The 60948-nt window shown below is 42.2% G+C and overlaps 1 protein-coding gene across 3 annotated transcripts; it reads right to left on the bottom strand.

The window, feature by feature from the left end:
- Positions 1 to 1957: 1957 nt before the first annotated feature.
- LOC120047364 (E3 ubiquitin-protein ligase NEDD4-like) lies at positions 1958 to 59289 on the bottom strand. 3 transcript variants are annotated; one of them, XM_038992890.1, is made up of 29 exons: positions 59050 to 59289; positions 56827 to 56900; positions 55132 to 55210; positions 55005 to 55043; positions 46343 to 46396; positions 20697 to 20747; positions 20147 to 20208; positions 19653 to 19749; positions 18899 to 19062; positions 18614 to 18737; positions 17889 to 18047; positions 17314 to 17403; positions 16908 to 17027; positions 11548 to 11751; positions 6280 to 6357; positions 6071 to 6125; positions 5923 to 5981; positions 5657 to 5722; positions 5193 to 5422; positions 4870 to 4991; positions 4617 to 4687; positions 4389 to 4484; positions 4177 to 4250; positions 3879 to 3939; positions 3725 to 3784; positions 3519 to 3626; positions 2963 to 3059; positions 2698 to 2770; positions 1958 to 2602 (listed from the first exon to the last, which is right to left on the bottom strand). In XM_038992890.1, exons 1-29 carry the CDS (start codon positions 59095 to 59097, stop codon positions 2500 to 2502), a joined length of 2718 nt encoding a protein of 905 aa, XP_038848818.1. In that variant the 5' UTR covers positions 59098 to 59289; the 3' UTR covers positions 1958 to 2499. The 3 variants fall into 3 exon arrangements, with proteins under 3 accessions (XP_038848818.1, XP_038848829.1, XP_038848824.1); XM_038992901.1 differs by lacking the exons at positions 55005 to 55043; positions 55132 to 55210; positions 56827 to 56900; positions 59050 to 59289 and adding an exon at positions 41989 to 42033 and having other exon boundaries at positions 46343 to 46390; XM_038992896.1 differs by lacking the exons at positions 46343 to 46396; positions 55005 to 55043; positions 55132 to 55210; positions 56827 to 56900; positions 59050 to 59289 and adding an exon at positions 23833 to 24005.
- Between the last annotated feature and the right edge of the window lie 1659 nt (positions 59290 to 60948).

Raw genomic sequence — 60948 nt, 5'->3', positions numbered from 1 at the left:
GTTGAACCTACTGCCAAATTCTCTAAAATGGCGTTGGAGGCAGTAGAGAAATGAACATTACATTCTCTGGTAACAACTCTGGTGGACATTCCTACAGTCAGCATGCCAATTGCATGGTCCCTCAAAACTTGAGACATCGGTGGCAATGTGTTGTGATAAAACTGCACATTTTAGAGTGGCCTTTTATTTTCCCCAGCACAAGGTACACCTATGTAATGATCAAGCTGTTTAATCGTCTTCTTGATATGCCACACCTGTCAGGTGGATGGATTATCTTGGCAAAGGAGAAATGCTCATTAACAGGGATGTAAACATATTTGTGCCCAAGATTTGAGAGAAATAAGCTTTTTGTGCATCTGGCTCATTTCTGGGATCTTTTATTTCAGCTTATGGATCATGGGACCAACATTTCACGTTGTGTTTATATTTTTGTTCAGAATAATATGAAAGGAGAAGATTAGGTGGCATTTTCCATTTATTCGTTTTTCTAAATATGTTGCCATTTACTTTGGCATGCAATCAAAACATGTTGTTTTCAACAAGACACAGAAGTTTTATTTCATTAAAGCATTGATAGAAAATCCACTTAGTTGTCAGAATTACGTTTCTGACACAATATATAAATTAAGTATCTCTTAAAATAATGAATGATAGAGTATCGGATGTTAACAATATATCCATTCAACTAAAGGATAAGAGCATGTCAAAGATTGGGATGATCAAATTCTATGATAAAGTACAATGCCTTCATTTGTAATGTAAGTCTTAATTAACAGTGAAATGAAATGTGCTTTTTTCTTCCATGGCAAGTAAAATGTACTCAAGTCAAATGTGCACTTAAAAGCAGAGGATTTTAGTATGAAATCATACTCAACGTATGCATTCTGAAATTGATAGTTTGGCAAAGATCAAGACACTAAGACTTTTATAACTATTTTAACAAAGTGCTTTACCTTATAAAAGCACAAGTATAACATTTTGATTTAAGAGAAATGAAAAATACCATATTTTCCTTCAACAATCTGTAAACATACCAGATAGTGTAAACATGTTTTGTACCATTCATACAATACATTCTTTGATAGAGCACACCACTGCATATGTACAGTCAATTCCCTCAAGATAATCAAAGGCAAAAAAAGACATTCGCAGAAATCTTTGAGAATTGATAGTATCAATTTCTTGATATTAATTCAATAGAGTTATTACATAGAGCAATTTGAAAAAAATAAATATACTCCTAAAAATAGAGTATTATACTGCTCTATAACACCCATGAATAGAGCAGGGCTCTCCAACCCTGTTTCTGGAGACCTACTGTCCTGTAGGTTCAGTCCAACCTTAATCTAGTGCTCCTGATTATATTAATTAGTTACAACTGGGGTTGGAGGTGAAAACCTACAGAAGGGTAGTGCTCCAGGAACAGGGTTGAGAGCCCTGGAATAGCGGAATAAAAAATGATACATCCATCACTGAATTAAAAAAAACAGCAGAGGAAACACATATTTTGCAAGTGTGTGTGCAAGAAAGAGAGCGCAATGGCAACATGGTTTTTCAATGGAGTATAATGTGGAGTCGTCAGTTCTATGATATCCCCAGTATGCTATACAAAGGTGCATTCACTGTCCATTGCTCAGACACATACTCTGTGATTGTAAAAAAAAAAAAAACACTAGGAACACCTGCTCTTTCCATTACATAGACTGACCAGGTGAATCCAGCTGAAAGCTATGATCCCTTATTGATGTCACTTGTTAAATCCACTTCAAATCAGTGTAGATGAAGAGGAGGAGACAGGTTAAAGAAGGATTTTGAAGCCTTGATACATGGATTGTGTCTGTGTGCCATTCAGAGGGTTAATGGGCAAAACAAAATATTTATGTGCCTTTGAACGTGGTATTGTTGTAGGTGCCAGGCGCACCGGTTTGTGTCAAGAACTGCAACACTGCTTGGTTTTTCACGCTCAAGTTTCCTGTGGTCCACCACTCAAAAGACATCCAGCCAACTTGACACAACTGTGGGAAGCATTGGAGTCATGGGCCAGCATCCCTGTGAAATGCTTTCGACACCAGTGTATATACGGTAATGTATATCGAAGTCCAATGTCAATCTCCTCATGATAGAATGTTTATCATAGATGAACAATAATATCTGTATGATATAATGCATTTGATAAATTGTATATAGATCTGGTATAAGTATACATACATATTTACGAGACACAAAAAAACTATTTGTAAACTTCACAGACCAAGAGTGATTTAAGAAGTGATTTTCACTCATCCATCCCTTCCACTGTGCAGGAGAGAGGAGCACCTAAGACTTTGCTGTCTGTGACTGTTCTCCATCTTCTCAGGCGGTTGGCAGGTCAGGTCTGGACCTGAATATTATGTGTTTTATCAGCATTAAACAGAACTACAGCACAAAACTTGGTGCTAGCCCTCAGTTCACTGGCAGTAACTGCCATTTTAACATCTGTGCCATAGGCCACACACTCCCCTAATCCACTCCATCAAAGCCTTGTGCATTCTCTATGGCGATGTGTAGCTTCTCCCTCAGCTCCTCAAACGACTCATAGGGAGGCAGGTCCAGCCGGTTGAAGCTGAAGACGGTAAAACAAAACCAAATTCAAATGCACATTTGTTGCAGTAATCAGGTAGGACTATTAGCCAAACTGCTGTATTGTTAGGTACTCACCATGTGTGGGCTCTAGGTAGTTTGTCTCGTGTTCCCCACTGCTCAATGGTAAACAGCTGTGGTCCGTTAGACCCTGTGATTTCATAACATAAAACAAGATTAGGAGGAGAGAATCATATACAAACACCTCTGGTTACAACTCAGAATCCATGTTTCAAAGTTCATATCAATCTATGTAATGACAAAATGGTTAAAAACATACCTAGAATATACCCTGTATTATACAAATGAGTCTTAATACAGAGAAGTAGAGAAGAGGACTCACCGTAGAGCTCTGCAAAGCCATTCATTGGGACCCGGGAGGTGCCAGTCACAAACTGCAACAGGCGGATACGCTTCTCTGCATCCATCAGCAGAACAGTCTGAGAATGACAAAATATCATTCAAATAGTTGTAATGAATATTGATAATTCACCCAAAAACTAAGGATGCATCGATGTGGAAATTCTGGCCCGATATCAGATATTTACCGATATCCAATGTGTTCTTGGGAGTTTTCGCTTTCAGGAATGGGCTAATAATAGCTAATAGCTCAAACCATTTGGACGCTAAAGCCAAATTCATAGGAAGAGTTTTTCTTCAAGTTGCGCCACCCACTTAAAAGAAAATGCCACAGACCGCTCAGTTTGTCTCCGCAACTAATAGCGGATACATTTCAGTCCCCATCATTGTCCTTTGTCTCCACATCAGACAGATGTCGACATAATATTTTTAACCAATTATCGTCCGTTACCGATATGGTCACCAATAAACCGTACATCCCTAACAAAAACACTCTAGAATCCAGAGGCTTCTGCTCCAGTGGTGGAGTATCCTCTTACCTTCCAGAACCACAGGATGACAGGCTGGTTGGGACAGTAGCCATTCTTGTACTTGGTGTTCTCCCTCCAGTCGTTCACATCCACGTCTCCCAGGCCACACATCAGGAGCTAGAGAGAAAAAAAACCAGACAGAACATCACTCAACGATCTGGAAAGACAGGCTCTCAGTCATGCATACATCTCAGAGTGATAGGAATGACACCCACCTCCAGCTCATTCTCGTCAAAGATCTTGATGAGATCCTGGGGTATCAACTCATAGAATCCCTAAGACAAGAGAGAGGAACACGCAATAAGTCAACCGTTTCTTTCAATCTTATCACAACTCAATCAAAACATCTCAATAAAACCTAGTGTTTACCTCCTTGAATGCGGTCATCTGCTTCAGTATCCTGTTCACGAACCTCCACTGCATGACAAGACTGAAAGAAAATGTTTATTTTGAAATGGAAGCATTCAAAAGCCCTAATAATTTATAATTTATCTAATGATGCAGACATTATGTGGTGGGTAGTGGTTTCATTGTCCATTTGCAAACCCTTCTAAGGCCAAATATGTGACTTGTGGGTCACCTACAGGTAACCAGCTGAACAGCACTACATGGCAATGTGTATGAGGCCTGTTTCCTCTTTCTACCAGCAGAGGGCTCTGGTGCTTACTGGATGTATTCCTTCTTGTTGTCATCGGTGACTACTATTTCAGATCCTCCTGGCTTCAGCTCATGCTGGTGGGTCTAAATAGGAGGAAATGTGATGTCAGCATGACTGATACCAGAGTTCCACTTAGCATCGATTTTAACCACTTCACTCAATAGGCACAAGATAGAACAGAAAATACTTGTGCCAAACAACAAATAGGAAGCAGGTCCCACCTGTCCAAAGAGCTCTTCGTCTATGGTGAATCTCAGATCCAGGTCTATCGGGTCATTCTCCAATATCCACTTCAGGGAGTTGAAGTACTCACTGTCCTGAAATAACACACAAACACCATTACCCCTTATGGTGAAACACTGCTGTTTTAGATGTCTGATTTATCTTGTCTCTATCTGATTAGGTGATGGGAAGATGTGAGAGTAATCTAGATAGTATTAGGTACCTACCACAGACTCCATGTCCTGTAGAGTAATGTGCTTCTGCAACATCATCTTGTAGAAAGGCCTGATGAAGAAGGCTAGAAAAAAATAACATGTCAGGATCTGTTCAACACACCTAATCCTTGTGGCCCTAGCATAGAGCTGTCCTCAGCTCTTAGTTTCTCTACACACACACTCGTGTCACACTACTATTAGACGAATTAATGAACTTTTAACAGACACAAAGTTCATGAGTGAAATCACCAGCAGTGAGACTCACCGTCCAGCAGCTTTCCATGGTAGACAGCCATGCCTGCCACACGGCCAATGAACTTAAAGTAGGACAGGTGGTCCTCATTGCAGAGGCCTGAGTTGGGGTTGATCTGCAGAGTGTAGTTGTCCCTGCCCCAGAACATGCAGAGGAGAAACTTAACACAGCTCTAAAGTCATCCAAATCCTTCTCTGATCCATTCCAGAACATATCCTCATTAAAATGATTCATAATGCTGTCAGAGATGTTATTCACTAACAGCCCCATTAAGGGCCTGTTCCATTTTTCCTTGCCTTAAAATGGAATTCTAACACATTCAAAAAGAGACTCACGTGGCAGAATACTCAAACAGCCCATAATAGGGGTTGAACATCTCCTTGGAGATTAGGAAGAACCACTCCCTGGCCACGCCCCCATAATCCAAGCCCTTCTCTCCCTCAAACTCCACCCACAGCCGCGCCTTCAGGAAGTCGGCCCTCTTGATTGACAGGATTCGTCTGTAGGAGTCCTCTAGCACGGTGTTCCGCCTGAGCTTCATCTCAAAGCGGTTGGGGATGTCAGCCTGGAATTGGAGATAGAGCATGCTGAGTGAGTGGACATCAGGTCAGGGGATGTAGCTGGACTAAATGTCATAGAAGATATTGTGAGGATGATTGAGAGAAAGACAAGATAGGCTTTTACAGTGTGAATATGCTGTATATCTGACCTATTTGTGAGGTTTAGCTGTAATAACATTAAGAGCATAGGGCCTTCAGTAATTACAATGATTACCTGTCTTGGGAAAAACAATGCTTACCGGTTTCTTCAGCTTCTTCCGGAAGTATTCATACTTCTGTTTATAGTCTCTGGAGTAAGGCACAGCCTAGAATAGACAAGGATGGGAGATCCAATGACCGGAAATCAATTATGAACACATGATGAATTATTCGGTTTTATGGCCAACCTGGAGAACCTGACTCCAAAAAGAGAATGGGCCATATTGCATTCCTAAAATTACTCTACCGGAATCTAATAAATAAAAATCTCTAGCTATAGCTTTTTAAATATATCATCTGTACTTACTGGTCCAGTTATGGCTGAATTCTGCAATCTGGGGTCATCCCATTGTGTGTTCTTCGTGTCTGAAAATACATCAGATTTATTCAGCATTGGTAGTAGGCGTATGCATTTTTCACTCATTTTGACAAATTGTAGTACATGTCATACATACTGTGATCTATGTAGAATATCCTCCCATCACTGTGGACCCTCTCCTCCCAGCCAGGCTAAGATAAGGGTAGCACAAACATTACTCACATAATTTTTTCCCTTAAAATCAACCATTCACTCAGCAACTTTCGACTTTAAGAGGCTCATGACACTGGGCTGCTAATTGCCTTCTTAGAGTGCTATTGGATATGATATCATTGTAAAGCTTACCGGCATTGGCCCGAGGTCAGTTGGGTCTAGCGAAGGTCTCCTCCTCATGTGCACAGGAATCTTCAACCTGGGGTCTTCCTGTTCACAGCCAGATAAACAGGAAATAAGTCACACAAACAGGAAGGAGCAGTGAGAATGTCAGTATTGTCCAGTGGATAACTGGTCATTCTGGCCACGATGATGCGTGACTAGACCCTGTAGGTAGGGCCTGGGGGTATTTCTTGATCAAGTGACCTGATCAAGAAAAACAACATATATAGTACCAGTCAAAAGTTTAGACACACCTACTCATTCAAAGGGTTTTTCTTTATTTGTACTATTTTCTACATTGTAGAATAATAGTGAATACATCACAACTATGAAATAACACATATGGAATCATGTAGTAACAAAAAAAGTTTAAAACAAATCATTTAAAAAATAAATATATTTGAGATTCTTCAAAGTAGCCACCCTTTGCCTTGATGACAGATTTGCACACTGTTGGCATTCTCTCAACCAGCTCCATGATGTAGTCACCTGGAATGCATTTCAATTAACAGGTGTGCCTTGGTAAAAGTTAATTTATGGAACTTTTTAACCAGGTAGGTAAGTTGAAAACAAGTTCTAATTTACAATTGCGACCTGGCCAAGATAAAGCAAAGCAGTTCGACACATACAACAAAACAGAGTTACACATGGAGTAAAACATACAGTCAATAATACAGTAGAAAAATAAGTCTATATACAATGTGAGCAAATGAGGTGAGATAAGGGAGGTAAAGGCAAAAAAAGGCCATGGTGGCGAAGTAAATACAATATAGCAAGTAAAACACTGGAATGGTAGATTTGCAGTGGAAAAATGTGCAAAGTACAAATAGAAATAATGGGGTGCAAAGGAGAAAAATAAATAAATACAGTAGGGGAAGAGGTAGTTGTTTGGGGTAAATTATAGATGGGCTATGTACAGGTGCAGTAATCTGTGAGCTGCTCTGACAGCTGGTGCTTAAAGCTAGTGAGGGAGATAAGTGTTTCCAGCTTCAGAGATTTTTGTAGGTCGTTCCAGTCACTGGCAGCAGAGAACTGGAAGGAGAGGCGGCCAAAGGAGGAATTGGCTTTGGGGGTGACCAGAGAGATATACCTGCTGGAGCGCGTGCTATGGTGACCAGCGAGCTGAGATAAGGGGGGACTTTACCTAGCAGGGTCTTGTAGATGACCTGGAGCCAGTGGGTTTGGCGACGAGTATGAAGCGAGAGCCAGCAGATCGCAGTGGTGGGTAGTATATGGGGCTTTGGTGACAAAACGGATGGCACTGTGATAGACTGCATCCAATTTATTGAGTAGGGTATTGGAGGCTATTTTGTAAATGACATCGCTGAAGTCGAGGATCGGTAGGATGGTCAGTTTTACGAGGGTATGTTTGGCAGCATGAGTGAAGGATGCTTTGTTGCGAAATAGGAAGCCAATTCTAGATTTAACTTTGGATTGGAGATGTTTGATGTGAGTCTGGAAGGAGAGTTTACAGTCTAACCAGACACCTAGGTATTTGTAGTTGTCCACATTAGAGGTCGACCGATTATGATTTTTCAACGCCAATACCGATTATTGGAGGACCAAAAAAAGCAGATACCGATTAATCGGCCGATTTTTAAAATGTATTTGTAATAATGACAATTACAACAATACTGAATGAACACTGATTTTAACTTAATATAATACATCAATAAAATCAATTTAGCCCCAAATAAATAATGAAACATGTTCAATTTGGTTTAAATAATGCAAAAACAAAGTGTTGGAGAAGAAAGTAAAAGTGCAATATGTGCCATGTAAGAAAGCTAACGTTTAAGTTCCTTGCTCAGAACATGAGAACATATGAAAGCGGGTGGTTCCTTTCAACATGAGTCTTCAATATTCCCAGGTAAGAAGTTTTAGGTTGTAGTTATTATAGGAATTATAGGACTATTTCTCTGTATACGATTTGTATTTCATATACCTTTGACTATTAGATGTTCTTATAGGCACTTTAGTATTGCCAGTGTAACAGTATAAGCTTCCATCCCTCTCCTCGCCGCTACCTGGGCTCGAACCAGGAACACATCGACAACAGCCACCCACGAAGCAGCGTTACCCATGCAGAGCAAGGGGAACAACTACTCCAAGTCTCAGAGCGAGTGACGTTTGAAACGTTATTAGCGCGCACCCCGCTAACTAGCTAGCCATTTCACATCGGTTACACCAGCCTAATCAGCAGCGCAATGCAGCAGCGCAATGCTTGAAGCACAGCGACGAGCTGCTGGCAAAACGTACAAAAGTGCTGTTTGAATGAATGCTTACGAGCCTGCTGGTGCCTACCATCGCTCAGTCAGACTGCTCTATCAAATCATAGACTTAATTATAACATAATAACACACAGAAATATGAGCCTTAGGTCATTAATATGGTCGAATCCGGAAACTATCATCTCGAAAACAAAACGTTTATTCTTTCAGTGAAATACGGAACCGTTCCGTATTTTATCTAACGGGTGGCATCCATAAGTCTAAATATTCCTGTTACATTGCACAACCTTCAATGTTATGTCATAATTACATAAAATTCTGGCAAATTAGTTTGCAATGAGCCAGGCAGCCCAAACTGTTGCATAAACTCTGACTCGGCGTGCAATGAACGCAAGAGAAGTGACCCAATTTCACCTGGTTAATATTGCCTGCTAACTTGGATTTCTTTTAGCTAAATATGCAGGTTTAAAAATATATACTTCTGTGTATTGATTTTAAGAAAGGCATTGATGTTTATGGTTAGGTACACGTTGGAGCAACGACAGTCCTTTTTCGCGAATGCGCACCGCATCGATTATATGCAACGCAGGACATGCTAGATAAACTAGTAATATCATCAACCATGTGTAGTTATAACTAGTGATTATGATTGATTGATTGATTGTTTGTTATAAGATAAGTTTAATGCTAGATAGCAACTTACCTTGGCTTCTTACTGCATTCACGTAACAGGCGGGCTCCTCGTGAGGCAGGTGGTTAGAGCGTTGGACTAGTTAACCGTAAGGTTGCAAGATTGAATCACTGAGCTGACAAGGTAAAAATCTGTCGTTCTGCCCCTGAACAAGGCAGTTAACCCACGTCAGTGAAAATAAGAATGTGTTCTTAACTGACTTGCCTAGTTAAATAAAGGTATAAAAAATAAATTAAAAATATATATAAAAATATTATAATAAAAAATATCGGCAATATTGGCATCCAAAATTACCGATTTCTGATTGTTATGAAAACTTGAAATCGGCCCTAATTAATCGGCCATTCCGATAGAATATGTGGACTAGAGGGCTAGAGGTCGACCGATTTAAGTCAGAACCGTCCAGAGTAGTGATGCTGGACGGGCGGGCAGGTGCAGGCAGCGATCGGTTGAAGAGCATGCATTTAGTTTTACTTGTATTTAAGAGCAGTTGGAGGCCACGGAAGGAGAGTTGTATGGCATTGAAGCTCGTCTGGAGGGTTGTTAACACAGTGTCAAAAGAAGGGCCAGAAGTATACAGAATGGTGTCGTCTGCGTAGAAGTGGATCAGAGACTCACCAGCAGCAAGAGCGACATCATTGATGTATACAGAGAAGAGAGTCGGCCCAAGAATTAAACCCTGTGGCACCCCCATAGAGACTGCCAGAGGCCCGGACAACAGGCCCTCCGATTTGACACACTGAACTCTATCTGAGAAGTAGTTGGTGAACCAGGCGAGGCAGTCATTTGAGAAGCCAAGGCTATCGAGTCTGCCAATGAGGATGTGGTGATTGACAGAGTCGAAAGCCTTGGCCAGGTCGATGAATACGGCTGCACAGTATTGTTTCTTATTGATGGCGGTTAAGATATCGTTTAGGACCTTGAGCATGGCTGAGGTGCAACAATGATCAGCTCTGAAACCAGATTGCATAGCGGAGAAGGTGCGGTGGGATTCGAAATGGTCGGTAATCTGTTTGTTGACTTGGCTTTTGAAGACCTTAGAAAGGCAGGGTAGGATAGATATAGGTCTGTAGCAGTTTGGGTCAGGTAGGGGTGGTTACAGAAGATAGCCCTATTTGGTAAAATTCCAAGCCCATATTATGGCAAGAACAGCTCAAATAAACAAAGAGAAACGAGTCATCATTACTTTAAGACATGAAGGTCAGTCAATCCAGAAAATGTCAATAACTTTGAAAGCTAATTCAAGTGCAATCGCAAAAACAATCAAGCGCTATGATAAAACTGGCTCTCATGAGGACCGCCACAGGAAAGGAAGAACCAGAGGTACCTCTGCTGCAGAAAAGGTCATTAGAGAAAACACACTCAAATTTCAGCCAAAATAAATGCTTCAGAGTCCAAGTAACAGACACATCCTCAACATCAACTGTTCAGAGGAGACTGCATGAATCAGACCTTCATGGTGAGATTGCTGCAAAGAAACCAATACACAAGGACACCAATAAGAAGAAGAGACTTGCTTGGGCCAAGAAAAACGAGCAATGGGCATTAGACCGGTGGAAATCTGTCCTTTAGTCTGATGAGTCCAAATTTGAAATGTTTGGTTCCAACCTCCGTGTCTTTGTGAGACGAATGAATCTCCGCATGTGTGGTTCCCACCGTGAAGCATGGAGGAGGTGTGATGGTGTGGGGGTGCTTTGCTGGTGACACTGTCAGTGATTTATTTAGAATTCAAGGCTACCACAGCATTCTGCAGCAATTCGCCATCCCATCTGGTTTGCGCTTAGTGGGATTATCATTTGTTTTTCAACAGGACAATGACCCAAAACACACCTTCAGACTGTGTAAGGGGTATTTAACCAAGAAGGAGAGTGATGAAGTGCTGCATCAGATGACCTGGCATCCACAATCACCCAACCTCAACCCAATTGAGATGGTTTGGGATGAGTTGGACCGCAGAGTCAAGGAAAAGTAGTCAACAAGTGCTCAGCATATGCACTAACTCCTTCAAGACTGTTGGAAAAGCATTCCTCATGAAGCTGGTTGAGAGAATGCTAAGAGTGTGCCTCATCAAGGCAAAGGGTGGCTACTTTGAAGAATCTCTAATATAAAATATATACTGATTGGTTTAACACTTTTTTGGTTACTACATGATTCCATATGTGATATTTCATAGTTTTGACATCTTCATTATTATTCTACAATGTAGAAAATAGTACAAATAAAGAAAAACCCTTTAATGAGTAGGTGTGTCCAAACTTTTGACTGATACTGCATGTCCTTTTAAGAGTGGTGGTATGCAGGTGCTTGCTCTCTCACCCAGGAAGTGGTCTTAGTGTTGTGGTCGATGAAGAAGGGTTTTCCGTTGGGGGCATTGCGGACCTCCCAGCCCGCCGGCATGAAGCCACACTCCCTCTGTGAGCTGGGGGAATGCTGGGGGGAGCCCTCAGGAGAGAGCATGGGGGGCTGGTACACAGTGGCGTTCTGGGACAGAACAGCCTGGGCTGCTGCGTCTGAGGTTATCTGGACCATGGAAGGAGAGACGAAGATTAACACTATTGATATACTCAATAGGAGGGTGAACTGGATTCTACATCAACATTATCTACAGTGCTTTCGGAGAGTTTTCAGACCCCTTGACTTTTTTCACATTTTGTTACGTTACAGCCGTATTCTAAAATGGATTAAATACAAAATTATCCTCACAATACCCCATAATGACGAAGTGAAAACAGAAATACCTTTTTTACATAAGTATTTAGACCCTTTGCTATGAGACTCGAAATTGAGCTCAGGTGCATCCCGTTTCCATTGATCATCCTTGACTCCAAGTTTCTACAACTTGGAGTCCACCTGTGGTAAATTCAATTGATTGGACATGATTTGGAAAGGCACACACCTGTCTATATAAAAGGCTCCACAGTTGACAGTGCATGTCAAAGCAAAAACCAAGCCACGAGGTCGAAGGAATTGTCCGTAGAGCACAGACAGAGGATTGTACTGAGGCACAGATTTGGGGAAGGATACCAAAACAGTCAGAGGAGAAGGGCCTTGATGGTCACTGACAGAGCTCTAGAGTTCCTCTGTGGAGATGGGAGAAACTTCCAGACAGAAAACCATCTCTCCACCAATCAGGCCTTTCTTGTAGAGTGGCCAGACAGAAGCCACTCCTCAGTAAAAGGCACATGACAGCCCGCTTGGAGTTTGCCAAAAGGCACCAAAAGACTCTCAGACTCTCAGACCATGAGAAACAAGATTCTCTGGTCTGATGAAACCAAGATTGAATTATTTGGCCTGAATGCCAAGTGTCTGGAGGAAACCTGGCACCATCCTTACGGTGAAGCATGGTGGTGGCAGCATCATGCTGTGGGGATATGTTTCAGCGGCAAGAACTGGGAGACCAGTCAGGATCGAGGCAAAGATGAACGGCGCAAAGCTCAGAGAGATCCTTGATGAAAACCTGCTCCAGAGCGCTCAGGACCTCAGACTGGAACAACGACCCTAAGAACACAGGCAAGACAACACAGGGCTTCAGGACAAGTCTCTGAATGTCCTTGAGTGGAACAGCCAGAGCCTGGACTTGAACCCGATCGAACATATCTGGAGAATACAAAATGGCGCCGGAGGAGATGGCCGCCGTTTTACGGTCTCCTAACCAATTGTGCTATTATGTGTTTTTTCCCCGCGATATTTGTTAATTATTTCGTACATAATGTTTCTGCAACCGTATCTTACGGAAGAAAAGAGCTTCTGGATATCAGGACAACGATCACTCACCTCGGATTAGACAAAGATTTCTTCAACAACAACAAGCAGGACTCACAGGATATTCTCCAAACACCCAACAGGGCAGACATCCCAATTATTCTCCAAACACCCCGCAGGGCAGACATCCCAATTATTCTCCAAACACCCCGCAGGGCAGACATCCCAATTATTCTCCAAACACCCCACAGGGCAGACATCCCAATTATTCGCAAAAGGAAGCGACGCAGAGGACGAAGAGCCGGATGCCTCGCCCGGACCCGCAGAAGGCAACTAGGAAAGCTGCCGTTACCGTCAATATTACTCGCCAACGTGCAATCATTGGACAATAAACTAGACGAGGTATGATTACGAATATCCAACGGGACACCAAAAACTGTAACATCCTATGCTTCATGGAATCGTGACTGAATGACGACATGGATATTCAGCTAGCGGGATACACGCTGCACTGGCAGGATAGAACAGCACACTCCGGTAAGACGAGGGGGGGGGCGGTCTGTGCATATTTGTAAACAACAGCTGGTGCACGAAATCTAAGGAAGTCTCTAGATTCTGCTCGCCTGAAGTAGAGTATATTGTGATAAATTGCAGGCCACACTACTTGCCTAGAGAGTTCCCAGCTATACTTTTCATGGCTGTTTATTTACCACCACAGACAAATGCTGACACTAAGACCGCACTCAGTCAGCTGTATATGGAAATAAGCAAACAGGAAACCACTCACCCAGAGGCGGCGCTCCTAGTGGCCGGAGACTTTAATGCAGGGAAACTTAAATCAGTTCTACCAAATCTCTATCAACATGTTAAATGTGCAACCAGAGGGGAAAAAATTATTGATCACCTGTACTCCACACACAGAGACACGTACAAAGCTCTCCCTCGCCCTCCATTTAGTAAATCTGACCACAACTCTATCCTCCTGATTCCTGCTTACAAGCAAAAATGAAAGCAGGAAGCACCAGTGACTCAGTCTATAAAAAAATGGTCAGATGAAGCAGATGCTAAACTACAGGACTGCTTTGCTATCACAGACTGGAACATGTTCCGGGATTCTTCCGATGACATTGAGGAATACACCACATCAGTCACTGACTTTATCAATAAGTGCATTGAGGACGTCGTCCCCACAGTGACTGTACGTACATACCCCAATCAGAAGCCATGGATTACAGGGAACATTCGCACTGAGCTAAAGGGTAGAGCTGCCGCTTTCAAGGTGCGGGACTCTAACCCGGAAGCTTACAAGAAATCCCACTATGCCCTGCGACGAACCATCAATCAGGCAAAGCATCAATCAGGCAAAGCATCAATACAGGGCTAAGATTGAATCATACTACACCGGCTCCGATGCTCGTCGGATGTGGCAGGGCTTGCAAACTATTACAGACTACAAAGGGAAGCACAGCCGCAAGCTGCCCAGTGACACGAGCCTACCAGACAAGCTAAATCACTTCTATGCTCGCTTCGAGGCAAGCAACACTGAGGCATGCTTGAGAGCATCAGCTGTTCTGGACAACTGTGATCACGCTCTCCGTAGCCAACGTGAGTAAGACCTTTAAACAGGTCAACATACACAAGGCTGCGGGGCCAGATGGATTACCAGGACGTGTGCTCAGGGCATGTGCTGACCAAGTGGCAGGTGTCTTCACTGACATTTTCAACATGTCCCTGATTGAGTCTATAATACCAACATGCTTCAAACAGACCACCATAGTCCCTGTACCCAAGAACACAAAGGCAACCTGCCTAAATGACTACAGACCCGTAGCACTCACGTCCGTAGCCATGAAGTGCTTTGAAAGGCTGGTAATGGCTCACATCAACACCATTATCCCAGAAACCCTAGACCCACTCCAATTTGCATACCGCCCAAACAGATCCACAGATGATGCAATCTCTATTGCACTCTACACTGCCCTTTCCCACCTGGACAAAAGGAACACCTATGTGAGAATGCTGTTCATTGACTACAGCTCAGCGTTCAACACCATAGTACCCACAAAGCTCATCACCAAGCTAAGGAACCTGGGACTAAACACCTCCCTCTGCAACTGGATCCTGGACTTCCTGACAGGCCGCCCCGAGGTGGTGAGGGTAGGTTGCAACACATCTGCCACGCTGATCCTCAACACTGGAGCTCCCCAGGGGTGCGTGCTCAGTCCCCTCCTGTACTCCCTGTTCACCCACGACTGCATGGCCAGGCACGACTCCAACACCATCATTAAGTTTGCTGACGACACAACAGTGGTAGGCCTGATCACCGACAACGACGAGACAGCCTATAGGGAGGATGTCAGAGACCTGGCTGGGTGGTGCCAGAATAACAACCTATCCCTCAACGTAACCAAGACTAAGGAGATGATTGTGGACTACAGGAAAAGGAGCACCGAGCACGTCCCCATTCTCATCGACGGGGCTGTAGTAGAGCCAGTTGAGATCTTCAAATTCCTCGGTGTCCACATCAACAACAAACTAGATTGGTCCAAACACACCAAGACAGTCGTGAAGAGGCACGACAAAGCCTATTCCCCCTCTGGAAACTAAAAAGATTTGGCATGGGTCCTGAGATCCTCAAAAGGTTCTACAGCTGCAACATCGAGAGCATCCTGACCGGTTGCATCACTGCCTGGTACGGCAATTGCTCGGGCTCTGACCGCAAGGCACTTCAGAGGGTAGTGCATACGGCCCAGTACATCTCTGGTGCAAAGCTGCCTGCCATCCAGGACCTCTACACCAGGCGATGTCAGAGGAAGGCCCTAACAATTGTCAAAGACCTCAGCCACCCCAGTCATAGACTGTTCTCTCTACTACCGCATGGCAAGCGGTACCGGAGTGCCAAGTCTAGGACAAAAAGGCTTCTCAACAGTTTTTACCCCCAAGCCATACAACTCCTGAACAGGTAACCAAATGGTTACCCGGAATATTTGCATTGTGTGCCCCCCCAACCCCTCTTTTACGCTGCTGCTACTCTCTGTTTATCTTATATGCATAGTCACTTTAACTATACATTCATGTACATACTACCTAAATTGGCCCGACCAACCAGTGCTCCTGCACATTGGCTAACCGGGCTATCTGCATTGTGTTCCACCACCTGCCAACCCCTCTTTTTACACTTCTGCTACTCTCTGTTCATCATATATGCATAGTCACTTTAACAAAACCTACATGTACATACTACCTCAATAAGCCTGACTAACAGGTGTCTGTATATAGCCTTGCTACTCTTTTTGCAAATGTCTTTTTACTGTTGTTTTATTTCTTTACTTACCTACACCCACACACACAGACACACACACCTTTTTCCCGCACCATTCTTTAGAGCCTGTAAGTAAGCATTTCACTGTAAGGTAACCTGTTGTAATCAGCGCACGTGACAAAAAAAACTTTGATTTGGATTTGATTTGAAAAACCTGAAAATAGCTGTGCAGCGACACTCCCCATCCAACCTGACAGAGCTTGAGAGCATCTGCAGAGAAGAAGGGGAGAAACTCCCCAAATACAGGTGTGCCAAGCTTGTTGTGTCATACCCAAGAGTACTCAATGCTGTAATCGCTGCCAAAGGTGCTTCAACAAAGTACTGAGTAATGTAAATGTGTAAATGTAATATTTCTGTTTTTTTTGTTTTTTTGATAAATTAGCAAAAGTTTCTAGAAACCCGTTTTTGCTTTGTCATTATGGGGTATTGTGTGTCGATTGATGAGGGAAAAAAACGATTTAATAATTTTTAGAATAAGGCTGTAACGTAACAAAATGTGGAAAAAGTCAAGGGGTCTGAATACTTTCCAATGGCACTGTATCTACACAAGTTAAGTGGGTCCTGATTGGCTTTTCACATGACTTTGAATGCTTCTTTAGTGCACTGTGGTTTGAGAGAGAGTGAGAGCAAAAGAAGGAGGAATGCAGCCTACCTGGATGAGTGGCCGTGTCCAAGTGGTTATCCTGCTGTTGTGATTAACGTAGTAGGGTCTGCTCTTACTATCCTGCTTCTCCTCCCAGCCTGGAGGCAGCCCCGCTGAGGTTGCTAACAACTATTGAAAAACATAAAGAGAGAGAGGCATCAAACAATCCATACAACAATACCTCAAGTGAATAGAACAATAACTTCCTCTGAATCACTGAGCTACATGCGCAAACCTGATGACTACATTCTCACTGTCCTTACATAATCTGGGAAAACTATGGAAGCCACACTTACATGCTGAAGCTGAGCTCAGATGACCCTATCCCATAAATACTGCTGTAATACAGGAGTGCTGTGCTTCCCTGTGCGTGCGTGCGTGCGTGCGTAGGGGATTTAGGGAACGTAACACACACCACAGGATGAACAGGGTGCTCCTCAACTGTCAGTGTCTGGGCACTGCCTCTGCGACTGGAGTGACTTGAATGACTGGAAGGGCCCTGCAGCTGAAGAGAGCAAGACGACAGAAATCACAGTCATTACCCATACACGTGTTAATAGGCACATATTCTCCAGCTCTAGACAAGCACTAATACCCGTCTAATACTAAAATATTACAGTCCCTCAAGGATTCCGCAATTGCATTAAATGTCTTTAATATTATGCAAGGGCTTGCAATTTCAACCAATCAGCAGTGCCCATTTACTGCATAATATGGTTCAATCAAGCCACACAGATAAAAACTTTGCATATTGCCATGTAAAATGTTCGAATTGATTAGGCAAAATCTATCATTTTTTAATATCACAAATAATCCCAGCGAAATACTGGAGGGACTGATTACAGCTGTGTTGTTATAACACAGTGTGTTTTCAGTCCCTTCTTGGAACTGTGGAAGGACCCTGTTCAGGAAGCATATCCCCAGTCTGGCTTTGGGTGTCGGCCGATTGGTAACGGGTGCCCGGTCAGCACTGGCCAGTAAATTATTCACCTGGAGGGAGGTACGTCGGTTGCCGGATGTGGCACCCGAGGCCTGGAGGCGACTGAGCTCATCACAGAAGGAGTGAAACTCCAGGGGGGAGTGGGGTGGAGGGGGGGAGCGCTGGCTGTTGTACAAGGTGGACTCATCCTCTGTTATGATTTCCCAACTCTGGAGCAGAGGAAACAAGACACATGAAGAGTTTACCATCTGTTCTGAAGGATGTCTTGATAGTGTTAAGTCATTGTCTTCTCATCTGGTTGTGAGCTAAGAAAACAGTTCTGGCCTGCTTGTTCTGCCACGGAGTGACGTTATTACATAAAACTGACATGTGATATGATTTCAGTAGGGCAATCTTTTTTGGGGGGGGACTTCATAGAACACCCTGATCGTGAACTTGATCTTGTTAAGGGCCACTCTGGACTATCCTGACATTTAGTCATTTGCTCAGTTAGCAGCCTCTAAAGAGAGGGGCTAGGACCAGAAAACATGGTCGTAAGATATGGTCCTTATAGGTTTGGGCCTATATATCTTAGGTAGGTCGTGTAGTTGGACCACACACCACGTACGGTTGTTTCATAATCGTACCAGAGACCGCAAAAGGATATAACAGAATCTCGTCTCCATTTCAATATCAAACTCAAGAGAATAACTGTAATTACATTTGAATATAAAGTGACATTTAACTTTAAATGTGATTTTTCAATACATTAATTGAAATTCGACTTGAAAATAACCTCCGTTGACTCTTGTTGTCTGTCGTTGGAGTCCTCTTGGTCGGAGATCTGCCTGCGGGCGGTGAAGGCATGCTGTGCCTCCATGTGGATGTTTTGCCTCTGCTCTGCCTCTACCTGGCTGTCTCTACATAGGGAAACACACACACACTCAACTTTTCATCTCTTGACCAACCAGGTGTTACTGTATTCCAACCAGGTGTTCCAATACTACCAATGTGTTAAAATAGCGCTAGATTAAGTTCAAGCTGTCAGAATAAAGACATGACAGGAGAACCCCAGACTTACTGTACTATGGGCCTGTGCCACTGTGTGGTCCTGGTTTCGTGGTTGACATAGTAGGTCCTGCCCAGGTTGTCCTGCCTCTCCTCCCAGCCAGGGGGCATTGCAGGCAACAGGTGGTTGTGCCTGGGACCGGACATGTCCTGGCCCTCTAAAAACTCCCAGCTAGGCTGCACAACAAAAACAACTGTTACACAACATGGCACATGCAGATGTCAACATTGCCCAAATCCTCTACATGTTTGTTCAAGTCAAACAATGTCTTGGCCACTACTCAGAAAATTCAGTGGCAAGCATAGGGACTCATACTTTACTGAAGTTTGGCTTCAAATCATTCTAAGGAAGATGTCAGCATATTCATCAAAGGCCCTGGACCCATGGTGAGACAAATATAGATTGGCCTTTTGGACATGGTGTTCCTAGCCACTGCTTACATTAAGCATGTTCAAGAATGATGACTGGCTGGTTTTATCAATAACTACATCAGGATGGAGATGGCAGGCAATCAGCCATCTTGGCTTGACACTGGTAAAACGAGCCTGGTGTCTTTTCTCCTGGCTCTGAGCACCAATATGCTGTTACATGTATATACTGAAGCACGCCGGCTGAGCAACAGCCAAGGCACGTAGATTAGACACTGTATAATCAAAGGAGGAGGGGGGTGACGGCATTGGAATATTCAATATCAGGGGGTCAGAGGGCAGGAGGAGGACAAGAGGGCAGGAGGACAGGGGGCAGGTTGGGTGGGTGGCGGTCTTACATCCATGTCTTCAGTCTGTTCTGCAGCATCCTCTGAGTTGTTTTTGGGTAGGTAGGTCATCTTCAGACGGAGATGACCTTTGACCCTGGATTTGTGACTGCATCAAAACAAAAAGTAAACACTTAACAAAAAATATACATGGAAAACAGTGCACTTTCTAAATCACAGTAATGTGAGCCTCTTAGGTGTATCAAATATCAGACACACAATAAATGTAATTCCAACAATCTATTCTTGTGACTGACTCAAATATGAAATTGAGCTTTCTCCATGGTAAAATCAATATGTACTTTATGTAGCTATTTGAGCTTAATTTATACACCTCGGGAAAGAAAGGCAAACTCACTGGAATGGAACTCAAGATATAATTCAAATTAATTTATGCAATGCCAAGAGACTGAATGTGATAAAAATGTAAAGGAAAATGTCACAAAGTAAATCCATGTTAAACCAGGAAGGATAAGTGGCTTGAATAATCATGAAATAATGCCAACCTTCTCGGGTGAAGTAGAAAATCCTTGAATGTGTATGGCCTTTCAATGTTAGGATTTTCTGTCTGAAATAAAAATAAATAACAAGTATTTAAACAGTTGAAATGCTCTATAAAGATATTTGCTGTATAACATCTATGCATGCAGTAACTGTATATCAACAGTAAACAAGTCCTGTATAGACAGTAGACAGATGTAAGGTAGGTCTGCTGTAAATGCTATGAAAAGGAAGGCAAAAGTAACAAACATGGAGGACTGTAATTCCCTAACTATGGACAACGTTGTGGAAAGGACTCTGACATGAGGGTGTTTATGTTTACATGAGTGCGCCTATGACAGTTCATTGGTGAAGATAAGTAACTATGTAAAGTGTACAGATCTCCAACAAATTATATCTAAAGGAGAACATGGAACACCAAACAGCAGAGACTATCCTACTCCTTTAGACATGGGATTGGAAACATGTTGATTTAGGAGAATTGGTTTCCACATACATTATGTGGAAGCGCTAAATACAAGCACTAAATAAACAATTTCCTTGCACTTGGCTCACCGGTATCTGGTGTAATGGTACATCCACCTGCCCCAGAAAGTCATCACGTGTCTGTGGAAGGATATAAGAGATTGTAATGGGGAGTCATGTACAGTAGTCATTCATGAGAGTCCATCAAAAAAGGGAGTGGTTACAATGTATCGGGCATGTTTGCGGACTCGCATGCACACACACAAATAAAGGTTAAATAAAAAAAAATAAGATAAAGGGCTTCATTGCCAAAATCACAAAGTATCCCTTTAATGCTGTGTATTCATATTCACACAATTTTACATACCGCAGGCTGTCCCAACACATAATTACATGAAATTGCATTCTAATAGTGTAAAAGGTTATTGTAAGAGGCTGACACTAAAATGTTGTATTTTACACCCATTTGAAGAGAAAAAAGGTTATTAATTAATTTGTTTGATAAGATTGCAAATTTTCTCAGGGAACCCCCATTTCAATTTCAGGGGATCCCACCCCAAGGTTTGAAACCCCTGTATTAGACATGTGGAATGAATAATTCAGGGGTTATCAGCCCACAGTATAGCTAGAGCATTAGACGTCTTAATATGTAGTTGTGGAGCAGTGTCCTTTCTAGAAAAGGTCATTCTGACTGAGCGACGTCTCTAGAGACAGGCTCCAATGTGACCACTGCTATAACACAGTTACTGTAACATGTTCCTATGCAACATACATCACCCACCTCCCAACATCAACAACAACTGAAAACACTGTTGTGCGGGTCGGCTTCATGACCAAATAAACACCCTCGGCACATCAAACTGCCCAGCAGTGGTATGGAGACGGTTCAATTGAACGGATATAAACTGTTCCCCTTCTCCTCTCATTCCTTCCCCATGCCTTTCCTTGGCAGTGAAGCCAAGACAAGCAGGCTTTGGAGAATCCAGGTTGAGGGACACAATGTACAGCCTGTGAATTTGCTATTCTGATCTCTGTGACATTCTCTCAGGTAGAGGTCGACCGATTATGATTTTTCAACGCCGATACCGATTATTGGAGGACCCAAAAAATCTGATACCGATTAATCGGCCGATTTAAAAAAAAAAAAAAAAAAGATTTGTAATAATGACAATTACAACAATACTGAATGAACACTTATTTTAACTTAATATAATACATCAATAAAATCAATTTAGCCTCAAATAAAATGAAACATGTTCAATTTGGTTTAAATAATGCAAAAACAAAGTGTTGGAGAAGAAAGTAAAAGTGCAATATGTGCCATGTAAAAAAGCTAACGTTTAAGTTCCTTGCTCAGAACATGAGAACATGAAAGCTGGTGGTTCCTTTTAACAGGAGCCTTCAATATTCCCAGGTAAGAAGTTTTAGGTTGTAGTTATTATAGGAATTATAGCACTATTTCTCTCTCTACCATTTGTATTTCATATACCTTTGACTATTGGATGTTCTTATAGGCGCTATAGTATTGCCAGTGTAACAGTATAGCTTCCGTCCCTCTCCTCGCCCCTACCTGGGCTCGAACCAGGGGAACAACTACTCCAAGTCTCAGAGCGAGTGATGTTTGAAACGCTATTAGCGCGCACCCCGCTAACTAGCTAGCCATTTCACATCGGTTACACCAGCCTAATCTCGGGAGTTGATAGGCTTGAAGTCATAAACAGCTCAATGCTTGAAGCACAGCGACGAGCTGCTGGCAAAACTCACGAAAGCGCTGTTTGAATGAATGCTTACGAGCCTGCTGGTGCCTACCATCGCTCAGTCAGACTGCTCTATCAAATCATAGACTTAATTATAACATAATAACACACAGAAATACGAGCCTTATGTCATTAATATGGTCGAATCCGGAAACTATCATCTCGAAAACAAAACGTTTATTCTTTCAGTGAAATACAGAACCGTTCCGAATTTTATCTAACGGGTGGCATCCATAAGTCTAAATATTCCTGTTACATTGCACAACCTTCAATGTTATGTCATAATTACATACAATTCTGGCAAATTAGTTTGCAATGAGCCAGGCAGCCCAAACTGTTGCATAAACTCTGACTCTGCGTGCAATGAACGCAAGAGAAGTGACCCAATTTCACCTGGTTAATATTGCCTGCTAACTTGGATTTCTTTTAGCTAAATATGCAGGTTTAAAAATATATACTTCTGTGTATTGATTTTAAGAAAGGCATTGATGTTTATGGTTAGGTACACGTTGGAGCAACGACAGTCCTTTTTCGCGAATGCGCATTGCATCGATTATATGCAACGCAGGACATGCTAGATAAACTAGTAATATCATCAACCATGTGTAGTTATAACTAGTGATTATGATTGATTGATTGATTGTTTGTTATAAGATAAGTTTAATGCTAGATAGCAACTTACCTTGGCTTCTTACTGCATTCACGTAACAGGCGGGCTCCTCGTGAGGCAGGTGGTTAGAGCGTTGGACTAGTTAACCGTAAGGTTGCAAGATTGAATCCCTGAGCTGACAAGGTAAAAATCTGTCGTTCTGCCCCTGAACAATGCAGTTAACCCACAGTTCTTAGGCCGTCATTGAAAATAAGAATGTGTTCTTAACTGACTTGCCTAGCTAAATAAAGGTGGAAAAAAGAAATCGGCAAAATCGGTGTCCAAAATTACAGATTTCCGATTGTTATGAAAACTTGAAATCGGCACTAATTAAATCGGCCATTCCGATTAATCGGTCGACCTCTACTCTCAGGAACATCACAGAGGGGACTCATTAAGGGATTAATCACATGCTTACTAACATCACTCAAAGAACTGTCAAACCAGCCATATCAAAATGACCAAGAGTGGAGTGTGTGATTGATCAAGTCAGAAGTGTATGGGAGCAAGAATGGTTTCTGGTGAAAATAAACTTAATTTCCATGTAAATCTATCAACCCAATCCCAAAAAGGTTTTAACTGCACTACAGACCAAAAGTATGTGGACATCTGCTCGTGTAACATCTCATTCCAAAATTATGGGCATTAATTGCGTAAAATGGTGCCGGAGAAGAAGGCAGACGTTTTACGTGTCCCCAACCGATTGTTTTTTTTTGTTCATTTATTTGTGTTGTTTGTAACTTATTTTGTACATAATGTTGCTGCTATCGTCTCTTATGACCGAAAATAACTTCTGAACATCAGGACTGCGATTACTCACCACAGACTGGCAGAATCCTTTTTTCCCCTTTAACAAGTCTCACGAGTCCGACGGGGACTATATACTGCTCTCTCGGGAACAGGCCCAGATCCCCGTGATTTGTGTGAAGATGAGGCAGAGAAAAAGGGGCCAGAGGGCGGGCTGCCTTCTGAGAATTCGTAGGCGATCGAATAAACCCCCACTTCCTTCCATTCTGCTAACAAACGTGCAATCTTTGGAGAATAAAATCGATGACTTTAATGCAGGGAAAACTTGAATCAGTTTTACCAAATTTCTTTCAGCATGTTAAATGTGCAACCAGAGAAAAAAAAAAACAACTCTGGACCACCTTTAATCCACACACAGAGACGCATACAAAGCTCTTACTCGCCATCCATTTGGCAAATCTGACCATAATTCTATCCTCCTGATTCCTGCTTACAAGCAAAAATTAAAGCAGGAAGCACCAGTGACTAGATCAATAAAAAAGTGGTCAGATGAAGCAGATGCTAAGCTACAGGACTGTTTTGCTAGCACAGACTGGAATATGTTCCGGGATTCCTCCGATGGCATTGAGGAGTACACCACATCAGTCATTGGCTTCATCAGTAAGTGCATCGATGACGTAGTCCCCACAGTGACCGTACGTACATACTAGAGGTCGAACCGATTATGATTTTTCAACGCCGATACCGATTATTGGAGGACCAAAAAAAAGCCGATACCGATTAATCGGACGATTTTTAAAATGTATTTGTAATAATGACAATTACAACAATACTGAATGAACACTGATTTTAACTTAATATAATACATCAATAAAATCAATTTAGCCTCAAATAAATAAGGAAACATGTTCAATTTGGTTTAAATAATGCAAAAACAAAGTGTTGGAAAAGAAAGTAAAAGTGCAATATGTGCCATGTAAAAAAGCTAACGTTTAAGTTCCTTGCTCAGAACATGAGAACATATGAAAGCTGGTGGTTCCTTTTAACATGAGTCTTCAATATTCCCAGGTAAGAAGTTTTAGGTTGTAGTTATTAGAGGGATTATAGGACTATTTCTTTCTATACGATTTGTATTTCATATACCTTTGACTATTGGATGTTCTAATAGGCACTTTAGTATTGCCAGTGTAACAGTATAGCTTCCGTCCCTCTCCTCACCACTACCTGGGCTCGAACCAGGAACACATCGACAACAGCCACCCTCGAAGCAGCGTTACCCATGCAGAGCAAGGGGAACAACTACTCCAAGTCTCAGAGCGAGTGATGTTTGAAACGCTATTAGCGCGCACCCCGCTAACTAGCTAGCCATTTCACATCGGTTACACCAGCCTAATCTCGGGAGTTGATAGGCTTTAAGTCATAAACAGCGCAATAGCTGCTGGCAAACGCACGAAAGTGCTGTTTGAATGAATGCTTACGAGCCTGCTGCTGCCTACCATCGCTCAGTCAGACTGCTCTATCAAATCATAGACTTAATTATAACATAATAACATACAGAAATACGAGCCTTTGGTCATTAAAATGGTCGAATCCGGAAATTATAATTTCGAAAACAAAAAGTTTATTCTTTCAGTGAAATACGGAACAGTTCCGTATTTTATCTAACAGGTGGCATCCATAAGTCTAAATATTGCTGTTACATTGTACAACCTTCAATGTTATGTCATAATTATGTACAATTCTGTCAAATTAATTACGGCCTTTGTTAGGAATAAATGGACTTCACACAGTTCGCAATGAGCCAGGCGGCCCAAACTGCTGCATATACCCTGACTGCTTGCACGGAACGCAAGAGAAGAGACACAATTTCCCTAATTATAAGAAATTAAAGTTAGCAGGCAATATTAACTAAATATGCAGATTTAAAAATATATACTTGTGTATTGATTTTAAAGAAAGGCATTGATGTTTATGGTTAGGTACATTGGTGCAACGACAGTGCTTTTTTCCGCAAATGCGCTTGTTAAATCATCACCGTTTGTCGAAGTAGGCGCATCGATTATATGCAACGCAGGACACGCTAGATAAACTAGTAATATCATCAACCATGTGTAGTTAACTAGTGATTATGTTAAGATTGATTGTTTTTTATAAGATAAGTTTAATGCTAGCTAGCAACTTACCTTGGCTTCTTGCTGCCCTCGCGTAACAGGTAGTCAGCCTGTCACGCAGGCTCCTCGTGGAGTGCAATATAAGGCAGGTGGTTAGAGCGTTGGACTAGTAACCGGAAGATTGCAAAAATGAATCCCCGCGCTGACAAGGTAAAAATCTGTCGTTCTGCCCCTGAACAAGGCAGTTAACCCACCGTTCCTAGGCCGTCATTGAAAATAAGAATGTGTTCTTAACCGACTTGCCTAGTTAAATAAAAGGTGTAAAAAATATATATATATATATAAAAAATGTATATATATATATATATATTTTTTTTTATCGGCAAATCGGTGTCCAAAAATACCAATTACCGATAGGTATGAAAACTTGAAATCGACACTAATTAATCGGCCATTCCGATTAATTGGTCGACCTCTAGTACATACCCCAACCAGAAGCCATGGATTACAGGCAACATCCACACTGAGCTAAAGGCTCTGGTCTGTCGTAACTGTCCGAGGTGGTTTCAATAGGCTCTTCCGTTGCGACGTCGCCGGATGCACATCTGTTAGCCCCTGCCCGCTGGCTGTCTGAATCGCCGTGTCTCCTGCTTGCCTAGCGTAGCAGCGACTACGGACTTGGCTCCCTGACTCATCGAGTGCTACTCATTGGACCCTATGATCACTCGGCTACACATGACTCTCCCTAATGTCAATATGCCTCGTCTATTGCGGTTTTGGTTAATAATTGTCTTATTTCAGCCTTAGCCCTGCCCAATATGCCTTAGATAGCCCTTTTGTTCCACCCCCCACACATGCGGTGACCTAACCTGGTTTAACTGGTGCCTCTAGAGACAAAACCTGTCTCTTCGTCAGTCAATGCCTTTAGTTTACCTCCACTGCACTCACATCCTACCATACACTTGTCTGTACATTATACCTTTAATCTATTCTTCCGCACCCAGAAATCAGCTCCCTTTACTCTCTGTTCCGAACGCACTAGACAACCAGTTCTTATAGCCTTTAGCCATACCCTTATCCTACTCCTCCTCTCTTCCTCTGGTGATGTAGAGGTTAACCCAGGCTCTGCAGCCCCCAGCACCACTCTCATTCCCCAGCCACTCTCATTTGTTGACTTCTGTAACCGGAAAAGCCTTGATTTCATGCATGTTAACATCAGAAGCCTCCTCCCTAAGTTTGTTTTATTCACTGCTTTAGCACACTCCGCCAACCCTGATGTCCTAGCCGTGTCTGAATCATGGCTTAGGAAGGCCACCAAAAATCCTGAAATTTCCATCCCTAACTATAACATCTTCCGACAAGATAGAACTGCCAAAGGGGGCGGAGTTGCAATCTACTGCAGAGATAGTATGACAGAACTCTGCAAGCTATCTAGGTCTGTGTCCAAACAATTCAAGGTTCTACTTTTAAAAATCCACCGTTCCAGAAACAAGTCTCTCACCGTTGCCGCTTGTTATAGACCCCCTTTAGCCCCCAGCTGTGCCCTGGACACCATATATGAATTGATTGCCCCCATCTATCTTCAGAGTTCATACTGTTAGGTGACCTAAACTGGGATATGCTTAACACCCCAGCCGTCCTACAATATAAGCTAGATGCCCTCAATCTCACACAAATTATTATGGAACCTACCAGGTACAACCCTAAATCCGTAACCATTGGACGCACGCACGCATTGCCTGCGTGCGTGATGGGTCCGCGGTCAAACGACCACCCCTCATCACTGTCAAACGCTCCATAAAACACTTCTACGAGCAGGCCTTTCTAATCGACCTGGCCTGGGTATCCTGGAAGGATATTGACCTCATCCCGTAAGTAGAGGATGCCTGGTTGCTCTTTAAATAAGTGCTTTCCTCGCCATATTAAATAAGCATGCCCCATTCAAAAAATGTAGAGCTAAGAACAGATATAGCCCTTGGTTCACCCCAGACTTAACTGCCCTTGATTAGCACAAAAACATCCTGTGGTGTTCTGCATTAACATCGAATAGCCCCAGCGATATGCAACTTTTCAGGGAAGTCAGGAACCAATATACTCAGTCAGTTAGGAAGGCTAAGGCTAGCTTTTCAAACAGAAATTTGCATCCTGTAGTACTAATTCCCAAAAGTTTTGGGACACTAAAGTCCATGGAGAATAAAAGCACCTCCTCCCAGCTGCCCACGGCACTGAGGCTAGGAAACTCTGTCACCACCGATAAAGCTACATAATCAATCATTTCAATAAGCATTTTTCTACAGCTGGCCATGCTTTCCACCTGGCTACCCCTACTCCGGCCAACAGCTCAGCACCCACTGCAGCAACTTGCCCAAGCCCGCCCCCCCCCCCCCCCCCCGCTTCTCCTTCACCCAAATCCAGATAGCTGATGTTCTGAAAGAGCTGCAAAAGCTGGATCCCTACAAATCAGCTGGGCTAGACAATCTGGACCCTCTCCTTCTAAAATGAATCGCCGAAATTGTTGTAACCCCTATAGCTTGTTCAACCTCTCTTTCGTATTGTCTGAGAGCCCCTGAGATTGGAAAGCTGCCGAGGTCATCCCCCTCTTCAAAGGGAGACACTCCAGACCCAAACTGTTATAGACCTACATCCATCCTGCCCTGCCTTTCTAAACTCTTCGAAAGCCAAATTAACAAACAGATCACCGACCATTTCGAATCCCACCATACCTTCTCCACTATGCAATCTGGTTTCCGAGCTGGTCATGGGTGCACTTCAGCCACGCTAAAGGTCGAAAATTATATCATAACCGCCATCGATGAAAGACAGTACTGTGCAGCCGTCTTCATCGACCTGGCCAAGGCTTTCGACTCTGTCAATCACCGCATTCTTATCGGCAGACTCAATAGCCTTGGCTTCTCAAATGACTGCCTCGCCTGGTTCACCAACTACTTCTCAGACAGAGTTCAGTGTGAAATCGGAGGGCCTGTTGTCCGGACCTCTGGCAGTCTCTATGGGGGTGCCACAGGGTTCAATTCTCGGGCCGACTCTTTTCTCTGTATACATCAATGATGTCGCTCTTGCTGCTGGCGATTCTCTGATCCACCTCTAAGCAAAAGACACCATTCTGTATACATCTGGCCCTTCCTTGGACACTGTTAACAAACCTCCAAACAAGCTTCAATGCCATACAACACTCCATCCGTGGCCTCCAAAAATGCTAGCAAAACTAAGTTCATGCTCTTCAACCGATTGTTGCCCGCACCCGCCCGTCCGACTAGCATCACTACTCTGGACGGTTCTGACTTAGAATATGTGGACAACGACAAACAAAGTCTCCTTCACTCATGCTGCATAACATACCCTTGTAAAACTGACTATCCTACCGATCCTTGACTTCGGCAATGTCATTTACAAAACAGCCTCCAACACTACTCAGCAAACTGGATGTAGTCTATCACAGTGCCATCCATTTTGTCACCAAAGCCCCATATACTACCCACCACTGCGACCTGTATGCTCTCGTTGGCTTGTCCTCACTACATATTCGTCGCCAAACCCACTGGCTCCAGGTCATCTATAAGTCTTTGCTAGGGTAAGCCCCGCCTTATCTCAGCTCACTGGTCACCATAGCAACACCCACCCGTAGCACGCACTCCAGCAGGAATATTACACTGGTCATCCCCAAAGCCAACACTTCCTTTGGCCGCCTTTCCTTCCAGGTCTCTGCTGCCAATGACTGGAACCCCCTCTCTAACTTTAAACATCAGCTGTCAGTGCAGCTTACCGATCACCGTACCTGTACACACCAATCTGTAAATAGCACACCCAACTACCTCAACCCCATATTGTTATTTAGCCTCTTGCTCTTTTGCACCCCAGTATCTCTACTTGCACATCATCATCTGCACATCTTTCACTCCAGTGTTAATGCTAAATTGTAATTATTTCACCTCTATGGCCTATTTATTGCCTTACCTCCCTACTCTTCTACATTTGCACACACCGGACATAGATTTTTCTATTGTGTTATTGACTGTACGTATGTTTATGTGTAACTGTTGTTTTTGTCGCACTGCTTTTCTTTATCTTGGGTTGTAAATGAGAACTTGTTCTCAACTGGCCTACATGGTTAAAGGTGATTTTTATATATATTTTTAAATAAAACAAGAGCATTAGTGAGGTCGGGCACTGATGTTGGGCAATTAAGCCTGGCTCAAAGTCGGCATTCCAATTCATCCCAAAGGTGTTCGATGGGATTGAGGTCAGGGCTCTGTGCATGCCATGCATGTTCTTCCACACTGATCGACAAACCATTTGTGTATGGACTTTGCTTTGTGCATGGGGGCATTGTCATGCTGAAACAGGAAAGGGCCTTCTCCAAACTGTTGCCACAAAGTTGGAAGTACAGAATAATCTAGAACGTTATTGTATGCTGTAGGGTTAAGATCTCCCTTCACTGGAACTAAGGGGCCTAGACCGAACCATAAAAAACAGCTCCAGAACATTATTCCTCCTCCACCAAACTTTACAGCTAGGACTATGCATACGGGCAGGTAGCGTTCTCCTGGCATCCCCCAAACCCGTCGGACTGCCAGACGGTGAAGTGTGATTCATCACACCAGAGAACGCATTTCCACTGCTCCAGAGTTCAATGGCGGTGAGCTTGACACCATTCCAGTCGACACTTGGCATTGCTCATGGTGATCTTAGGCTTGTCTCCGGCTGCTCGGCCATGGAAACCCATTTCATGAAGCTCTCGACGAACAGTTCTTGTGCTGACGTTGCTTCCAGAGGCAGTTTGGAACTCGGTAGTGAGTGTTGCAACCGAGGACAGACAATTTTTCCGCGCTATGCGCTTCAGCATTCACGTTCTGTGAGCTTGTGTGGCCTACCACTTCGCGGCTGAGCCATTGTTGCTCCTAGATGTTTCCACTTCACTATAACAGCACTTACAATTGACTGGGGCAGCTCTAGCAGGGCAGAAACTTGATGTCCTGACTTGTTGGAAAGGTGGCATCCTATGACGGTGCCACGTTGAAAGTCACTGAGCTCTTCAGTAAGGCCATATACTTCCAATGTTTGTCTGTGGAGATTGCATGGCTGTGTGCCCGATTGTATACACCTGTCAGTAATGGCTGTGGCTGAAATAGCCGAATCCAGTCATTTGAAGGTGTGTCCACATACTTTTGTACATATCGTGTATTTCTGACTAGGTCATAGCAATGATAATGTTATTTTCTCAAGTTTGCAAATCTTTACTTAGTCATCATCATTATTTCTATTTCCAAATATTGGATATTCAGCATTGTGATTGTATTCAAAAAGAGAGGAAGTGTATGTGTATGATGGATTCAAAGCCACCAGACAAAAAGGCAGGCAAAAGAAGGCCAACTTCAAGGTTTTGTTGTTGGAATAACACAATTTTTAAAAACGGTTTCTATCTGGTGAAATAAGTCTGGATTTTAAAATGGGTAATTTTCAAACTGTCAAGTATGAGCTTGGATTTCTTCAATCAAAAATATAAAACATGAACGTTTGTTATTGCTATTACCGAGCTAGGTTCAAATACACTCCAATTGACCAGTCATTATTAATTATTATTAATTTCTCAGCATTTAATGGTATACATAAAGGATAAAACAATTATAACTGATGAGATGAAACAAAGTTCATATGTGCAAAGTTCATATTTCCTCCTGTTGAAGGAAATAATTTTGTTAGGGGATTTCAATACTGATGTCTGCAAAAAGAATAGCCCAACCCACAATGTATTTATGCACTTTTGTAGATTACTTGCTCTAACCCAAATGATAAAAGATCCCACCGGGATATGTGAAACAGTGCAAAGTACGATTGACTTAATATTGGTGTCTGATAAATCTAAAATATCGCAGAGTAGAGTAATAGTATATGGACTCAGTGATCATTTTATTACATTTTGCACAAGGGGGATTTTTATGGATATATTTAAGTGTCACAAAACTGTTTGAATCAGAGGACTCAAAATACTGTGTTGATAAATTTAGGGAGGAAGTGGGTAAAATTGACTGGTCACCTATGCAAGATAGTGTAGGGGTAGACAGTGCCTGGGAAGTCTTTAAATGTAGATTCCTTGATGTGGTGAATGTGATGGCTCCCATTAGACGGGTCAGGGTAAAGCAGAGATCTAGGCCTTGGTTTAATCATGAAATTCTAGAATCTATCCAAGCAAGGAATAAGGACTTCAAAAAATGTAAGAACTCTCAAGAGCAGCATGATTTTGTCCTATATAAACGTCACAGAAATGAAGCACAGAGCAGGATGGATAAAGCTAAGAGGGGTTACTTTGCTGAGAAAATAATTGAGAACAAAAATTACCCTAAAAAGCTTTGGAAATCATTTAAGGAACTAGGCTGTATTAGTACTACCAAAAACAAACTAAAACAGTATTGGACTGAACATCAAGTGGGAGATGGTATATGAAAAAGCAGAGGTTGACAATGAATTCAACTCTTTTTTTAACTTCTGTTGCAGCAAGCTGGTTAGCAAGCTGCCCACCAGTTCTGGTTTGTATGGAAGCAACCAAGTCAAGAAGTATTATGTAGAGTTAGGGGTTCAGCCAAACTCTTTTTCTTTTGCAAAGGTAGAAACAGCCAAAATAGTCAGTATGCTGGCAAAGCTTAAATGCTCCAAAGCCACAGGCCTGGATAATATTCCTGCAAGGTTTCTGCTGAGCAAATTGGCCCTTGTACTACGCATATCGTTAATCTCTCTCATGAACAAGGTACCTTTCCCAGGGACATGAAACAAGCTAAAGTTATACCTCTATATAAGAAGGGGATAAAATCTGACCCTGGGAATTATAGGCCTGTATCTATCCTCCGTAACATCAAAGATCCTGGAGAGAGTTGTATATGAGCAAATGTATGAATATGTCAACAAACAGGGTCTAATGTATGATTTTCAGTCAGTTTTTGGAAAAACATACTCCACTGATTCATGTCTACTTTACTTGACTGACTTCATTAGGAAAGAGCTTGATGGGGGAAATCTGTGTGGAATGGTACTGCTTGACCTACAGAAGGCCTTTGATACAGTTAACCACTGTCTCCTAATCTCCAAACTGGAGGCACTGGGGTTAAGCAGTTTCCCTCTAGGCTGGGTAAAGTCCTATTTATCAGGAAGGGAGCAAGTAGTAGAGGTTAATGGTTCACTGTCTCAGGCAAAACCAATGATTTGTGGCGTTCCGCAGTGGAGCGTGCTTGGGCCTCTGCTGTTTTTATTGTATATTAATGATATGAAAGATGCTTGTTTTTGCAGTCTTTTTCTTTATGCGGATGACTCTACACTTCTTGTGTCTCACAAAAGTAAAACTATGTTGGAGACCATTCTTAGCACAGAGCTTTCTAACATTAACAAATGGCTTGGAGATAATAAGCTCTCTCTGCACTTGGGGAAAACTGAAGCAATTATTTTTGGATCCAGACCTAAATTGTGTAGGTCGTCTGAAATCAGAGTGGAGTTAGGGGGTGAGGTGCTGACTACTAAAACCTCTGTTAGCTACTTGGGATGTATCCTTGATGGAAGCTTGGGAGGTGTGAGCATGGCCAATAAAGTGCTAGGGAAGGTTAACGCCAGGACTAAGTTTTTGGCTAGAAAGTCCAAGCTGCTTGATAAGGACTCCATGAAAGTGCTAGCTACTGCCCTCATTCAATGCCATTTTGACTATGCTAGTACTTCCTGGTTTGGGGGCTTATCTAAACTTATGAAGGGGAAGCTCCAGATAGCCCAGAATAAGCTGATCAGGGTAGTATTGAAGGTGAGACCACGTACTCACATAGACAGGAGCTGCTTTCAGGAACTAAACTGGCTGCCTGTTGAGGCTAGGGTGTCCCAGATTAGACTAGGTTTGGTTTACAGGAGTATTTATGGTCCTGCGCCCAGATATCTAAGTGATTACTTTCCTCGTGTTAGGGATGTACACAATCACAGCACCAGATCAGGTGTTGCTGATGTGTGCTTATACAGGTTCAGGAGTAATGCTGGGAAAGGTACTTTCTTGTATACTGGAGCCTCAGAATGGAATGAGTTGCCTCTGCCCATAAAAACAACATCCTCTCTGGGCAGCTTTAAAAAATAAAGTAAAAATATGTTTGATGTCTTCTTAGCCCATATGAATAACATTTATGATGTAACTGGAATGATGAGATAGATTGTTGTTCTTTTCTGTTTTATTATTTCACTGCCATACTGTGTATGGCTTTTTCAGGTTTTATGTGTGCTTGTTTTTTTTTTTATGGTCAGATTAATAAACTAAACTAAAACATTTAGTCCACTTCAAAAGGTATAGTGTTTCTAAATGTATATTCCTTGTCTGACTCAATGTCTGAACTGGTTTTCAAAAACAAATGTACGGAAGGCCTCTACACAAACAGAGCAGTAAACAGTCCATCCAAAATGTGAAAGTACTAGACTATATTACTCATAATCTTCCTCTTCCATGTCCTGGTTCTCTCAGGAAAACACATCAAATGTTGAGAATTAAGGTCAAACCACAAAGTAGAGGAATTCTCTCTCTCGGTCTCTGGAGCCCCGGTGTGGTGGATATATTATCTTGTCATAAAGAATGTCCTTTAAAAAAAGAAAAGTTCAATAATGAAAATAGAAAACAATGAAAAAGCTGTGTAGAATTCTGAATAAGTGCAGCTCCTACTGAACAGACCTTTCCCATTATAGGGTAGAGAAAGGCCAGAGTGATTTGTTTTGATGAGGTTTATCAGATAAAACATCCACTTACCTGTATGTATAAAAAATAATTATAAGTTAAAGAATGCTTTGCAATTAGCCTCTGTTTTTAAGCCTCAGTTGTGATGGTAATGTAAGGGAAAGGATGCCTTGGCCAAGTGTTTCAACTGCAAGGAGTTAGTTAATGGTCTGTGCAGGAGAAGAGGACAATTTTCTGCTCCATGGAGAGAGTCTGCCTGCCAACAAACCACCACAGAGAGGGACAAAGCTGAGTCTGCATGTGGGGTCCTCTGGTCTGGATGCACCTGCTCTGCAGCCACTCTGCCACAAAACAAAGCCCCTTCCTGTAGCAGCTTCCAAAACCACAGCTTGCAGAAAAACTGGGTCAGCCAGGCATACTGTACTGCTCAAACGTCCATACACCTATCCATGGACATTAAGTGTGCCTCTCAACATGGAAAACAAGACGAATCACATAATCCTTTCTCATCTTAAAAACTGTTCCCATATGCTCTACTCACTTTGTATTTATTCTCTCTACTGGAGCTAAATCCATCAAGACAAGAGGTCTTATACACATTTGTATTTTTTGCCTCAGATCTCGATTAGATCACAGGCCAGATAAAAAAAGGTAAGAGTTCAGGGGGAACAAATTACACAATTTTGATAGTAAACCTTATGACCTTGATATTGATCTAAGGCAATTTAGAAAAAAATGTTCTGGTGCATCAAAAAAAGAACAAAAACGTACATGCGGTCAATGTTCCCTCTAATCTGCGCCCCCAGAACTGCCAAGCAGAAGAAATATCAGCCTGCGCAGAGAAGCGCGAGATTGAACTTCACTCAACTTTCTAGAGTTCTCCCCATTATTTAACAATATCAACATTTCCCTTTACTGTGGGAATTGTGATCGAATCAATGCAATAGCCACTTTCAATGCAACATAACGAAACAAAAATAATTAGTATGCAAAACTTAACTATGCAAGAGATTTTGTTGGCAGAGCACATCGGAGTAGGATTTCTATTGCATTGACAGGTCTAAGGCCTGCACTCTACACAGACCGGTGCGCCATAACCAATCAGAGCTGCAGTATACCTATATGCAAATCGACCATTGCCATATATGGATTTGTGCCATTCACTTTGAACTGGACTGTTACAGCATGAACGATTATGAGATCAAAGCGAGCCACGTGTGTACATTTGTTCATATTCTTTGCTAGTTAGTGATTTATTAGCCCAGTTATAGCTAATTTGTAGTCAGAAATTTGGGAATGATTGCTTCCTACAAGAGCACAAAATGTGAACATTTATAGCCATCTTTGAAAAGCGAGTCAGGTAAAGAGCTTTTTTTATGTCTTAAAGGGCCAGCGTTGTATTTTGAGACAGGCTTGAATAAGCAGCCAATAGGCAGAGGGTAGCATAATGTGTCTGATTCTCTGTAATAATGGTATGGGAATAATAATACATTTTACTTTGTAAAGTGGTTTCTTGCATCAAAAGAATGTTCAGTCACCACCTCATCTGAAGGACAAGTGGATAAAAAGGTTAATGTCAAGCCCTGCATGTTTTTTTCAAAAGTCTCATGGAATGTAGGCCTTCTGTAGGCTGAATGATAGAACCACTGTTTCCATGTTAAAATGTTATCTGATGCATTTTCTCCATAGTTTATTTTATGGTAGGCCTAGATTATGATCAAATAGTCACAGTAGCCTACCTGGTCACTGTTAAAACAGTAAATTAAAGGGGGTACAACCTCAGTGTTCACAACGGAAGTTGCAGAGAATTTTCACAACGTTGAAGTTTGTGCTCATCAGACCTGAAATTTGCTCAGTGCCGCAAAAATTAGAGGGAACAACACATGCGGTCACCTGCTATTCATTTTCGGTAGAGTCCGATTACTGTAGTTAACCAGCTTGGGATGCATATATGGGATGCATATAACGAGCATGACCTTTGAACTCTGTTGAAATTCACTACCTGGGGACTGATCGCATGATTAGGGAGATTCAATGTTTACATTATGAGACGGTCATTCATCTCATTTCCTTCATTCTTGTGCTTGGTGTCTTGTTTATCATCTGTGTTTGGCCACAACACTGAGCTGATTGTGATTCTGGGGCTGCTACTCTTTAAACAGCCAAATAGGGATTAAGGTATATCGACTGACCAGGAGAAATGGTCACTTATCAGGCTCAGTGAGGTATCAGGGCTCAGATCAAGATGGTGCTTAGCCTTGTCAATGTCCAAAAGGCATATGGTCAGCTCACGAGAGATGGGCAAGGGACACAGAGGCAGAGGGAAGAAGAGAGTGGGAAAGACAGAACGAGAGCAACAAAGTAAAGGGGGAGGAGATGTATCCACAGTGGAGGCCATGAGGGCTCGCCTCTGATTCCAACAACAAAGCTCTCTCTGCGTGGCTAAACCACACTGGCACAATTCTGGCAGCACGCTTTTGTCTTCCTTCTCTTCACGCTCCACTGACAGGCTACACATACACCAGCGTTTTGAGTATCTAGTTTTCCCTACATCAGAGATAACTCTTACTTTGAGACAGAGTCAAAATACAGGAACACATGGCATCAGTCAGCCCTCTTTAAATGGCACAAGCCATTGCCAGGCAACAGTACCGATTGGAGCTAATTAAAGTTGAATATACCAGTCAAAAATGTCAACAAAAGTGTCCTGTGGAATAAATGTAATAAACATGTCTTGCAACTGTTGTTCAGATTATGTTTCCAGAGGAGCTTCTCTAAGAGGCTATCAACTGGATTAAAATAAGTCATAAAAACAAGAGCACCGATGCTTATGACCTGCTGGGCTTAAGCAAGAGGTATGGAGCGGAGGGGATCTCATGTCCTAAATGAGATTATATAAGAGTTCAGCTGTTAAAAGGTTACAGCTCTGGCTAATTGCTGGTGCAGGTCTTACTTGACAAGCTGCTAAATGCAAAGAGGGAGATGGAGCGAGGGAGCATGAGTGATAAAGAGGGGGAGGACTGACACATGATGCTTTACAAACACGGTCTAGCAGGGGGACCCGCGAGGAAGGGAACACACCATCCTTTTACTGTAAAAGGCTCCGTCGCCAAACACCCACTACCTACATAACATGATCCCCAGGCCTGCGGATGGCTGGCATAACTGAGCGCTACTCTAGTATCACGTTGTTCAATTTGAATTCATAGGGCTGGCCAGTGCAACAGCGGGACAGACTATCTGGAGTCGGGGGGAATATTTCAGAGGAGCTTTATTTATAGCGGGGGGGGGGGGCTGATTTTCTCACAACTAAATTTAGCCAGGGGTAAATACTTAAACTGATTACTCAAAGCGTTAATAGAATAATAAAAACGGAGAACCCCTCTTAACCAAAGCACGTGTGTACACAAACACTCACAAGGCCGCCGCAGACAAGTATCGCATGAGGGAGGCTTTCTTTTCTTTCTCCTTTAGCATTATGCTGGGTTCAAGTATGTTAATGGTTTACTGTTATACAACTGAATACCTTTGAAATTTTGTCCACATTGGGCTTGTTAACCGCATGACTTAGCTGTAGCCCGCTTCTCAGTTACTAACTTAGCTTCTGCTTGCTCGCAGGGAGCCCAAAGGTTGAGTAAACAGAGCAACATGTTGGGTACAGACTACATACGGCATCAGAAATTAAGAGAGGTAGCATTGCGAAATTAAAGAGGTAGCATTATCAAATGGACATCACTGAAAGTTACACACAAACTCTCAGCCATCTCTCTTAGAGAGTAAGTTTAGTGCTTTACTAAACAGCACAATATATTTCAAATGGAATCTAATGGAGCATTTCAGATATCCCATCTTATGGGTGACGTAACAAGTACAACATAAACATAACAAGTACAACATAAATACCCCACTTTGTGGTGTTCACTATCTTTGTACCGTTCACTAGGTTAGAAGTGAACGGTACAAATACAGACCAACCACAATGAGCCAATACACTATCACACTACACAGCTGAAAACATCAATTCCATAAGTTAACCAATAAATGGACCACCCGTTCTACTACATTTTGCCAAAGCATAGGCCTAATTTCTCTCTATTCTCAGCCTTGCTAAGCTCCTATCCTACCTCACCCAGTGAAGGAAAAAAACTCACCATGGTCTTTCTTGCAGGGCTCTTTTGTATGTGATCCCCTTTGTGGTTAGTGTTTACGTCAATGACAGGGCTAGAGACCCTTGCCCCAGAGCCGTGGGACACATGGATGTGCACATATGGAGAGTTAGCTAGTTTTTGGTTGGAAACGTGACATGAAATACCAGTATTATGGTAGGGGACTTCCAGAGAAAAGCTCCTTTGTAAGGCGTGATGACAATGGTTTTGCTCAGGCATTTCCTGTCCATTTCCATTGTCTGCGCGACCGGCACTTTGGCTCCTCTCTGAAAGTTTAGCTGAGGGGAGCAAGCAAGCCGAGGTGCTGTGAAACAGCTTAATGTGGCGAGGGCCACATTCACGCTCCGACTGAGGGGCCTGGTTTGGAGATTCAGGACATTCAACATTGACTGTTGTTCTGTTTGTAGATGCCTTCCCAGACATTAGTCGCTGGTGTGCAAAGTGCAGTAGCACACTGGAGTGTCGGTCTAAATTTTCAGAGCGGTCAGTCTTCTCACACTCCTCCATTTTGTCTTTAGGTTTATCCAGAAGCGGAACGTTAAAATGCACCATGGGCCTGGCGTCTCTGAACTCCACTGACGGAAAGCTGCTCTTAGAGAGTCGCAGGCCGTTCATCGCCGTGGCGATGGACGCTTTCGAGGTACCCGTCTCGTCCTCCTGCAGGGGCTCACTGGGGGACAACTGGAGCTGGTGAGAAGTCTGGTAGGAGCCCCTGACTGGAGGCAGGGCGGGTAGAGCCACAGGGCTGACCGGGGAGGCTGGTGGTGTATTACAGGGGCTCCGTGGAAATATAACCAGGGAGGAGCAGCGTCTCAGGGGGACCCTGGCTTTCCTACGGGGCAGACTCCTCTCCTGGGCTGCCCTACGCTGATCTGGGAGCTCTGGCTCAAAGATGCTGCTGCTGCTGCAGTAGCCTGCGTCACTGGCCGTGCTGCTTCTACAGGAGCCCCCATCTGAGCCACTGCCCGCTCCCACCTCGCCGACCCCTGGCTCCCCGCCCTCAGTGCTGTTCTCCAGCTCTCCATTCAGCTTGCCACGGGGCTGCAGGGAGATCTGCAGAGTACTCTTCTTGCTGACGGTGCCGGTGTTCACCTTGGGTATAAATACGGATGAGTAGCGCTGTAAATTACCGTACTCCGGTGACAGGGGAGGCAAAGCCAAGGCTAGCTGCCCTGGAATCACCTTCATGTGGACAGAGCTGTGTGCTAGGCTCTCTGCGGGGCTGCGGGTTGACACACAGAGACCGCTCTCCTCACCATGGCTGCTCAGGCTCTCTGATAGAGGATCCGTGTTGCTTCTCCTCGACGCAAAGTGCAAGCGGAGCCGACGTGCCATTCGTCTAACGCTCTAATCCCTGGGAGCCAGTAGTGAGTATGGCATGGCAAGAGACCTGCTGGGGAGGAAAAACTAACAGCGGCAAGGCAACTTCTCCGAGTCCCGTTCTGCTCTGTGATTACAATCATTAGCGGCTGCACATAGCCAAAATAGCTCTGGTGACAACCTACATTCCTCTCAGGGCTGCTCTGTAAGGCTAGCAGTCAGGGGAGGTCAGGTGCTCTTCTGTGGAGCCACGACCCAAACGCACAAGCCCCTCAGACTGAAGTAACCCCAGTGGTCCGCCTCTTTAAGGAGCTGAACTCAACCCAGTCACTGAGAGCTGCACCAAGGCTTTAAAGGGCAGAACTCCCATTCCAGCCAAACCTCAGCCTTGTCGCAACTGTGCCTTCTGAAATATAGACAGACCGCGTCCGACACCCCCCTGCCTCTTCCAAAAGCCCCAGTCCTCCTGGTCACCTCACTAGAAACAAGAACACAGGAGTCTCTTTGGCATGGAGAACTGTTCATTTCTGTTTCAGGCCACTCACTCAAGACTCTGGCGCTACTGGCTCCCAGCAGCAGCTATGCTTCTAATGTTTCTCCTGCGCTGTGCCCCCACACATATTTTTACCCACTGGTATTGAATTACAGGAAATCAAGAGGAATGAGTTTCAGCAAAATTCTATATGAAACTGAGGAATGGGTGTCCTAATACACACACACTTTTTTTGTATTACTATTTTGACAGGTGAGCCCTGTAGATACAGAAATATACATATCTATACAAAAAATCAAAAGTCAGCAAACTCAAACTGAATGCTTGAGTCCCTCGGCACACTTCGAAGTACGGATAAAGACATGAAAGCTTCAGCTGATTGCACTGTACAAAAATGAAGAATTGAAAAAGAACAAAGTGCTGGAAAATGTAATAAAGAATTATCTACAAACTAGGGATGGAAAACATGTCACTTTCCATTAAAACGATAACAGAAATTCATAAAGTTCGACTCTTCCTAACTTTCCCCAGGCCTTTATAGCCTACCGTCTACAAAACAAAAATATGTTTTGTGGTAACTGCACTGTGATTTGAATTTTGTGGGGGGGGGGAAACTAAAACAAATTGTTTATCGGTTAGATCCCAGCTTTGTTTTCACGTTTAAACATTCACACCTACTACAAACAAACTTCACTCCTACAGTAGCTCGGCACATAAGCAGGCAACTTTCATGTATAAAGCAGCTCTGAAAAACAAAGGGATATATGCGGCATCACCTGTCATTCAACACCTCATGTAACAGCCAGTAGTTGGTTTAATTCCCGCTATGCTGTCATTGACATTCCACTCCATATCAACCAAAAGCTATTGTGTGAGGCTGGGGCTATTCTGGGGCATTACTGTCAGCCTGGCCTGCAGCAGGTCAGTTACATACTGTAATGCTATGAAAGTGGCACAGGCTGGATGTGATAATGACTCACCAGTTGAGACTGACGCAGTCAGGGCGCCCACGCAAACCACGTGCCACATAGTGACTATTCCCACAACAACCCATGATGGGCATGGGGGTATCAGGAAATCTCAGGAGCCACTAAAGTATCAACACTGATATATTGTGTACATGTACAGTAGGTTAAGATCTGCGCAAATCTTCCATTGATATCAATGAATTATAATTTACATGAAAGTCTTGAGTCAGGCCTCTTAAGTTTGGATGAGGCCCCATCTTTACACACTTAGATGTGAGACTATCCTGGGTATCAGTCAGCAGTACTCTGTCACTCCATGCTATCAACAGCAGCTAGGCCAGAGCCATGGCTAGTTAGCCCCACATAATTATTCAGCTATATGGCCGTTGGCAAAACAATAACACTACTAAAACAATCACTGCTTGGTCATACTTCAGTTAGTTTAATGTGTTCAGAACCAAATAGCCTACCTTTCACTCTTAATAAGACCCAAGGGGATATTCTATTTCCAATACCTGGATTTAATGGAGACAAATTGCTATAAAAAAGGTATACTAGTATTCATCACGTTAAAACATAGGTCTGTACTTTTGGACAAAACACCAGTGTTAACAACCTAGGTCTAGACTAAATGTTACTGAGGCAGTGACATACACACAAACATACCATCCTTTATGTATTGTAGGTCATACATGCAACTGGCATTCACTGCTTGATACTGGTCAGTAGACCTCATGAAATAGAGTTAACTGGATCATTCAAAATATGTGGATGTGACAATTACAGAGACCAGAAATAAACAAATGAAATAGAGGTCGACCGATTAATCGGAATGGCCGATTAATTAGGGCCGATTTCAAGTTTTCATAACAATTGGTAATCAGCATTTTTGGACACCGATCATGGCCGATTACATTGCACTCCACGAGGAGAGTGCGTGGCAGGCTGGCTACCTGTTATGCGAGTGCAGCAAGGAGCCAAGGTAAGGTACTAGCTAGCATTAAACGTATCTTATAAAAAACAATCAATCTTAACATAATCACTAGTTAACTACACATGGTTGATGATATTACTAGTTCATCTAGCTTGTCCTGCGTTGCATATAATCGATGCGGTGCCTGTTAATTTATCATTGAAGCACAGCCTACTTCGCCAAATGGGTGATTTAACAAGCGCATTCGAGAAAAAAGCACCGTCGTTGCACCAATGTGTACCTTACCATAAAACGCCTTTCTTAAAATCAATACACAAGTATATATTTTTAAACCTGCATATTTAGTTAATATTGCCTGCTAACATGAATTTATTTTAACAAGGGAAATTGTGTCACTTCTCTTGCGTTCTGTGCAACAGAGTCTGGGTATATGCAGCAGTTTGGGCCGCTTGGCTCGTTGCGAACTGTGTGAAGACCATTTCTTCCAAACAAAGACAGCCAACTTCGCCAAACAAGGATGATTTAACAAAAGCGCATTTGCGAAAAAAAGCACAATCGTTGCACAAATGTACCTAACCATAAACATCAATGCCTTTCTTAAAATCAATATACAGAAGTATAGATTTTTTTAAACCTGCATATTTAGTTAAGAAATTAATGTTAGCAGGCAATATTAAACAAGGGAAATTGTGTCACTTCTCTTGCGTTCATTGCATGCAGAGTCAGGGTGTATGCAACAGTTTGGGCCGCCTGGCTCGTTGCGAACTAATTTGCCAGAATTCTACGTAATTATGACATAACATTGAAGGTTGTGCAATGTAACAGGAATATTTAGACTTATGGATGCCACCCATTAGATAAAATATGGAACGGTTCTGTATTTTACTGAAAGAATAAACGTTTTGTTTTCGAAATGATAGGTCATTAATATGGTCAAATCTGGAAACTAAGGCTCGTATTTCTGTGTGTTATTATATTATAATTAAGTCTATGATTTGATAGAGCAGTCTGACTGAGCGGTGGTAGGCAGCAGCATGCTCGTAAGCATTCATTCAAACAGCACTTTACTGCGTTCGCCAGCAGCTCTTCGCAATGCTTCAAGCATTGCGCTGTTTATGACTTTAAGCCTATCAACTCCCGAGATTAGGCTGGCAATACTAAAGTACCTATTAGAACATCCAACAGTCAAAGGTATATGAAATACAAATGGTATAGAGAGAAATAAACCAAATTGAACATGTTTCATTATTTATTTGAGACTAAATTGATTTTATTGATGTATTATATTAAGTTAAAATAAAAGTGTTCATTGTTCATTCATTATTGTTGTAATTGTCATTATTACAAATATATATATACACAAATCGGCTGATTAATCGGTATCGGCTTTTTTTGGTCCTCCAATAATCGGTATCGAAAAATCATAAATCGGTCGACCTCTAAAATGAAAGCCAAACACACCTGGAAGGTAGCAATACAAACAGGTAGGCTTACTCAGTGTTGGTGTACTGGAATATAAACTAGGCCTATTCATGGAGTAAAAGTTATTCTGACCATTGTCAGAATGAATCAAGTGATAACACACCATATTTACACTCCCCTACGTACTTATTTGGACAGTGAAGCTAAAACGTTTAAATTTGGCTCTATACTCCAGCATTTTGGATTTGAGATCAAATGTTTAATTTGAGGCGACAGTACAAAATGTCACCTTCATTTGAGGTTATCTTCATACATATCCGTTTTACCGTTTAGAAATTAAAGCACTATGTATCTAGTCCCCACATTTGAAGGTGTCAAGTATTTGGAGAAATTCACGTCTGTATTAAAGTAGTGAAAAGTGTCATATTTGGTCCCATATTCCTAGCACACAATGACTACATCACACTTGTAACTCTTCAAAAACTTGTTGGATGCATTTGTAATTTGTTTTGGTTGTGTTTCAGATTGTGTTGTTCCCAATATAAATTAATGGTAAATAATGTATTGTGTCATTCTGGAGTCACTTTCATTGTAAATAAGAATAGAATATGTTTCTGAACACGTCAACATTAATGTGGATGCTACCATGATTATGGATAATTATGAATGAATCATGAATAATGATTAGTGAGAACGTTAGATGCACAAACATCATACCCCCAAGACATACTTGTGGGGGATATTATATTTATGCCTTTGTAACTTTCTCACTCATTATTCATCCACATTAACCCTTTCCATTCGTTGAAAATGGCAGATTTTGTAATTGATATGCGCCGAAATTGGAAACCAGTGCCTGTACAGTAACATGCTACACGTGACATCAGAGCTCAGGTTTTCCAGTTCACAAGCCTGTATGGGTTTTGCTCAAGATAAACTTGAGCACCGCACGAGACAAGAGGATGCCCCCGTCCCTCCCGGTAATTGGGCTACTTTTGCACATTTGTTGTCTGAGTGAGGATAATGCTGTAAATCAGGAGGAGTTTGTGTTCTGAAAGTTGAACCGTTGAGAAATATAATAAATACCGCATTTGATGTTATACCAGCAAACCACACACTCAACAGTTCAAATGTGCACTTCACATGTCCATATTTGAAAACTCATGTCATTTACATTATCAACATTTAGGATCGCTATGTTTGATCCACAGTTACAAGGATGACATGTGTTATACCCTGGGTTGTCCTGGACACAATGAGCCGGTTTGTCGTATTGTGAAGAACATTTGCCGCAGAACACACACTTGAATGCACCCATGACTCCATTCTGTGCACCAAAATTACAACGTCTGAAGTGCCTTTTGAAAACCTAACACTAATATCATAACTAAGCTAGCCATGTTGGCAACAGAATCAGCTTTCAAATGATGCCCCTCTGACCCAGATTGCGATTTATAAATGGAATGTTTTTGGATTGCGTATACAACAGCAATGTGTGATGGTTGGGACACAGGGCTGTGTTCCAAACAAACAACTACAAGTGTGCTTGCTTCAGTTCCTCAATGGCAAAGCCATGAGAGCTCAAAAAAGGAACTTATAGTTGAGGGCTCTTTCCTTCAACTATATCATAAAAGTGCATTGAAATTGCTTAGGAACTGTGCACAGTTTGGAGAGGTGTGTGGCCACTTGGAAACACCAATATGACCTCTCACTCCAACCAATGTAATCGTTTTTTAATATCTTGCACCTACTCCAAAATGCCAATGAATATTCGTATTGTTATTGAATGTATCCAGAGTATTTTCAGATTTTCGTTATTGAAAAATGCTGTGAAAAGTACAGTAAATGTAAAATGCACATAAAATCAGAAGTGTAATGTTTGGATGCAGTCTTGTGTCAGGTGAATTGTTGTGTCCTCACCTTTGGCCTGATAATTTCCCCATAATCTCCAAAGTGTTCTTTCAATTGCTAACATGGTCATGCATATGCTTTTCATTGTTCGGCCCTATAGGTCAATTTCCACGAGTGTAAGGGGTTAATGTAGAAGTGTTCAGAAACATATTCTATTCTTATCTACAAAATGACAATACATTTTTTACCATTAATTTCTATTGGGCACAACATAATCTGAAACCCAACCAAAACAAACTGCAAATGCAGCCAACAAGTTTGTAGAGTCACAAGCTTGATGTAGTCATTGCGTGCTAGGAATATGGGACCAAATACTTAACGTCGGACTAGTTTAATACACATAAGTGAATTTGTCCAAATACTTATGAACCTCCAAAATGTGGGGACTGGATACATAAAGTGCTAACTGGTAAAACATATGTACAGGATTATAATAACTATCACTATGTCTGTGCCTTCAAGGTCATTTACACTTTTAGTAAAGTGAGTCAGCAGCAGTGGTGACAGTGTCAAAGCCACAGGCCTGGACATACTGAAGGAATATCGTAATGACTTACCAGACGATTCTCATCAAACACCTCCAGCAACAGCCGATGCTTCCTGGGATGAACCTGAAAGAGAAAAGATCGACTTCAATAAATGGGTCCAAAAACATCAACAAATTGAATCAACAACGACCGGTCATTAATCTCCCCAAAATGTTATAGTCCAAAGTTTCAAGTATCTGTCGACCCCCAGTATCTGTCAATCACAACAAATCCTTAACCTTTATTAGGTATGTCGTAGCTGAATCAGAATTAGTTAGGTAACATAGATAAATAAGATGTTTTATTTACTTTATACTTGTCTTTAGAATGTCTTCTTTTGGACTATACTGTTGGCAGTTGCATTTTCCTTTCTTCTCTAGGGAAAAGTCACTTGGGGCCCAGAGAGGGGAGAGGTCAGGCTTGTCTTTTACATATCTGGTAATATGCAGAATATCAGAAAGGGAGAAGTCAGGTTTGAACATTGTCTTCATATGTGAATGTGTCTGTAACTATTCCTAAACCATGTGAAGGGATGGCGTGATTAATGGGGAACCAGTTAGTTATCTCCACAATGTCTGTACTCCAGTCATTCCCTCCTTTTCCCATTGGGAGGGAGGAGTATGGCAGTGTCTGGAACCATTGTATTACCCCTCTGATGTTGCATGAATCTTGACCTAGTATATGACCTAGAGGCTCACTCCCCTCCGTGAGCTTGTCCAGGAGGGGGTGTATTTGAGATGGGAGTATCTAGAATTGACAATTGATATATGCCATTGGATGAGGTAATGTTTTGGTACTAGGAAGTACCAAGAACAAGAAGTAGAACCTCGTCTAAGAGACCAAACTGAACGATAATTTATAGCTAATGCTATCTGGCTATGGGATACTCCTCTCTCAAGTAAAAGGCCCTTTGTGAAGTTCCTAAGATCTGTGGTTCGTCATGTGAGTTGAGAGGGGTGTATCTTGGCTATAAAAGATACTAAGTATTCTTTTGTAAGCACTCTCAGAGAATTCATTTATATTCACTGAATTGATCTGAGAGTCAAAGGGCTATGGTGAAGCTCATATAATTAAAGATGGAGTTTAAAATATAACTCTGACTTGTGTGTGGTTTGTAAACTCTCCTCATTTAGTAATACAGGAAATTACCACGACATTTGGCGATGAGGATGGGATGTGAATCTTCACTCGGTGACCGCTCCTGACGACCTAGGTAAATCGTGCATGAGGGATCCCTCAAAACATGGGATCTCAGGGAAACCACACTTCGGGAACGAAGCAGATGGACCCAGCTTTAATCTGAGTTTAAAATATAACTCTGACTTGTGTGTGGTTTGTAAACTCTTCTCATTTAGTAATACAGAAAATTACCACGACAGGTATAGAACTCGACCAGTTTACTATTGGTTTCTAAGTTGAAATTGAATGTTTCTTTAGAATTGGGTGTACATTCTAAACATCTCTTTCGTGGCCACATAAAGCATCGGTATGTAGAAACATGATATTTGACCTCATGTTGCTCAGAACTCACATACCATGAAAACAGTTATGCTACACAGCATAGCAAGTTCGTCACAAACACCCACAGAGAGGTAGTGGAAACTTCCCCTGAGCAATTTCCTAAGAGGTCTCACAACTAGGTGAAGATTCAAAGCAAACTGATTACAAAGTCAAAAGAAAATCCACATAGAAATAAGAACATCAACACCAGCGGCATTGTTTACACCAGTGGTTCCCAAACTTTCTATAGTCCCGTACCCCTTCAAACATTCAACCTCCATCTGAGTACCCCCTCTAGCACCAGGGTCAGCACAATGTCAAATGTTGTTTTTTGCCATCATTGTAAGCCTGCCACACACACACACGATACAGTTAATAAACATAAGAATGAGTGAGTTTGTGTCACAACCCGGCTTGTGGGAAGTGACAGAGCTCTTATAGGACCAGGGCACAAATAATAATCAATCATTTTGCTCTTTATTTAACCATCTTAAATATAAAACCTTATTTGTTCATTGAAAATTGTGACTAACTCACCACAGATTAACAAGAAGGGTGTGCTTGAAAGGATGCACATAACGCCGCAATGTTGGGTTGTATTGGAGTCTCAGTCTTAAATCATTTTCCACACACAGTCTGTGCATGTATTTAGTTTTCATGCTAGTTAGGGCCGAGAATCCACTCTCACATAGGTACGTGGTAGCAAAGGGCATCAGTGTCTTAACTTCTTATGGCTTCTTACAGGGGCAGTACTGAGTAGCTTGGATGAAAGGTGCACAGAGGTGCCCAGAGTAAACGGCCTGCTCCTCAGTCATAGTTGCTAATATATGCATATTATTATTAGTATTGGATAGAAAACACTCTGAAGTTTCTAAAACTTTGAATTATGTCTGTGAGTATAACAGAACTCATATGGCAGGCAAAAACCTGAGAAGAAATCCAACCAGGAAGTGAGAAATCTGAGGTTGGTCGATTTTCAACTCATCGCCTATTGAAATCCCAGTGGGATATGGATCTGTTTGCACTTCCTACGGCTTCCACTAGATGTCAACAGTCTGTAGAACGTTGAATGAAGCTTCTACTGTGATTTTGAGCCGGATGGGAGCTGTTTGAGTCAGTGGTCTGGCAGAGAGCCAGGTCCTGGTCACGCGCATTTCACATGATATCGACTTGCGTTCCATTACTTCTATAGACACAAAGGAATTCTCCGGTTGGAACGTTATTGAATATTTATGATAACAACATCCTAAAGATTGATTCTATACTTAGTTTGACAAGTTTATTCGACCTGTAATATAACTTTTTGAAGTTTTCGTCCGACGTTCGCCTGGACCTGCACGAGCGTTTGGATTTGTTTACTAAACGCGCTAACAAAAGTAGCTACTTGGACATAAATGATGGACATTACCGAACAAAACAAACATTTCTTGTGGAAGTGGGATTCCTGGGAGTGCATTCCGATGAAGATCAGTAAAGGTAAGTGAAGATTTATAATGCTTTTTATGAGTTTTGTTGACTGCACAATTTGGCGGGTAACTGTATGGCTTCCTTTTGTGGCTGAACGCTGTTCTCAGATTATTGAATATTGTTCTTTTGCCGTAAAGATTTTTTAAATCTGACACAGCGGTTGCATTAAGAACAAGTGTATCTTTAATTCTATGTAAAACATGTATCTTTCATCAAAGTTTATGATATTTCATCAAAGTATTTATGTTATTTGACGTGGCTCTCTGCAATTTCTCCGGATATTTTGGAGGCATTTCTGAACATGGCGCCAATGTAAACTGAGGTTTTTGGATATAAATATGAACTTAATCGAACAAAACATATATGTATTGTGTAACATGAAGTCCTATGAGTGTCATCTGATGAAGATCAAAGGTTAGTGATTAATTTTATCTCTATTTCTGCTTTTTGTGACTCCTGTCTTTAGCTGGAAAAATGACTGTTTGTCTGTAATTTTGCGGTGACCTAACATAATCGTTTGTGTTTCTTTCGCTGAAAAGTCTATTTGAAATCGGACACTTTTGTGGGATTAACAAACAAGACTCCCTTTAAAATGGTATACGATACATGTATGTTTGAGGAATTTTAATTATGAGATTTCTGTTGTTTGAATTTGGCTCCCTGCACTTTCACTGGCTATTGTCATATCATCCCGTTAACGGGATTGCAGCCATAAGAAGTTTTAACAGCACAATTTACCAAGGCAGTATAGTCTGAGCGTAGCCCAATCCAGAAATCTGGCAGTGGCTTCGGAATAAATTACATTTTCACAGAACCGCTTGTTGCAATTTCGATGAGGCTCTCTCGTTCAGATATCGGTAAGTGGACTGGAGGCAGGGCATAAAAGGGATAACGAATCCAGTTGTTTGCGTCATCCGTTTCGGTTAAGTACCTACGTAATTGCGCACCCAACTCACTCAGGTGCTTCACTATATCACATTTGACATTGTCCGTAAGCTTGAGTTCATTTGCACACAAAAAAAATCATACAATGATGGAAAGACCTGTGTGTTGTCCTTGTAATGCAGACAGAGAAGAGCTCAAACTTCTTAATCAGAGCCTCAATTTTGTCCCGCACATTGAATATAGCTGAGGAGAGTCCCTGTAATCCTAGATTCAGATCATTCAGGCGAGAAAAAACATCACCCAGATAGGCCAGTCGTGGGAGAAACGTCATCATGCAAGCGGTCAGACAAGTGAAAATTATGGTCAGTATGGAAATCTTTAAACTCGTCTATCAATTCAAAAAAAATTGTCAATACTTTGCCCCTTGATAACCAGCGCACTCCTGTATGTTGTAAAAGCGCTACATGGTCGCTGCCCATATCAATGCATAGTGCAGAAAATACACGAGAGTTCAGGGGCCTTGCTTTAACAAAGTTAACAATTTTCACTGTAGTGTCCAAAACGTCTTTCAAGCTGTCAGGCATTCCCTTGGCAGCAAGAGCCTCTCGCTGGATGCTGCAGTGTACCCAAGCGGTGTCGGGTGCAACTGCTTGCACTCCACTATGTCTCCCTGTCATGGCTTTTGCACCATCAGTACAGATACCAACACTTCTTGACCACCAAAGTCCATTTGATGTCACAAAGCTGTCCAGCACTTTAAAAATATCCTCTCCTGGGGCCTCCCGGGACGCTGCGCCACCAGAGACTCTGGGTTCGCGCCCAGGCTCTGTCGCAGCCGGCCGCGACCGGGAGGTCCGTGGGGCGACGCACAATAGGCCTAGCGTCGTCCGGGTTAGGGAGGGTTTGGCCGGTAGGGATATCCTTGTCTCATTGTGCACCAGCGACTCCTGTGGCGGGCCGGGCGCAGTGCGCGCTAACCAAGGGAGCCAGGTGCACGGTGTTTCCTCCAACGCATTGGTGCGGCTGGCTTCCGGGTTGGAGGCGCGCTGTGTTAAGAAGCAGTGCGTCTTGGTTGGGTTGTGTTTCGGAGGACGCATGGCTTTCGACCTTCGTCTCTCTCGAGCCCGTACGGGAGTTGTAGCGATGAGACAAGATAGTAATTACTAGCAATTGGATACCACGAACATTTAACCATTTACCACGAACATTGGGGAGAAAAGGGGGTCAAATTTATGGGAAAAAAATATCCTCTCCTGTTGTCCTTGTTTCCAGAAGAGGATGTCTTCCTTAATTGACCCCCCATAAACGTAACGGACATATACCAGGAGCTGTGCCAAGCCAGCACATCTGTTGACTCATCCAGCTGTAATGCATATAATTCACTGGCTTGTATGCGAAGCAGTAATTGTTTCAAAACATCTCCTGCCATGTCACTGATGCGTCGTGAAACTGTTGTTTGATGAAGGCATTGTCTGTATAGTTTTTTTTAACCTTTTCCCCAGCATTGTCCCAGCTATATCCGTGGCAGCAGGAAGAATTAAATCCTCCACAATAGTATGGGGCTTGCCTGTCCTAGCCACTCGGTAGCTCACCATATAAGACGCTTCTAGCCCCTTCTTATTAAATGGTATCTGTTGCTTTTATACATGTCTTACTACTCGAAAGTCATCTTAATTTTCACTCAAACTCCTGTGGCTTATTTTTCAAATTGGCATGTTTTGTTTCTAAATGTCTGCGCAAGACTGAAGGTTTCACCAAGTTGTGAGATAGTACTTTTGCACATATAACAGGCACTACTCCCAATATAAGTGAACCCCAAATCAATGTAGTTATCATATTTGCACTTCTTCGTCTGTGCTTTCCCGGGTAAGGGGGCAGTAGCTCTTCGGCTGCATCAGATTCACAACTGTCAGTGTTCATGCTAGCTGGGCTAACAACAAATGTAGAATTACTGATGCTAGCATTAGATGTGCTTGTGGAAGCAGAACAACTTGTGTCGTCGACAGGTGCAGTACTGCTGATAGTAGCAGTACTATCAGTAGAGCTGTTATGTGTTTCTATGGACGCGGGCCGGACTTTTTTTTATACCATTTTCGAGAAACCAGAATGAGCAGCAGCTACGTTTGGCTACATATGGACCGTTAGTGGAATTCCCGCAAGAGAGTAACGGTTAATGTGACTGGAAGTTAATTATTTGACTAGGCTACCTGTATTTGACATTGTGTTGTTATTTCGTTGAACACTAGATGGTTTAATTTTATTTTTGGCAGTGAAACGAGGCTACTCAGGCAAGAAAAAAAACTCATCCAAATGTATAGCCTCATTGGAAAATATAAATGGACTCTTCGAAAAAAATATTATTTGGCGTACCCCCGACGGCATTACGCGTACCCCAGTTTGGGAATACCTGGTCTAGACAAAATGAAGGTACAATAGGGAAAGGCTCAGTGGACCAGACTGCATATGGAGCTTCTTTGTATTCATTCTTTTTAAAATGGCAAAAGGAGGACCAGAAAATATATTTGTACTAGCGAAAACATCCCAAGCACTTCCTACTGTAAATAAGGTTAGTATTTGTGCACTGACCAGATTTCAGCAAGAACGAGTCCACCCAGAAGGGTCTGTAAAAGAATGAGTCATCTACGCGGATAAACTCAGGCTAGCTTCAATCTTCTGATTTCTATTTGGAGGAAGCCCATTCCCCAATAGCACAGTCCTCAGCACCACAAATGGCTGGTGACCAATGTCAGCTATGAAGCTAAAATCAAGCTCCACTCATAAGCAAAGATAGCACTGTTGTATTCTGGCTGGCTAACAAAGCACAAAAAGGTCCTTGAAAACTAGTAGGTTTCGCACCAAACATGGCTATTATTTAAATCCATCGCTAACTGGACTATTGAAAGCTAACTGGATCCTCCATCTGCTGACACCCATCCCATTTGACACAGAATACACCTTTGTTTATTTTACATAAATATTTCTCTTTAATATTTTGAAATATAGGTGTATTTCCTCTCAATGCTTAAAACAGAGTGAGAATGATCTATAACTAAAATACGTCAGAAAACCACCTGACAGAGCTGGGAAGGGGCGCACTGTGAAAGATAGCCACCACCCTGTCAGGGGAATCGTTACTAAAGCCACCGCCCCCAGGTCATTTCATGACCACTGGAAAATGAAATGTGTTTCTGTTAAAATGGGCCCTCTTGCTAAGTGAAGCCATTATTGACACTGCCACGTTGGTAAGGTGGGCCAAATAGGCCGCAACTCCTGTAGAATATATGGGAGTGCGTTCGGCAAATATAACTTGTTTACTTTATAATATATGATTAACTTCAAAAGAACAATCAAAAGATACAGATAAGAGATATGCTAGGGAGTCAGGTGTTTTAAAATATATTTTGATATTGGTTTGAACGCATGTTATTTTATCAAAAAGGTTCTAAAGATTTCCAGGACAGGCATAAACATAACAATATTCACAATAGGGACAAGTAAAACAAAGTGCAGGGAGCTGTTAGTGTTACAACAGCTGTATCCGTCTAAGGAGAATCCACTGAGTACTGATTTACAGTACCAAGACACCATGATAGAGAAAAGCCCTGAATAGACTGTAGGAGATGGAGAAATCTCAACTGGCATGGTGACGTGATTCAAAAAAAAAAATCATATGACTGGGAGAGTGTTGAATCACTGTCCAGGGCAATGAGACATTGTGCAACACTGCCATCATTTCTAGATATGGCTAATAAGTTTCTAAGGCTTAAACATAGTGGATATTTTACTGAATGTGTGCAACTATATATACACACACACAAAAGCTTCCTGCTCAATATCCATGGCCAGAGGAATGAAAACATTTCAAATATCTCCCTCTGTCTACTGGCGAGATGGGCCAAGTCTCCTGCTATGTGGCACAACCAGATGCAGGTAGAAGTTACCCCGCTCTATGCTTTTTCTCCACATGCAGAAAATGTTGTTCTCCATCAAGATTACATTTTTACAACCACAATAAGCTTAGGAAACCACCACCCTAACAAACTACTCTTTTTCAAAGTATTTTTGTTGAAATAACTAATTCAACCACCGTCAGCAAAAATTCCAGCTTTTGAATTGTGCCCTTGAACTTCAGGTCTCAAGGTACACTAACAATTCAAATTCATATCTGTGCTCCCATCTACTAAAGAAGGGTTGTGAATATTTATGTCTGCTCCTCCAACATAGAGGATCAACCTAATGAAAAACAATCAGGACAGAAGGACCTTGGCATACGCAGCTTTCCACACAAAAACCTCAGAGCAAGGACTCACGCCAACACCAACTGACTCAATGAGGCTCTGTTTCACACCCTCAGTTCAACATTTAATCAAGCTGTGTTTACATGCCCAAGATAGGAGCCAGGGGCAACAATACTCACAGGATGCTGGGTGGGTCTTACTGACCAATCACAATGCCCAACACAGTGGAGGACTTCCTGTTGGTGCTGATTATGTAGACACCCGTAAACATTGTAAAAAATTTAAAAAATAACGACAAGTCCGCAGACATGAACATAAAAAGTTTCGCGTTCTGACTTTTAACTTGCCGTTTGTGAAATGTTAACCTCCCAGTGAGAATCTGGAGCAGCTTCAAACACTAATAGGGAACATATTACTGGGCCATTAGGGCTAGGAAATACGGCTCTAGTTAATTGTCCATACGACATGGAGGCATGCAGCAAAATGAGATGAGATCAAGAGAGAAATAAAGAAACAGAAAGGTTGAGTCTTAAATGTCCTCAGAGCCCTGGGTAAAACAGTAACTACACAAACAATGCTCTTTTATCATACATTTGACTTACCCTGAAAAATAATTCCTCATTCCACTTCGGGTCCAATGTCTGGAAAAGACAATGTATTTAAATGTAAATAGGATACTTACAAAATAAATAAATGCTCTGTACTTATTCTGCTGTCGCAGTTACTCACCTTTTTAATTGTTTTAGTCTGAAGACTTGTTAGTTCTCCATTGACAGGGTCATAAAGGGACACTCTTGTATACGGATCACTGTGGTAGAAAATGAAAATACAAAGCTCAACTTGATGTCTCTGTCCCTTGGTGTGCAGAAAGATCAAACAGTAATGTAAGTTTTATCCCACAGGCCATATGGAGCACAAACCAATGATGTCATCATACTATAAATAGTTGCACTGAAAAAAAACACTGATCTTTTACAATTTTTTATTTACCTTTATTTAACTAGGCAAGTCAGTTAAGAACAAATTCTTATTTTCAATGACGGCATAGGAACAGTGGGTTAACTGCCTTGTTCAGGGGCAGAACGACATATTTTTACCTTGTCAGCTCAGGGATTCGATCTTGCAACCTTTCGGTTACAAGTTCAATGCTCTAACCACTAGGCTACCTGCCGCCCCAATACAATGGACATGTGTCGAAAAATAGTGTTTATTCGGCACTGCTGACTTGAGGGGAAATGATGGTGGGCTATTTAGGGGAAAAGAGCCTGGAGATTCTGAAGCATCTACTGTATACAAGCGCACAGAACTCCTGATTATAGCGCCATCTTAAGGTTGCACAGGACAGTTACAGTACGGTCTACGGCGAGTGGACAATTTAAGGAACGCATGGAAGATGACGCAAGCCTACTTAATATGAATATCATATCTTCAAAGCAGGACAACACAAGGCTGTCTTTCAACCCACTGCTATGGTGCTGAACCTTCCATTCAACAATGCAAAACAGGACCACAGCAACTATTTTCTGTCAGTGAAACAGCACATTTTGAAGATTATTTTGCAAGTCTCAGGTTTTTGCGCTCAAGTTTGATAAATAGTATTCAATAAGTATTCTGCAAATAAGTTTGTATTTCTAAATGCACAGGGCCTTCAACAACCATATAGTATGCATGCACACCACTAGGTCCACAATGTTGACTAAATAAATAAAAAGTTCCACACACACATGGGCTCATTACCAAGTGTTTACAGTATAAACTGACAATAATCAGTTTGCTGTTTATAATGAAGTGGGTAGATGTGTAAAATGATTGGGGCAATAGACCTGCTTATGAACTCTAGATGTGTTTTGGGCAAAACAACTGTAATAGATGATTTAGGAGTCCAATAAGTTAGGAAGGGTCCACAGTCCACACTAAGGATCATGTAGAATCAGAATTTAGTATTTTATGGTATAACATGGCCAAAAGCATGTTTCCTAAAAAGGGAGTATACCAAAGATAGGACACTGTATTTTGGTAACATGAGACACCAGAATTATACAAAGATACTGAAGCAAAGCTCGCTAACATGAGCCTGGTTACAATTCCAACCAAGTGGGTTAACCCTATGGGTGCGATGCATAGGGTTTTTGCATTTGACACCAATGACCTGGGTTCGCTTCCCTGTACCGCTGTTCGTTAAATTGGTGTCAGAATTGGGATTGCATCCGACTGTAAGGCCAGACGTGTGAGTAGTCAAAGCACGGGGATGTGATTTTGCGTTCGGAGGGGGCAGTGAAGTGATCCTCGCTAATATGAGGGTCCCTTCTCTGTCCCACCGTTCGCTATAATACCATAAGAAAAGAATCTCCTGAATTTGTTAAGTGATACTGATAGATTGGATTATCCATTTGAAGACATATTTTCCTCAAAATCAAGACTGACCTGGCTCCAAGGATATCTTTCTTGGCCAAACCAATTCCAGCTATGACTTTCACTCTCAGAATTCTAGCCTCATTCTGGAAAAAAAACACAATAAGGACATAAATCACATTTTTAGCTACTTACAGTGCTATCGGAAAGTATTCATAACCCTTGACTTTTTCCACATTGTTACTTTAGTCTTACTCTAAAATGGATTAAATATTTTTTTCCCCCTCATCAATCTACACACAATACCCCATAATGTCAAAGCAAAAGCAGGTTTAGACATTTTTGCAAATGTATAAAAAATAAAACGGAAATATCACATTTACTTAAGTATTCAGACCCTTTACTCAGGACTATGTTGAAGCACCATTGACAGCGATTACAGACTTGAGTCTTCTTGGGTATGACGCTACATGCTTGGCACACCTGTATTTGGAGAGTTTCTCCCCTTCTTCTCTGCAGATCCTCTCAAGCTCTGTCCGGTTGGATGGGGAGTGTTGCTGCGCAGCTATTTTCAGGTCTCTCCAGAGATGTTCGATCGGGTTCAAGTCCGGGCCACTCAGAGAATTGTCCCGAAGCCACTCCTGCGATGTCTTGGCTGTGTGCTTAGGGTCGTTGTCCTGTTGGAAGGTGAACCTTCACCCCAATCTGAGGTCCTGAGCAGGTTTTCATCAAGGATCTCACTGTATTTTGCTTTGTTCATCTTTCCCTCGAACCCGACTAGTCTCCCAGTCCCTGCCGCAGAAAAACATCCCCATAGAATGCTTTCACCACCAAGCTTCACCGTAGGGATGGTGCCAGGTTCTCCAGACGTGACGCTTGGCATTTAGGCCAAACAGTCCAATCTTGGTTTCATCAGACCAGAGAATCTTGTTTCTCAAAGTCAGACTCCTTTAGGTGCCTTTTGGCAAATTCCAAGCAAGCTGTCATGTGCATTTTACTGAGGAGTGGCTTCAATCTGGCCACTCTACCATAAAGACCTGATTGGTGGAGTGCTGCAGAGACGGTTGTAAATCTGAAAGGTTCTCCCATCTCCACAGAGGAACTCTGGAGCTCTTTCAGAGTGACCATCGGGTTCTTGGTCACCTCCCTGAACAAGGCCCTTCTCCCCCATTGCTCAGTTTGGCAGGGGGCCAGCTCTAGGACAAGTCTTGATGGTTCCAAACTTCTTCCTTTTAAGAATGATGGAGGCCACTGTGTTCTTGGGGCCCGAAAATGCTGCAGACATTTTTTGGTACCTTTGCCCAGATCTATGCCTCGACACAATCCTGTCTCGGAGCTCTACGGACAATTCCTTCGACCTCATGGCTTGGTTTTTGCTCTGACATGCACTGTCAACTGTGGGACCTTATATAGACAGGTATATGCCTTCCCAAATCATGTCTAATCAATTGAATTTACCACAGGTGGACTCCAATCAAGTTGTAGAAAGATCAAGGATGATCAATGGAAACAGGATGCACAGGGTTTGAATACTTATGTAAATAAGGTTTCTGTTTTTTATTTTAATACATTTGCAAAAATGTCTAAACCTGTTTTGGCTTTGTCATTATGGGGTACTATGTGTAGATTGCTGAGGATTTATTTTTTATTTAATCCATTTTAGAATATGGCTTAACATAACAAAATGTGGAAAAAGTCATGGGGTCTGAATACTTCCCAAATGCAAAATTGTAAATATCAGGTTAATGATGTTAGCTACATGAATGTCACTTACTGTAAATGACTCACAGGGAAATAACGTGTGTTTTTCCAAGTGGATACTCATTTGATCTCAAATATTCCAGATCAATTTAGGCTACATTAATAATGACGTGATAACTCACATGACTCCTTTGGGCAATGCTCTCTGAGTTTATAGCCAAATGACATGGTTATTTAATAATCCTTCAATTAATGTATTGTATTATCTATTGGTTGTCAAAAAAGTGTGTGTTAGCTAGCTAATTAATCAACAGTAGGCCTACACAACGATGACAGCTACCAGATAGCTGATGACGTACACAGTGACCATCAACTGTTACACATGCTAACTAGCTAGCTAGCTGGCTAACGTTGCTTTGATAAAATGGATAGGTATGGTGGGACTTGACTGTCCAACTGACAGCTTGGTTGACAATACCCAAAGAAATGTAATGACACTTTAGCTAAAACACTTGGATATAACGGCATTTGTCTGTCCAGTTAGCCAGTTAGTTAATTGGCTAGCTAGTTAGCTAACGTTAGCTAAATATTTACCTCATCGGTCTGAAGTCCGCGGACCTCGGGAAGTGCCGCCATACTCATATCCTCAGCGCCGTAGCCTATGTAGGTCGATTCAAGTAAAATGTACCGAATGATAACGCTGTAGGTGCTCTTCCACCAATTCACCTTTCACTAACTAATGAACTGTATCAGACACAATAGCTAGTTAAATGTTCAAATGTGTCGTGCGTCGTTCTCCACCAACAGGATCCTGACTCCTCTCCTCCCTCTGCACCACGCCTCACCCCCTACGTAGTAATTTCACGAGAACATGAAGTACAATGTATCAACAAGGTAGATACAAAGTAACTATCAACATAACATCCGGTAGTTGGTGCATATGGTTGTAACGAATAGTTGTGAATCTTCACTTCCATTGCAGACCAGGACAAATAATGTACCCATTTCAAATATTGTAATGTTGCATAATTTTACAAACCACTGAGACCAGCCCAATAATGGACAAAAGGAGCCTAACCTTACTCCTTATAGTCCAAGGACCTTACATGTTCTGTTCAGAGGCGAATTGGCTCTGGCAGCAAAAACATCCAAATAATCCATCTAAAAGTGAGTTGATTGTCAATTGAGGTACGGTTCTATAAACATAAAGCTCATAAAGTTTCATATCACATCAAAATAATTTCACAAATCCAAAATATACACTTACTGTACACCGTTTTAACAGTTACAGCCAACAGTATTTTTTTGTGACAACACCTTTGTAGCATCCATCTTCCGTTGACACACAGGTGTTCTGAAACACAGATAGGTAATTAGCATAGTATGCCCCTCTGTCTTCTGTCTTTTTAGAATGGCGCTGGAGGGAATGGCAGCAGTTTTACAGGGCTCCGGAACAATTGGTCTTTTTTGAGCTGATCTTAATTAACTTTTTTTGTACATAATGTTTCCGCCATCATTTCCTATGACCATAAAAAGCTTTCGGACATCAGAACAGCGATCACTAACCTCGATTTGGATGAGGATTTCTACTTCAAAGAGTTGGAAGCCAAGGACATAATGCTCATCAGGACCAGGCCCAAATCCCTGACACTCGAAAAAGGAAGAGGCGGCGTTATAGAGGCCGGCTTGCGGGATACGATGAGACTACGTCAGCGAGTGGATAAACCGCGTCTACCCTCCATTCTTTTGGCGAACATGCAATCACTGGAGAATAAACTGGACGAGCTCCGTTTGAGACTACCCTATCAACGTGAACTGAAGAAGCTGGCACTAAGACTACCATCAACGAGCTGTATAGGGCCATAAGCCAACAAGAAAATGCTCAACCAGAGGTGGTGCTCCTAGTGGCCGGTGATTTTAATGCAGGAAAACTCAAAACCATTTTACCTAATTTCTACCAGCATGTCACCTGTACAACTTAAGGCGAAAACAACTTTAGATCACCTTTACTCCATACAAAGCTCTCCCTCGGCATCCATTTGGCAAATCTGACCATAACTCTATCCTCCTAATTCCTGTTTACAAGCCCCCCTCCCCCCAAAAAAACAGTAAGAAGCAGTGACAAACTCAATACGCAAGTGGTCCTAAACTACAGGACTGTTTTTCTAGCACAGACTGGAATATGTTCTGGGATTCAGCCGATGGCATTGAGGAGTTTACCACATCAGTCCCTGGCTTCATTAAAGTGTATCAACGACGACGTCCCCACAATGACCGTACGTACATATCCCAACCAGAAGCCATGGATTCCAGGCAACATCTGCACTAAGCTAAAGCTACCGCTTTCAAGGAGCAGGACACTATTCCGGACGCTTTTAAGAAATCCCGCTACACCCTCCAACGAACCACCAAACAGGCAACGCGTCAATACAGGACTAAGATCGAATCCTACTACACCAGCTCTGATGCCTGTCAGAGTGGCAGGGATTGCAA

The sequence above is a fragment of the Salvelinus namaycush genome, chromosome 1, assembly GCF_016432855.1.
Source record: "Salvelinus namaycush isolate Seneca chromosome 1, SaNama_1.0, whole genome shotgun sequence".
Lineage (NCBI taxonomy): Eukaryota > Metazoa > Chordata > Actinopteri > Salmoniformes > Salmonidae > Salvelinus > Salvelinus namaycush.
This window is presented reverse-complemented; position numbering and strand designations above follow the sequence as displayed.

Bases quoted from the DNA above. Each gene is read 5' to 3' on its own strand.
- LOC120047364 (XM_038992890.1), bottom strand. From the start codon at position 59,097: ATGAGTATGGCGGCACTTCCCGAGGTCCGCGGACTTCAGACCGATGAG. The intron at 5,982-6,070 runs GTATGTATGACA...ATGTATTTTCAG, and splicing joins GATATTCTACATAGATCACA to ACACGAAGAACACACAATGG. The intron at 3,627-3,724 runs GTGGGTGTCATT...TTTTCTCTCTAG, and splicing joins TTGACGAGAATGAGCTGGAG to CTCCTGATGTGTGGCCTGGG.